The 70,689-nt window shown below is 48.1% G+C and overlaps 2 protein-coding genes across 2 annotated transcripts; both read right to left on the reverse strand.

The window, feature by feature from the left end:
• Window positions 1–1,285: 1,285 nt before the first annotated feature.
• On the reverse strand, window positions 1,286–13,277 carry LOC129341757 (uncharacterized). The gene is made up of 9 exons (XM_054997120.1): window positions 13,211–13,277; window positions 10,938–11,150; window positions 8,803–8,919; window positions 7,049–7,150; window positions 6,658–6,780; window positions 5,119–5,211; window positions 4,586–4,678; window positions 2,381–2,445; window positions 1,286–1,500 (listed from the first exon to the last, which is right to left on the reverse strand). Exons 2-9 carry the CDS (start codon window positions 11,062–11,064, stop codon window positions 1,492–1,494), a joined length of 729 nt encoding a protein of 242 aa, XP_054853095.1. The 5' UTR covers window positions 11,065–11,150; window positions 13,211–13,277; the 3' UTR covers window positions 1,286–1,491.
• Window positions 13,278–22,104: 8,827 nt separating this feature from the next.
• On the reverse strand, window positions 22,105–30,446 carry LOC129341442 (glycine receptor subunit alpha-4). The gene is made up of 8 exons (XM_054996639.1): window positions 30,314–30,446; window positions 29,973–30,040; window positions 29,137–29,360; window positions 28,927–29,009; window positions 28,260–28,400; window positions 27,745–27,959; window positions 25,894–26,043; window positions 22,105–22,398 (listed from the first exon to the last, which is right to left on the reverse strand). Exons 1-8 carry the CDS (start codon window positions 30,390–30,392, stop codon window positions 22,105–22,107), a joined length of 1,254 nt encoding a protein of 417 aa, XP_054852614.1. The 5' UTR covers window positions 30,393–30,446.
• Window positions 30,447–70,689: the final 40,243 nt, after the last annotated feature.

The following is a 70,689-nucleotide window of genomic DNA, read 5'->3' on the forward strand; positions in this document are numbered from 1 at the left end:
TTGTCTCTCTGCTACATGGTCCACTGTTGCTGCTGTTGTTTAAATCGGGAGGCTATTGAATTGGCTTCAGATAGCACCTTCCTGTACAGCTTAATTAGGATGGCTGTATGGATGCTTACCATAATGAAGTTGGGTGCCTTTTGTTTACCTGGTGCTCTCCATTCTCACCACATATCCAAGAGTCACAGCAAAGTTCTGCCTGTCTGTGTCTTAAAAAGCCAGTTCTAAACCACCTGTGTTGGCCAAATTCCAGAAGATCAACTGTGTTGATGTGTTGCAGTGAGAGCCAAGTGGCCCCCTAAGACTCAGGAAGACCACAGGACAAGATATTACTTCATCAGAGGCATAAAGAAGTAGACAAAGAGCTTAGGTGGTGCTTGAATCACAGCTTATTAAGAATACAGGACTCTCTTTGCTGCACCAGACTGAAAGGCCAGCATTCAGACTTCAATAGAGACAATTTAAATATCTCTCACAATACAAAGTATGATGAAGACAATAACCTCCCTTGCTTCTGGGAGGTTGCTTGCTCAGTGCAATCCTAAAAAGAATTATTCTAGTCTAAGCCCATTAAAATCAAAGGTGTTAGACTGGAGTACCTCTCTTTAGGATTGCACTGGTTGAAACCCCAGACTGACTGTGCAATTCTATGCTGGGCCACTCCAGGCTAAGAATATTGATTTCTGTGAAGTCAGACTGGAGTAACCACATTGGGTTGGCACTGTCAATCTGGTCCCTTTGCTGCTTCAGTCTAACTCCATCCCATCCCAAATAAGATATTCCAGCTGTTTCAAGTTAGATGGGAAGCAAAATAATCTGAGGCTCTACAGATGATCTAGAAGAGGGTCCAAATCTATTGAGATGAAAGAATCTCTCCTTGTCTTGGTCTCTTCTACTTTTCTTCCTTTGATTCTTTGTATGCTCTTCCTCATATATTTTTTTTATTCTGCCACCCTAATTTGTGAAACTTCTTCCAGCTACTTCCCCTCTTTGTCTTTCCCTCTCCATTTTCTCCTTCAAAAAATTCTGAAAACCTGTATTTGCTTTTTTTGGATTCATATAAGTGTCTGCTTTCAGTTTCAAACTGCTGATGTTTTGGATTTTTTTTACCATTTCCTTTTGTGGCATGCATGGAATGTAGTAAGCTTGTTTCAACATAAATGGGACGCAAGGCCACCCCCTCCCCACACAGGTCTGCCAGACACAAACCGTTGTGCCAAGATGGGAATACAAGACAACCGATTGAGAAAAGGGGAAAGAGAGGCTGACCTTTCAATGCCTTTTATTGGTTCTTGTGTGGGATTCTGAACACCCAGCTGGTTTTGACCAGCTACAGTGCCCAAGCATTTTAGAAAGCATTGGAGTGGGAGTCTACATGGAAAGCCTGGAACGTCCAACAAGACAAGCGTGGCATGAGCACACATGCTCCCCTCTGGTCTTCAAGGGAGTACAGAAGAAGGTTCTGGAGAAGAGGCCCAGTTTCATTGTGTCTCAGATATTCTGCAATTCAAAGACAACAGAGTGACTAGAAAGGCTTGTGAGCAGTTTCCCCCAACACCACTTGCAGCTGGGACGCTCTCCTCCTATTCCCCTGTGCAGCTCCTATTCATTTCATTGGGACCTGGGCAGGAGACGATCCCCACTGAATCTGTCCTCAACCACATCTCAGTGCTGAGTGTGCAGCAAGACCTTTCATTTGTCTTATCTGGCAGGGCTTTCAGTGTGCTAAACTGCTCCTCGCAAAGAAAAGGGCACATTGGCTGTCCTTACCTGCTGAGGCTTTCTCATCTCAGCTACACTGAATGGAAGATTTAATTAATTTGCTCAGGGAGCATGACGGTTAATGGGCTCTGGAAATAATACAAAAGACAGCAGGGATTGCAAGGGGTGGCTCAGCAATGTGACCAATTCCTACTCAATGGCTTGCCTTTCTTCCCTTAAGGAAAGACACACAGAGTTTCCAGTCAGCTCATTGCAACCCCTCCCTGCATCTTGCTTCTCTGTAGCCTAGCATGCACCCATCAACACCGTTCATCATTTAGACTTTTTCAGAATCACTAATCTGCCTAAGTTTGATTCCGGGCAAAAGGGAATCTCTGTTTAGTAGTGCATAAAGTATTCGGGTCCTGATCTGAGTAGAAGAAAAGCAGGCATATAAATATTTCAAATATATAATCTCAGCATCTGCAGGGGCTTCACCTGTGCATTAACTGAGCAACACTGTAGTGCAATGAAGAGCAACAGATAGCATTATTATCTGTTGCTGGAGCTTCCTTAACTCTGACATGAAGTTAAAATAATGACAATCAGGATGTGACCACCAGCTCATTACTGGACCGTCTGTAACCTGGAGACAGACCATTTGTGATACGGCTTGTACCTCCTTCCCTTTTTCCCTTCGCGAAATTTGCTCTTCCACTTCTTGCTTTCTTAGATCCATGCAATCTGAAAAACAGCAGCATAGGATTGGGTGGGTTTTGCATGCTTCCACTCAAAACCACAAAGTGGCACACAGTGATGAATGCAGCTAGTCATGAGCCAGACACAACTGAGGTGACAGCTGCCCCTATTGAAGACCCCCAGTCTCTTGAGCAGCTCTAGATGAAGAGACCCCCTGGACAAGGTGACGCCAACATTTCAGGACAAAGTCTGCAGCACATTGATCCGTTAGGGACAGCCTGTGAGGGTAGCACAACTAAAAGTTGCAATGCTGCCATCAGGGATGGTGGTGAGGAGAAGAGAGGAGGCAGACGACAGAGTTTTTCAGCTTGATTTTGAATTTTGTAGTCCATTCCACTCCTTGGCCAAGCTAGAGTATGATCATGAGATGCTAGGGACTAGCATCCTATTACGGATTATTTGGACCACTTACCTCATCAGTCTCATACATTGCACAGAAGGGGAAAAACCCCTCCATCACACACAGCATCCCCAAGTGTCAAGAGAGCAGCCCCTGGAAGATGGCTCTGCATCAAGAGAGAGGGTTTCCCGTGGCTCAAGGGATCATGGCTAGGGGTGTGCGCTTCGGGTATCCGATTCGGGTAAAAAACCTGAATTGGGCCCAATTCGGAAAGCTTTGGTATTTCCTAATTGGGGCCATGCTGGCCCCAATTCAAAAATCCCGAATCAAAGCTTCCAGAAGCATTTGTAATGGTTCAGGAAGCTTTGGGGCCCTGGGGGTTAAGTTTAAGGGGCCCTTTTGCAAGCAGCAAGGCCCTTTAAACTTTCCCATTCCCTACCCTTACCCCCACCCCCCACTAACCTGGCACTGTGCTGGAGGAGGCGGCCCTCCTGCCTCCCTGCTGGCCTCCGGCAGCGACGGCAGCAGTAGCAGCGGTGGTGGCCCTCTCTGCTGGGCACAACTGTGCAGTGGTGGTGGCAGCGGCAGGGAAGGCCCTCTCTGTCAGCCAGCTGGCCAGGCTGGCTGTGGCTGCACAGCGGTGTTGGCAGAGAAGGCCTTCTGCCTACATGGCCACGCCAGCAGGCCACGGCGACAGTGGCAGGGAAGGCTTTCTCCAGTGGCCAGCTGGCCAGTGTGGCGGCGGCTCCAGCCTTCTGCCTGGCCAGGAAGTGGGGTGGGGGTCAGAGTTTAAGGGTGGGGGTGAGCCTCCCCTCTCCCCCTCCCCTGTCATTTCAGTATGCTTCAAATCTTTATGGAGCACACTGAAGCGACTTAGAAACCCGAATCCGAAGTGGCATGCCGTTTCAGATTTCAGGTTTTTCTGAAACTTTTTCCTGCTTTGGATAAACCCGAAGCAGGAAACCCGAATATTTTTTGGGTGCACGCCCCTAGTCGTGGCTCCTTGGATTCCCCTTGCACTTCCAGGGGCTTTGCTGGGACGCTGGCAGAGGGGATGCTGGCAGATGCCGCCCCTCAAATGGCATCAAGGGGCACTTGAGTTCTTGGTTTGCAGAGGACTGGATTTCCCCACTTTGCCCTACAGCCTTTAAAGGTGCCAGTGAAATCCTGCACAGGCATATTGTACTTCGAGCCTGTGGACAGAGGGTGGCCGTGTGTGCTCCTTCCAGTCCGCTCCTCCCCTCTCCCTTGTATATCAACATGTGCTGAATTACAGGCCTCTGGCAGTGAATAGCTATTTGCCAGGTGGTGCATCTACTTCATGTTGATGTTACTCGTTCATTTGTTATACAGCAGCATGCGGGCAGCCTTCAACTGCAAGAGCATCTCAGGAAGGGCACATGGCAAAATAGTCTCTACCAAGGTAAAAGAATGCTGAGTTCAGCTGGAGAGAAACTACTGCCCACTAAATGCCCTGCATGTTTTCCCAGTGGGGTAAACAACAGTTTTGAGGTGTGTCTGTGTGTAATTTAGATCAGGAAAGTGGTAAAGGGTGGAAGAGTTCACCACCCTCACCCCACTCCAATGCCACTTCTCAGATCCCATTTGTCCCACCATTTTTCCTGTGACTGAAAACCAGAACATAGGAATCCAATAATGGATCTGTCATGTACCATTGTCACTCATTGCCAGGGGTTACTTCTTTTGCCCTTGAAACAGAAAAAACATTTTGACAGCCAATCCTTCTCGGGAGCCACAGAGAGACCAGGTAACAGAAGTACTTACAGAACACTTTGATAACTACTAGTGGAAGGAGAGAGATCCCAGATGTTCCAGCTATGACAGCTGTTAGGTCAACTGGCTCAGCAGTCCCCTTCTCTGTATGTTAGAAAAAACCCACAAATCTCAGAGCATATTTAATGGTTTTGCAAACATATTGACATACAGCTACATATAGACTAGAAGTTTTGTTGAATGCCCCATGGGGAACCTGGCCTGGGGTTTGAAGTTTATTTTTTTTTAAAATTATGCTGCAAATTGTCAGATGTGGGTTATGTTCATGCCCCCCTGCAGATAAAGACATTGGCATTTGCAGAACCACATTGGCCCCATTCTGAAATGGGTGATGGTTTCTAAAACCAGATGGCCCCATAATAGAACTTGGCCTTTGCTCAGAACTCATCTGGCAGTGAAACTCCCTTCCGTTTCCGTAGCAAGGGTTCCAATGCTAACATCCCTTTGCTGACATCTCTTGATCTAACCACAAGTCTCCATAAATCACAGGTGTATCATCAAGCCAGGAAAGAAGCAAATCTCACCTTGGAGCAAATAAATCTGCTTTATGAGCAGACTGGATGTCACAACAATCAAGATCATCCCTCCAGGGGTGGTGAAGTTCAACAGGCGTTGTCCTGGAAAAGGAAGTGGGGAGAGAAAGAGAAGATAATGGCTTTAGGAGCCAAAAGGAAACTCAAAGTAATAAGCCAGAGATACTCCAGTGCAATCCTTTAGTGGTGCATCGAGCAACTCCAGAGATGACCTGGAGCTGGATTTTGCCTTTCCTGGTTTGCTAGGATGCTTCACTGCAGTCTCACAAACCTTTCTGTACATGGTGGTCGAGGATGAATTGGCTAATTCATGGAGAGGGGGCATGTCATGGAACTTCATTAAACTAAGTAGCTTTCTGGTTCCAGTTCTATGATTCTGTGAAAGGAGAGCTCAATGTGCAGCCCCTGGAGCTTGGGGCTGCAGGGGAGAAATATCCCCAGGAGATATCAGTAGGTCTGAGAGTGATTGCAAGCACATAAGGACATCAGGGGACTGCACAGGACCAGACTAAGTTGACTTCCATACAGTGATGATTTCCTAGGATTTTCTCATTTCTGCTGCAGCTGCTGATTAAGCACAGCTGCAATGAGGCTTCCATGTGGTGGGTTTCCCTGAATTTTCCCTGCTCCAGTTCCCTGTAGTGGCCACCCTGCTCATGAGACTGGGGGGCTTCCAGGTTTTTTTAAAATAGTAATTGAGAAATTGCATTATTACAATTTTTAAAAATGTAAAAAGCCCTTCAGGATCACGTGGGGAGAGGGGCTGCCACAGGAGATGGGAACAGGGAAACAGGTGCTGATGTGGGTGGGACTGGTAGAGACCTGGACTTTCCCACCCACATGGCAGCCATGCTGGCTTTGCTCTGATCATTAACAAAATTATCGGTATGGCAAGTTTAGGAAAGATTGCAAGGAAGCCAGGAAAAAGCTGTGTGCAAGTGGGAACCCCCTCCCACTTCCCAACCATGCCAAAGCCAGGCCAAACACCCACTGTGGAAGCAACCTAACAGTTCATTTCCTTTAGCATCCTGTTTCCAACAATGGCCAACCAGATGCCCCCCAGAAGCCCCATGAGCAGAGGCTGCTTGGCCAAATCACCCTCCTACTATTGCCCCTCTCTTACAACTGTTATTCTGAAGTAGACTGCTCCTGGACATGGAGGTTCCATCTAAGCATGGCCATAGTCACTGATGGAACTTTCTGGTACAATTTTGGTTCATCCCTTTTTAAAGCCACATATGCCAGCAGCCATCATTGCATCACAGGGCTGTGAATTTCACAGGTTAATTAATGGCTTGTTTGAAGAACTACTTTCTTTTGTGTCTTGAATCTACTGCTCGTCAGCTCCTTTGCGTGCCCCCCATATTCTAGTAGAGGAGGAGGAGAAAAAAAGAGGGTGCAATGCAAGGGGCTGCAAAGCCTTGCTCTAGAGTAGACAGGGTGGCTTCCATGCAGAAAGACGCCTCCCCCTGCCCTTCCAGAGGACGCCACGTGACATTCCTAAAAGGTCTCCCAGTTTGAATGACTGACCTGCCTTGTCTGTGACCTGATGAAGGATGTCCAGCTGGAATATGAGAGTGACCACTAACAGCAAGGTGACCATCAACACATAGACGAGGAGGATGATGGGCAGAATGAGGGCAGCAGAGAGTCCTGGGAGGAAGATGCCAACATTTAAGATGTCCCAACAGTCCCTTCATAATTCAACGTTTCTGATGTGACTGGCTGCCCAATGGGAATAAGGTACAGGAAGAGAGATCTGTCCTGCTGCACCGAGGACTAGAAGCTTGCTTTTCACTACAGACCATGCAAGGCTGGTGGTGCAAACACTGGCATGTAAAATGTGTATGGACCTGACCCAGGGTTCTGTTGACTCAGGCATTCCCTGTGCTGTGCAATCCACCCACCAGTAACTACTCACCTTGGTCGTAAATCCAGAGCAGGAGGGCCACAAGGACCAGCAGAGAAGCCAAGCACACTAGTCCATTTGCATAGATGCCGAGCCATCGCCAGGCCATCCCCCCTAGAAAACAAGAGAATGTTGTGTTGTCATTCTTGCTGAGAACTGGGTTGTGCTAACCCTAGAAAGAGCATCCATAGTTTACAGTCTGGGTGGCACCCTATTGGCAAATGCAAGGGCGGTTGCTCCATTACAATGAGCAAAAAAAGTCCAGATGGATACCTGGCCAGCTACAGTCTGTGAAGGTAGCAGCAGATGGACAAGGCTTCCTGTTCCAGCACCATCCTTGTGCATGGCTCTTCTACTGAGGAACCATCAAGGGCAAAGGAAGGATGGAAGTCCAGATACTCTGGTGCAAGAAGGAGGTGCCAATCTAGGCAACAGACCTTGGCAGCAATTGTGGGGAGGGGTCTAGAGAGCACAGCAAAGAAAGCAGTAGCCTTGAGGGTCAGCCATAATGGCCCACCACTCACAAGGATTAGGGCTGGCTGTGCTCTCCATCATGAGCTTGGCTGGCTGGCATGGCTGTGAGAATGAGTGGCTTGGGTCCCTCCCACGGGTCTTAATTGTTGTGCCTTCCTCCAGCACAAGGCTCCTGCCCTGATGCAACAGGTTCTTCCGCTAGGCAAAACTCTCTCTTAAAGCAGGAGAAGGAATCATCGTTAGCAAATAACAGCGGCCACTTCGTAAGCCCACAGAGCAGAGTTCAAGGAGCATGGAGAAACTGCCAGGGTAGGTTTGCCAACTTCCAGCTGGGGCCTGGAGTTCTCCCAGAATTACAACTGATCTCTAGGCTACACAGATCTGTTCTCCTGCAGAAAACAGCAGCTCTGGAGGGCGGATGCTATGGTGTCACATCCCTGCTGAGCTCCCTCCCCTTGCCAAACTCTATCCATCTCAGATCCCACCCCCCCCCAAATCTCCAGGAATTTCCCAACCAGGAGTTGGCAACCCTATGCCAGATCCCGGACCTCTGGGATACAATGTGGTAGACAGAGAAGCAATTTCAGAACTGGATTTTGGGTGACACAATGCTGAAAACTTTTATCCTTGCAAGAGGCTGGTGGAGAGCACCTGCACGAGCTGCTTCATACTACTCGCCTGAGCCCAGGCGAGGATACTGGGTGCAATTGTCCAGTACTGCTGAATCTCAGCACAAGGTGGAGGTGTGGAATAAATCAATACACTGGAGCTGATGAAGCCTTTATGAAGGTCTGCCAAAGGACAACTTCTTATGCACACTGGGGATCTGTAAGAACCCCTTTGATGTTTGGAAGGCAATTGCATCCATTTCCCTTTTTATGGGGAAACCAAATAGCCTCCCTTCCCTCTGTTTCTTGTTTAGATGGAAAATTTCTTTTATGGAACCTTTTGGAAATTTGATTCCCTGGTTTGCTTTGAAGCTGATCTAGCAGAGTCAAGTACCGTGTTCTCCCTTTCCCATTGGCTCATACTCACACAGTCACAGATGCACAAATCAACCTCCATGCTTATTAGGCACACACACTCAGACACATATCAACCACAGACGGGCTTTGCCTATCTCTCTATCAACCAATCAGCAGGCTGGTGGTAGTAAAATCCCAGGATTAAGGATTGGTTGCATACTTGTTTTCTGTAGGTCACCAGTGAACCTGGGTTTGTGCAATCTGAAAAGAGAAGGGGAGAAATCCACTACTCAAGCATTGGCCCAACTCATGGAACCCCTTACTCACGAATTCTAAGCTTTTGTGGCTGACAAAAAGGCATCAGTATTCCCAGTCCACAGAAGGCAGCAAACACGAGAGCAGAGACAGAAATCCGTAACGAATCCTCCAATGCCATTGAGAGACCTGGAGAATGAAGGCAAAAGAACAAGCTAAAAAAACCCACTCCAAAACAACAAAGAAGACAACGCCCTGCAGAATGGAGTTCCTAGAATTCCCCATTTCTTGAATAAGGACCCAATTTCATTAAAAGAGCCAGGAAGAATCAGGAATTTGGCATGACTGATTTTCTCAGGATTGTGACTGTTGTGTGCATGAGAACAACTGTGGCAAATCAGAAACAGTGGAAATAACCTGGTGCATGGCTGGCCTAGAAGCCCAGGATACCTACTTGGCAAGCTCAGCAAGGATGAGTTGTTCCAACTTCCTGCACTGCTGGAACTGCAGAAGTAGAAGCTGCAACCAGACACCTTGATGACTGGCAGGCTGAAAATTAGTACAGCATCACTGGGATGCACACACAAAAACAGATTTCCCCTCCTGATTGCATACAGTGGCATCCTCTAGCACCTGGCAGAATAACTGAATGGCTGGCGTCTCTCGAGAAGACTCTCTCTAGGGCAAACTGGGCAGCTGACACTGACAGGACGGTACACCCTGTTTCTGGAGTGCCAGCTTCATTCAAGTGTTTCATTTAGGACCAAGATTAACTTCAGAGAGACATCAGAGCATCCTTCATAACCAAGGCACATTCAGCCCTCACAAAAGCATACTTCAAAATCTGTCCACAATGGCCTTGATAGCAATTGCAATATTCCAAGTCAGGGCACAGATTTTTTTTTTTAAAAAAAGAGGTTATCATATTAACACCCAGGGCTTTTTTTCAGCTGGAACACGGTGGAACGGAGTTTCGGAACCTCTTGAAAATGGTCACATGGCTGGTGGCCCCGCCCCCTGATCTCCAGACAGAGGGGAGTTTAGACTACCGCGGAGGGTAGTCTAAACTCCCCTCTGTCTGGAGATCAGGGGGCGGGGCCACCAGCCATGTGACCATTTTTGCCGAGGGCAACCCACTGAGTTCCACCTCTTCTTTTCCCAGAAAAAAAGCCCTGTTAACACCAGAACATATTAGGTGCAATCCAGCTGTATTAAGAGAAGTGTGAGAGGCGGTTGCAGTTAACTTCCAGGAGAGGTGGATCTTGCTTTTGGTGGATGAAAAAGTAACAGAGTGCTGTTTGAGAAAGAGGATGGTAGGACATAGAATTAAGGGCCAGACCCCGCCCCCCCCGCCTCGTCCCTTTCCAAACAGAAAACCAGAAAATCAGAAAAGTGTGAAGGAGAGATGATCAGGGGGGCTGCAGTAGAGCCAAACATGGTGCTTCTTATATTTTGTCACAAAACTAACTTTCTGGAACAAAAATCTTTTTAGAATTAGGAGAGGCAGAAATTTGGACCAGCATACTCTTTTGAGCTGCTACAAAACTGCAGACACTGTCGAGCATTGGACTGAAGGAAGTGCTCAGTGTAGTGTGACTCATGTAAGTCAGATGCATGCAGGAAGTGTGTCCAACAGCATACTGCTGGTGAATGCCAAATGCATCCAACCCCCCAAGAGACGATTCGGCATCCGGTGGGTGAAAAGAAATAGGAGCGACGGGATTCCTGTTAATTTTTGCTGCACAGGATGAAAGTGAACTCTAAGCTGTTTTGCGCATGTCCAGTAGGGGGCGCTCTAAGATCAGGTTCCCACGCCTTCTACAAATGCAAAACTACCGCGCCGCCCTTGCGGAGTGTTAGAAGTCCAACAAAGACGGCCGAGTCCTGCAGTTCCTCAAAAGGCTGACTAATTGTGGCGCGCGGTTTTGCAGCCCGCCTGTTCCTTCGACTCGCACGGGGAGGGCTAAGAGAGAATCGCCTCCACCCCGGCGAAGAGCGAACAAACGATTAAAATTAACCCTCACTGTGACCCAGGGATTTAACTACCCTCAGCTTTGCAAGGGATTCAGAGTTTCCGCCCTAACGGCTCAGGTCAGAGTTCAGCACCATTTTTGACAGTCAGTCAATCCCCATCCCATCTCTGCGCTCCCCCCGCCCCAATTTTCTGCCCCATATGCAAACTCTCCCTGCCAGTCTCTGCCACTTACGAAGATCTTTCGGTGGGGAGACAAATGAACTCTGGGACCCGGCTGGAAGTTTCTGGGATGTATCCCCACTTGTGAAACCCCACGGTGCGGACGTCAAAGCCTGCATAGTCTCTGGAGCTTGCAGCATTACGGAAGAGCGCAAAGGGGCAGCGCCGCTTTCGTCCTAGGCTCCCTCTGCTCCTTCTCCAAGTTGGAAGGTCGTCCACAGCAGCACTAGAGGAAAAATGGAAAGAAAGAAATTCTCCGAAGGCCCCGAAGCTAATTTGCCTGAGATTGGATGGTCAGAATCGGAACGCCAAATTAGGGGCCGAGGAGGCATTCCCCCGGGGCCTTGCCTTGAGTCTCAGTGAGAAAGGTGGACTATCAAGGAAGTAAATAAATAATTTTCTAATTTCCCAGTGCAGTGTTACTGCGGTATTTATTGCATGTATTATATTGTTTCGATTGAACTTAACTTGAACAAGGCTTGTAATCCGCCTTGAATCTTAGTGAGAAAGATAGAGCAAAAATGAAATAAATAACTATTTTATTTTCTTCATTTACGGCTGCCTTTCTTATTAAGACTCGAGGCAGACCCCAGAATTAGAAAACAATGCAAAACAGAGGCCAGTATAGGATGTTAAAAAAGCAATACAAACAATAGTGAAATAAAAACAGTATCATGTGCACAATAAACAACGCTCAGTGAGTGTGTATATTAAAATACTGCCTAAAGTTTTCAGAAACACTGAGACTTCCGCTCTCTTCTTTCCGGGCTTTCTTCCACTCATCGTTCCACTCGCAGCTTCTGCCAGGATGCATTCCTCAGTTGTTGAGGTTTATAACAGGGGTCCAAGAAACAACCAATTTGCAGATATGAGAAAGGAGCGAGGAGCTGGAAGGAGTTTTTCCTGCGGTTCGCCTCTTTTTGCTCGCCTGGTCGCAACAGCCGCCCCCGCCGCAGCCCCCAAGGAAAGCGGAAAACGGTACTTGAAAATGTACACAAAGTTGCATTGGAAATGTACACAGTACAGAGTCCAGGCCTGGCCCGCTTTGCAGATAGTAATTCGACATAGATCTGTTACCCAGGAGGAACAAACAGCCTCGGTTTTCTCGAGGCAGGAGCAAATCTCCACCTGCGGAGACAACTAAGGCCGAACTCTGGGGGCTGCAACACAACCAAGCAATGCCCCCCAGTGCCTGGCAAAGGGCGCCTCAGCCCGAGGGCGCGCTTGCGCTCCCGGCAGAACCCGCAGACGTTGGCATCACTCGAGCAGGGGGTGAAGGCCCGCCAGGCGCCACCAGATGCCCCCAGGCGGCAATCTGTGGCTCGGAGCGGGGCCCGACTGAGGCTTGTGCAACATGGCGGACCGGACCAAAGAACCCCCGGTGGAGCATCCCAGACGGTGCGCTCACCAGTTCGGGGGGAAGGTGACCCGACCCGACCCGAGGGCAGTCCAGCCTGGCGCATCAGCAGGTCTCAGCCAGGACTTAGAGGCCCAAGAGACACCGCCAGCCGCCCTCTGCTCCCCATGGGCTTGAAGATGGTGGAAGCCTCTCAACCCCCTCCCCCCTCGGTTTCAAACCCGCTCCTCCTCTGGAAGCAGCACACAGCCGGACGAACACCGGCCTGCCAGGGCAGCAGGGCGCGTTTGTTTGTTGCACTTCTGATTTTTGAAAAAGATTTCCTCTGACTAAGGCCGACAAAGCGTTCTGTGCCGCTCAAACGTTTGCGTCTGGCCTCTCAGCCACAATCAATCTTCAATCCTCGCAAGAAAGGGCGCTCTGAGTCTGGGAAGCTCAGACCCTGAAAAGCTTGTTGTTCTCCAAGGTATCACCAGACTCCAATCCTGCTGTTCACTCTGGTTTCTCTGCCCACAGATCTCGGGGATTTGCCTTCCACCGGGCCTGCCACTGAAAGGCCTTGGATAAGACCCCCACCCCCAATCTACTCACAGCTGTTTCTTTTGCCCAGAAACAAGGCCGGATCCCGCACAGGGGCGACCCAACGGCCCTCTGACGGCGCGGTCGCCTTTAGGCCTTTATTCCTGGCAGTCCAGCAAGCAGGCGCCGTTTTCCAGGGGACCACCAACCTTCTCGGAACAAAGCCCGGCTCCTAGAGCACCTTAAAGGCCAACTATGTTTCCAGAGTGTCGGCTTTCGAGATTCAAAGCTCCCGTCGACAGATCTGACTTTGACTCTCCGAAGCTCATACCCTGGAAAGCGAGTTGGTCTCTGAGGGGCTGCTGGATCCGGATCTTGCTCCTCGTCTGCGGACCAGCCCGGCCACCCACCTGAAGCTGTCTTGTCAGATAGCTGATGAGCGCCCGTCCCAGAAGCAGGCGAGACTCTGGGGGTGCGGGAATGGAGCTGCCTGGAGCCAGGAGGGAGCCCGGCCGGAGAAGATGCAGCCCCGCTGCGTGTCCCGCTGGATTTCCGGGCCCAGTGGCCACGCACCGACGGGCAATCTCAGAAGTTTGCTTCTGCTGGGATGCCCCACCCTCGAGGATGCCGGAGCCAAGGAGGCGCGGAGGGCTCAGATTCCTTCCCGCGGCCTCTGGAGGCCCCTTCGCACGTCCACACCCAGAAGCCAAGACTCGGCGAGCGCGCTGATGGGAAAGGTGCTCGGCTTGCCAGAAACTGGACAGATTGCCGGCCCGTGTCCAGCCCCGGACGAGCAAGGTGCGAACCCGTCCCCGGCTGGTGCTCGCGCTCGGTCTCCGGTCCAGCACTTCCATGGGATGCTGCGTTCCCCGCATTTCCTGTAACTCTAGCAGCAAAGCGAAATGGACTGGAGGAGCCGTCTCGTTAAAAATGGCTCCTTTCGACATCCTATTATTGTTCTCAAGTGACACCAGCCAGACTCCAAAGGAGCCGTAATGCCACTTAGGAGGCCCCCATAGACGTTCGGCGACTTCCTGGGGCATCGAAGTGCCTCCCCCCCCCCACTAATTAAAGAGCTTTTGTGGTCCCCGTTTCCAGAGTCCTGAGCTTGTTTGCAGAAGCCAGGCTACCGCTGCCATTTGCTTCCCTCACATTTCTCATTTGCACAGAAAACTTACACTGGTCAGCAGCTCAATGCCCATTTCAAAGGGCTGCCTTTGGCTTTCCTGTCCACCTTAGAAGTGAAAGTGGGACTCCGCTCCTGGGTGGCAACAGCCTCCAGTGTCTCCGTGGGCACTTTTCTCCTGGAATGGGGGGGGGGGGGCTCTGTCTCTTTCAGGGCACTTCTGCCAGAGAGGAGCTCAATTATTTCCCCAAAGAGGGAGAAAACGGGAGGGGCAGCATGCTATACCCTGATCTGATCCGATCTCATAAAGCTAAGCAGGGTCTGTACTTGGATGGGAGACCCCCAAGGGAGACTCTGCAGGGGAAGACAATGGCAAACCACCTCGGCTTCTCAGGAGGCTTGAAAGCCCCTTGCTGGGGTTGCTGTAACTCGGTTGTGACTTGACTGTGTCTATGCAGAGAGAGCAAAAGGACAGCAATGCCAATTATTAGATAACATTGGCATTTTTCTCTTATTTAAAGTGCTCGAGGACCACAACAAGTCCCCTGTAATTATTTCTTTCAGCCCATGAATAAAATAACCAGAGGGGAGTGGAAGGGCCTTAATTTTTAACTAATGGAACGTGGCGGTCCTTGATGTGATCAGGAGATGCTCCTTAAAAGCCTGATATAAAATGACAGATGCGCTTTTGTGTGCAGCGTTGTGTATTAACTCCACTGAAAAGTGTGTTTTAGTAATAAGGGCATTATGCTTGTAGCAGAGAGGAAAACTGGCCCAGATTCATCTCACTGTAGGCTTGTGCCTTCGTTCGCCCCAAATAACATCAGGCCTATTAAACTCACCTGGGACAGGGTGATTCCAGCCATTGGTTCCCATTTCATCTTGAGAATGATGGAAGCCCTTTAAAAAAAATAAATGGGTCCATTTCCAGAAGTAGCCACAGCACGTGTAAACAATTGCCAGGAGTTAAAAGAAGCAATTCTGCAGGATGAATTGACCGTCGGACAGAAAGGGGGTCAGGTCTGCTTGTCTCGACTGGCTTTTCACAGAAGGCTGCAGCTTTTCAGTGGGTCGCTCGCCGTGGAGTGGTTTGCTTTACAGACCTTAAGAGATTATGACCATACTCAGAAAAGCTGCTCACTGAACTGCTGTTGCCCTGACCTGGGCCGTTTCCACACGGCTTACCTGCAGCTGGGCCATGCCGCAATGTCGCGGATCGTGCCGGGGGAAACATGATATTTTGCATTTTCCCCAGCACAATCCACAACATTGCGGCATGGCCCGGCTGCAGGTAAGCTGTGTGGAAATGGCCCTGGACAGCCCAGGTGAGCCTCATCTCATCAGATCTCAGAATCTAAGCATGGTCAGCCTTGGTTAGTAATTGGATGGGAGACTTCCAAAGAAGACACGGTTACTGAACCAGGCAATGGCAAAGCATCCCTGTTAGTCTCTTGCCTTGAAAACCCCAGCAGGGGTCACTGTTGGCATTTCCTACTGCCAAACTGCTGTTAGAGACACATGAGCTGGCAGATTTGGGATCAGTTGGCCATCTTTCTTTCATCAGCAGTGCAGTTCACTTGGACTCTGACTGTTGCAGAGCTGGGAAAAGTACAGAAGAGGGCAGCCAAGAAGATTAGGGGGTTGGATCACCTTTCCTACATGAAAAGGCAGAAGCGTTTGGGACTATTCAGTTTAGAAAAGAGATGACTGGGGTGGGGAGGACATGATAGAGGTTTACAAAATTATGCACAGAACAGAAAAAGTAGATAGAGAGAGCTTTTTCTCTTCTTCCAAAATACTAGACTCTGAAAGCATCCAATGAAACTGATGGGCAGTTCAGGATGGGCAAAATGAAATACTTCTTTACAAAACAAGTGATTAAAATGTGGCATTTGCTCCCAGAGGAAGTGGCTATGGCCACAGATACAGGCAGCTTTTAAAAGAGGATCAGAGAGATTAATGGAGGAGAGGCCTTTCAGTGGCTACTTGCCATGGGGACTGAAGGGAACCTCCACATTCAGGGGCAGTAATACCACTGCCAGGAGGTAACATGGCAGGGGGGCGTCAGCCTCCGTGCCATTTGTTGTCCCTCCAAGGGTGGCCCAACTGGAGACAGGATGCTGCACGAGACAGATCACTGGTCTCATCCAGCAGGGCCCTTCTTATTTTCTGATAAGAACATCTTTGGTTTACAAAAAATTATATTTTTTAAATGTGGTTTTCCAGTTATTGATTTTAGGGCTTTTAATTGTGGTTTTCTCTTTCTTAGACATCTGAGCATATGGAAGAGCAGATTACATGTTCTGGAAAATAATTTAAAAAAAAGAAGAAGTCCTGTGCACTTTTGCCCTAAAAAGCAGGATTTTACTAGGGGCCCTGCAGTGGGAGGTGCCTGGAGAGGTTTCCCCACCAGAGGCCGCTGTCTCTCTGTTTCTTGTAGGAGAACCTCAGAAAGAGGAACAAAGACTCCTCTGAGCAGCCCCCTCCCAAGGAGTGTCTTTGTAATTGCCTGTTGTTCATCTTCCTTCAGCGGCAGCTAAAGAGAACAGAGAGGGCTCGTCAAGTGGGGAACGCCAACTCTGGGGAAATGTGAATTGTCAGTGGGCAGTTCTTGACATGTTCTTTGTTCTGGGATCATTGCAGACCTTGCATCAATGACAGGGTTAAAAACTAAACATCCTCACTAGGAACCGTTGCCTGTGATAAATGAAAGAGATGTGTGTGTGTGCGTGCATGCCTGCACATGCACATGCGTGCTTACATGCACCATTTCCAGCTAGGAAGGAAAACGGGTGTACCAGTTAAGGGTGGACAGAGCCACTCAATTCCGCTTGGCAAATGGTTCAGAACATCCAGATGTTTCCCAAAGTAAGCCACAAACCCCAGAATGGCTTCCAGAACTCTGAAATGGAGCCTGAAGCAACCACTTCTAGTGCAGCCAGACCTGGCAAAGTGCTTCAGAGGCCTCGGTCTGTCTGGCAGGCTCAGCCTAGTAGAGGGAACCTAGAGAGCACCCCCAAGTTGTCTTTGCACCACAGGCCACTGATCTCAGCTGGTGCAATGGGAGTATTGCGATGGGATGTCCCTAAGCTATCAGGGTCCAGAGTCCCATTCACAGTCTGTGCACACAAATCCTTCCTAACTAGAACCCAGTGCCAACATAATATTCCAGCTGGAGAGGAATTCTGATGCATCAAAACTTGAGGTTGGGAGCCAGATCACTGGTCAGAGCACTGCTGAGACCACAAAGCGATGAATCAGCAATGTGGGAGCGGGCAATATAATTTTGGGCAGCCTCAACAAAAGTTCTGTATGCAAGACAGAAAAGTCAGTGCGACTGGAAGCTGGGCCATCCTGCCAGAGGGTTGCTTGTTTCCTCTCCCCATCATAAAGGCTTTGAGTCATTAACATCTGCAGCTGTTCAACTGGTGCAGTTTCCCTTATAGCTCCATCTTTATTATTTAAAAAAAAATTCTGAAACTGAATGACATCCTGAGGGTGCTTTAGCCAGAAGTTTGATTGCACTGGTTGGTATGTCCATAAAGTGAATATTAAACCCCTTCACTTTGTGATTAAAAGCAAGAGAACCACTTTTGGAAAGCAAAAATTGAACTGTTGCCGCAGCACAGGCCAGGACATTTGGCTTCCAGGTGGGCCCTGAACTTCTCGCTGTACCCCTCTTTTTCTACCCCATAAACCTTGAGTGTGTCTTTCTCTAGCCGGATAAGAACAATATGTCTTGTATGAAGATCTCTTTTCTCGTTGCTTATCCTGAATCTACTGCCTCCCCCACCCCCTTTAGCCGAGGGCTCTAGCATTTGCAGATAAATCTCCCCCCCACCCCCACCCCGCTACTATTTCCGCACTATTCATCATGCTATAAACCTTGGTCAAGTTCCCTCCCTGTCTTTCCCCTCTAAACTGAAAAGGCCCAAACACTTCAGTCTTTCTTTGAGAAGGTGCTCCACCCCGATCCTTTGGCCTGCCCTTCCCCTCACTGTTTCCAGCACTGCCGCCCCGTCGTTGGGGTGAGCGGCCCCGAACCCGACACAGGCAGCGTTCCAAAGGAGGCGCAGGACCGACGGCTTCCCGCCAGACATCCCGAGCCTGGCGCTCTTCTTTCCAGCCGCTCTCCCGATGTCCTTGCCCGACTCTGCAAAGCCTGGCTTGGCAGAATGAGCCCCGAGTCCCCATTGGCCTTTGCGAGCTAGTCCACCGTGGGGGCGGCTGCATCGGAGCGAGGGGGGGCTCTGCCGGGACGGGACCCCTCGCCCGCCCCCTCCGGGTTCCTGCGCTCCTCTCAAGTCTCAGCCGCCGCCCTTGCCCCAGAGCTGCTCCGCGACCCGCGACTGGCCAGGGCAGGGGCGGGGACGGGAGGCCTCCTCGGGGCCGGGCGTGGGTGGCCTGGGCTTACCCTCGGGGGTGGGAGGCGGCGGAGGCGGATCAAAGGTGCGAGCTGGAGCTTTGCCCCGCGGGCGGCGAGAGGACTGAGGCTCGCTTCAGAGCAGCTGCGGGGCCGCCTCAGCGCGGTGCCAGCCGGCAGCAGATGTGCCCGCCCGCCCGCCCCCTTGGTACTGCGCGGATGCCCGTCCCGGCCCCAAAGACAGGCGGCCATTCTCTGCAGCTGGCGGATGCCCAGGAGGGCCGGGCCGGGCCGAGCCGAGCCAGCCGAGGGACCTCCACCCTGCAGCCGGTCTCCCTTCCCTGCGAGGGGCTTCGGCCCTTTCTCGCTGCCCCCGGGCTCTGCCAGGCCCGCCGCCAAAGGGCTCCACTCCGCTCTGAGCTTTCTTCCGGCTGGCCGCGAGGGTCTCAGCGCTTTAGGGACGGAGAAGGCGCTGCGCCTCACAGGGCCGGCCTTTCCCTTCCTGATCCCAGGCAAGGTTGCCACCTGATAGGGGCTGGACCGCCAGGGCTTATGCCTGTGCTTTAACACGAGTTGGCTGGGAAGAAAGTGACACCTGCCAATGTGCGCTCTTAAAGGCTGGTTTGAAACTCCACTCCAGAGGGCAGCCATTCTGGAGCCTGTGTTGCTCGGCAGCCCACACTCCAGCTCCTTACCCACCATATTCGAGTCCAGTAGCACCCTAGAGACCAAGTAGATTTCCAGGGTATGAGCTTTCCGGAGTCAAAGATCTGAAAAAGGGAGCATTGACTCTCAGAAGCTTATACTCTTGACATCTAGCTGCTCTCTAAGGGGCAACTGTACCCGAATCTTGCTCTTCTGTTGCAGACCCACACAGTTACCTATCTGAAACTAGCTATAATATTAAAACTCTCCCTTTTTTTCAATTTCTTTTCTTTCCTTGAAAAACACAAGCAACAACAGTGAAAGCCCCCAAACTTTATTTGTATAGGAAGGTGTCAGTCCCTGGCAGACATGACTGATGGGGATTCTTTTTTTAAAATGCAGTTTTCTAAAACCCCACCACTCTCTCCAGATGTTGTATGGCTGTTTCACACACCTCAGACCCATTTCCAGATTCATCAGTGCCGTCAGAAAGAAACAGGTCACTGCTGACTTTCACAGAGGAAAATAACATAACAATGAACTGCAGCTCAGGGTCTCTGGTGGCTTCCAAAACTTCCAAGCCCAGGAAAGCCACACGAACAGGCAGAAATCAGCCCATTGGGAATCCACATAAGCAGGAAATCGGCAAGGCAGAGGCACCAAGAAGGTCATACTCCACCCTTCCTTGGCAGAGGTACTGTGCCCACCTGAGCCAGGGAGAAAAGTCACAACCTTGGGAGTGGGCCATGCAGAGGGCAGACTGGCCTTTAATATGAGGCCACAGGTCACGTCTAGCATTGCTGGCCAAGTCATGCACTTACAGTCATTCCTACACCAGCGCTTCCTTTTTTTCTTCCTGCTTCCAGATGTCCGAGTTAGCTCTGCAAGATCTGATCCAGCTCCTCATTTTCCTAGGCTTAATTGATAAATTGAGTGTGTGTGTGTGTGTGTGTGTGTGTGTGTGTGTGTGTGTGTGTGGGTACTGGCATGAGACTTGAAAGCTTGCATATTGTTACGTGTCATTGGACTGGTCATAATAAAAGGTATTGCATGGATTGGGATGCTAGATTTAACGCCTCAAGGCCCTGAACTGTTTTTGCCTGAAGTATGCATTTTCTTAGAAATCCATCATGTGATAAGTTCAATGCTTAGGTTAAAATGCCAGCAAGGAGGAAAGACTGCCCCCTTGTATCTAGGCTATAGGGGGTCATGTTAAGGTCTCCCCTTTCTCACCTAGGTTATCCCAGTTTCTCCTTTGCTGTCAGGTCTTTCAAAGCCAAATTGTGTGTCATAGTCACATAAATCACCAGGCCTGGTCCTTGGAGAGCCTCCAAGTGCTGCTTGCAATAATAGAACGGTTTTGTATATGTGTGTTCAAGCTTTTAAAATGCCTGGCTGGAAATCATTTTGGACATTAGAGTGGAGTTGATTAAGAAAAATTAGATGAGACTTTATTCTAGGATGACAAGGTCTGGGAGGAAATCTGGGAGACTCCATGCATACACACAAATGTCTGTTCTTTCCCTCCTGAGGACTTCCTCTTCTGTTTTGCCAGTGGAAAATGGAAAAAAATGGAAATTTGGGGGAACACTGTTGGGGGGGACCTCTCATGATATATTTTCTCTTTTGAATGAGTGAAATGCTCTCTGAATGAAGGTTTCTCTCACTTAAAATCTAAAGTATGGAGATTTTTTTAAAAATGTAAGAATCTACAGCATTAGAGAATAATTCCTACGTATAATATACACATACAATATTTTCAAAGATATATTTATCATTTAATTGGGACTAATTTTGTCCCTGAATATGCTATGTTATGTGTGATAACTCCATTGAAGAGTTCAATTATTTCAGTGTTATAATTTTAACTCTATATACAAATCTGGCTCTAGTCCTATTGTGACTAAATGAAACTGTTTTTATCCAATCAATACACGGGCTCTTGCTTACTACAAAATGTGTGTTTTCTCCTTTCAGCTTTTATTTTATCCTGCCTCTCAGATGGCAAAAACAAGGATATATGTGCTACAGTAGCACAAAGTGAAGCAGTTCGTAACTCTCTGTTGTATTGGGTATATTTGCAATTTTACTTATAGAAAATGAAGGCATCAATATTTTCATACTTTCCTTAATATGCCAAATGAGACAGTTTTATATTATAAGTTATAAGTAATGCATTTTATGATGTTAAACCAGTAAAATAAAAGCAGGTTTGATAAAGAAATAGCATATATTTCAGCCCCCCGCCCCAATTTTTATTATTTTCTGGGGGGGGGGGGGAACAGGAAAAATGTTTTTTCCTCATGGCTTCAAAATTTCCAGAAATCTAACATCACTGATTCCTGATTAATGTAGGCGATCACCCATTGTACATCAAACATTGCTAACATAAATGTATATACACATATACAATGGGGAGAAGAGTTACCATTTTTGTAGGCACCTCTTACCCCAGTGCTGTCTGGCTTGGTTACAGACCAGCAGGATCAGACTCAATCTACCCATTTACTATCGACTTTAATAAATGCTGGGGTGGGGGAAATGCACCAGCACAGCTGCCCCAAGGCTCTGGTGGTAGGAGGGATCACGGAAAGAGAGGCCTCTGGGGCATGTCCAGGCTGCCAATGCAGAACAGAAGCCTAGAGCCCCCAGCATCATTCTGGGGTCTTGGAAAATGCCCCTTCTTCCTCTGAATCAATATCATGTCCTCTAAATGACCATGCTGATTAAATATGGGTGGGTTTGAGGGCAGGAAGGTGGCTTCACTCTAAGTTACAGTCCTGGAGAACTGGATTTGGTTGTTAAGGGCTTGCCCTGTGCTAGCCTCTGAATTCCTTGTTGGACATTAGGAAAACAACACAGTCCTGGAATAGAAATGCTGGTGCCTCCAGAAGTCCAGTGTCATAGAGTGCTTGGGAAAGGAACTGCAGCACCTTGAGAAACACAGCCCGACTACCATGCTGGGGAAGATGAAGAACGGCCACATTTTGCAGCTCTAATGCCATGCACAGCTTGCCAAGGTTCTCAGCTGGCAAGAAAAGTTGTATGTCCAAGAAAACAAATGCTAGCCTTGGAGAAGCAACCAGCATCCCAGCATTTCACATAGTGACTGCCAGAAAGAATACAGTCAGCCACAGCAAGTTAGCTTAGTCACAAATTCTGCTAAAATGTCAGGGCATGGCTTGGTGGATATCCTCCGAGCGCATCACTTTGTAGACCACCCAGTAGAAAATGTTGAATACCAAGAAGGTGAAAGGGAAGACGGCCCGGGAGATGGTATCAATCCGCTTGGCCCTGTCCAAGTAGCGCCTCCGGATCATCTCTCCATCTTTCAGGAGTGAGGTCGGAGGTGGAGGGCTGTAGATCTTGGGACTCTCCATGGCTCCTCCATCCTTCATGTGCAAGCAATGGCCCAAGCCGTATCCCCGGAAGTAGAACCGGCTTTCACGGACAATCTCTTCCTCCTACAGAGATGGAAGGACAGAATCAGTAAGCAAAACATAGGTGTGGCATTTGGTAAGGTTGTCATTTAAATGCCCGGCTGCTTGATTTTGTCCAAATACAACCCTACATAACAGGCAAAAGGACCAGTGTTTATGTGCAGTATGGTTATGCAAGGGAGGTATTGCAGACCTGCTTACAGCTTAGCCAGCTGTGCTGGACACATCATCAGTCCCTCCCTGGCACTTTTTGTTTGAAGAAGTGCTCATGCTCTGATCTTGAATGCCGTCTTTCTTATTGCACTTCTGAGAAAACATGGGGCTGCCCTGGAGACACCGGCAACCACCACAACTGCACAAATGTGGAGGTGTGAGAAGATGAGAAGGGGAAGGAGCCTGTGGTTAACTTTTGACGGCCAAAGGATGTCCACTCCTTTTAGATGGCCACTCCGGCATGTTGTTCAGTGGGGCCAAGGAGGGGGCTGCTTTTAATGCATGTATCCAGTAGCGGCTGATCCAAGTCTGGGCATCAAATCCTGGTTGGAAAGGGGGCAGAGCAAGGATTAAAGATCACCACCATTATTGGTTGCTTTCCTATTGAGCCTGGTGTTGCATCCTGTGGTACTGAAATGCTTGCATCAACCATTGCTCGCCCAATAAAAGGCATTGTTTGGGCTGCTTATTTCTGCAACTGTGTCCTAATGTGCTCCATTCTAGCTTTCTCTTCCTCCCTCTGCTCTCATTTGACTGTCAAGGGCACTTTGATGAAGACCAGCCCTGCCCCCTTTCTACGGGCTGCACTAAATGACCTTTTTGTAGTCAAAGGAGAGGTGGGGAGGGCAAGGGGAAGGTTTGGGGTTGGGCAGATTCACATTAAGATTTGTGGGTGGGCGGGCTTATGGGGGGAGGAGGTAGGTTTGGTTTTTACCCTGGAGTCGGTGCTGCCGAATAGAGAGAGGGTGTCGTAGGTGGACTCGCTGCTGAGCAGGCCCTCAGGTTCCTGCAGGGACTCCAGGCTGGGCATCTGACCGGTCAGACCCTTTTAAATCCAGCAGTGAGTGCCGAGCAAACAGAAACAGGACAGTGGGTGACTTGATGACTTTGCTGGCACAGATTAGCTTGGGGCTGGTTCATGCATTCACACTACATCGCCTGCCGCAGCACAACTTAAGACCAGCCAGATGCTTAGCAGCTCCCCTGTTTCTGCTATCCCAAGTAGGAAGCAAAAATGGGGAGCTCAGCCAGCTCTTGATGGGCCTCTTGTCTGTGGCTGATGGGTGGCATTTGACTGGGAAGCTCAAAAGTGGCGTTGCCATGCTTAGTGACCTCCTACTTCCTGCCCCTGCAGAAGAGCCAGATGATGAGAACCTGCATGGTGTAGTTAGAATGGTTCAGATTCCAGGTTCAAATTCTCATGTTTGCTTGCTGGGTGGCCTTGGACCAATCTCCCTCTCTCCCTCTCCCCCTAACCAGTGTCACAGGGTTGTTGTTGGAAAATTAAAATAGAGACGGGGACAACAAAGTTGCCAGCCACTTTACAGTTGGGGAGAAGAGCAGGGTATAAATAGCTAAATGAAACAAAACCAGTGCAGTCTTAAGTAGAGTTACTCCAGTCTATGCCCATTGATTTCACTGGGTTTAGACTGGAGCAACTGCTTAGGTTTGCACAGTAAATGTGGACTGCTTACACTGGATGTTGATGTTTGTGTGAATCACCTCCAACAGAGTAGGGAAACTTACAGATGAGGGTTAATAATAAGGCTGAAGGTATTCTGGGATCCTGCAGTCAAGCGTTCTGGGATTGTTTGGGGGCTGGACATGGAGTCCAACATTCTGAAAGTCTCTGCCTGTTTTTTTTTTCTTTTGCTAGCCATTAAGGAAACACAGAAGTCTTTTGGAAGCCATTCTGAACATGCTCAGAGGCACTTGATGTTATTAACTGCTTTGCACATACCTAGGTTGCTATCTCTCTGATCAGGGAAACAGTCTATCCTGCCCAGCACCTGCTGCCTCGTTTTGTAGAAGAAGCCACTATAGTCTCTCTCTGGATCACATAGTGGGGGTGGGTGGGTGACCAGGCACCACAAGGCATTGGGGGAAATATGTTATGTGGAGCCCTGGGGCCTCTCTGTCACGGCTGCCTATCCTTTGAGGGTCTTCTGGGGGCTTGTTTTCTTCTTGCCCACTGACCTTCAGCTGGGCAATCCACACCTGGGCCCACTTGCCCCGTTTCAGATGAGTGTTGTTTGCTGTTTGGATATGAAGTTGGTGGCCTCCGAGGTGCCTTTGCCTAAGGATAATGAGCAAGATGCTTTTTCCTTTCTTCTAATGGCTTGGGATTAACAGTTGCTGTCTTGTTCACTAGAGGGCAGCCCAGCAATCCTGATGGGCCACTGGAGAGGAAAGAGCAGCCAAATGGAATTGCACGCATGGGCCAGAGGGTGGCTCTTCCTAGAGCACTCATTCCACTTGCCCCTTTCTACCCAGATACTTGGGAATGATTCTGTGAAAAGCGCTGCTGGAGTTGAGTTTTGACCATGCCCCATCTGTGATGGATTTCATAGTGGCTAGAACAGGGAAGGGAGGGTTAACTGCCTTATCTATGTGCACCATGTGTGAGATCAGGCTTTGGGCTAGTTGTTATTTCCATCAAATGAGAGATTCCAGCTAGCACCCCCTCCCCAAGCTGGGCACTTCAGTCAGGGCTAGATTAAGATATGCTAAGATCATAAGCTATGTCAAGTTTAAGAGACCATATAATATTACCCCAAATGATTATTTAGTAATGTTTTGTATTTAGAGGCCTTTCACAATCTGCGGCCCTATGCTGTAGTTTACTTAGCCTCTGCATAAATCCAGGCTGCCTGCAGCGGACCAGAGGCAAATCTGGAGAATGCCACCATCTGCAGATTGCCTCTGACCAGACACAAGCAGCCCAGCTGGATTTGATGCATCCCTCTGCTTTGGGGGCTAAGCGCAGAGGCCATATTCATGGCTACCTTTAGGAAGCCTTATTTGGAATTGCTTGTTTAGCTTGAAAACCAGTTTGCATGGCAGAGATGCAGGGGAAGTGAGAGAGCCATTATCAAAACAAAATACCGGCAGACACAATGGAAGGCATTTGAAATGGATTGAGGAACGTTGTGTAAAAATAGCTCTGGCCATTTCCATGAAAGGTTGACTTTTTTTGCAGGGAGTGTGTGCAGCTTGCTTTTGCCTTCAAAAACTGGCAAGCAAAGTGCCGAATTAGGAGGTGCAACCCGTGGCAATTTCCTTACCTTAGAAGAATGCTAATTGGGCTTGCCTCTCTGTGTTGTTGAAGGGGTGTCAGGTGCCACAGCAGAGAAATGGCAGCCACTGTAATTCCCCCCTCCTGTTACCCCCCTCCCCCACTGCCCATGGCCATTCTGTCTGATGGAGAAGACTGCTAAGGCAATGGCCAGCATGTCAATCCTATCCCACAAGAAGCCAGCCCAGAGGAAGGAGGTGGGTTGATCCCATAGCCCCAGTCTCACTCACCATTCGCTGCCGCCGCTGCCTTCTGCGCAGGCGCATGAACTCCTTGTGTTGGCGTGAGACAAAGTTGACTGCTGCATACTCTAGCAAGGCAGCAAAGACAAAGAGCAGGCAGACAGCCATCCAGATGTCAATTGCCTTGACGTAGGAGACCTGCAAAGGAGAGGCAATATGCAGAGGTCAGCAGGTGGGAGCAGTAGAGGGCTGCAGTACTAGGTGCCCCATGTGCCCCCCCACTTCACCCACACTCCCTGCACCCAGGCCACAACCCCAGGGTCCTTCTCAACAGCTCTGGACCAACCAGTTTTTCCTCCTTGTGGATTCCTCTAGGCCATCCCTAAGGCCTCCAGCACTATCCCACTTTGGATAGGGGAGAACTGATAAGCTCCCCTTGGCAGCATTGCTGGAGATGACATGTGTGGCTGTTTGTGCTGGTCTTGTGGGTAGACAAAGGTGATGCCTTTTCTGGTGCCTGTGGTGCAAACCTGCTCAGCTAAATGCAAAAGAGGAACTTTGGTTCCTGCCCACCTCTCCCCACCACAGAAAGAAGGTGGGGCAGTGTGCGCAGTGAAACAGTGAAACAGGTTGGAGTAACAAGGGGCCACTGTGAGTAGGATGGGAGTAAGATGGGACTGCAAAATAGCCAGAGGACTGCCCTTTGAAAAGGGTCTCAGCCAAGGATGTTGGCTCAGCCCTCTTCCTCTGACTACCTCCTGATCTGCATTCCTGGAACCAGGCATGGAAGTTTGGGTTCCTTGAGAGGAGGCAGGCAGCCTCAGGGGAAGGGGCCATCTGAACGTGACTAATGCTGCTCCCTTTTGCTCCCTTTGGTTTGGCTCAATGAAGCCATTTGCACAGTGTGCTGTATTCAAAGCAGTGGCATCTCTAAGCAGATGGGGTGCAGATGTCAGCAAGATGGAGCTCAGCAGGCAAGGGGGATCCTCCCCGATAGGGTGAAGGAGAAATGTTGAACTTCTGCTTGGCCTCCAGCTGCTGGTGGCTCCATTGCACTGGCCAAAAAGAACTCCTGAATGGGCTCCACAAGGATAACAAATCCTCAAATCTCCACCCTTTACACCCTGAGAACCTTTTCATTCTCTCCCTGACATGACGTGTGATTGTTATTACCTACCACCACCCTAAATTAAAGTATAACAGGATACCTAAAGATAAATGTTAAGCTTTACAAATATAATGCATAGATGTTCTAGAAAAGGCTAGAATGTTGTCATTTACTGGTAATTTTAATCTTTTTAGGCAGCCAATGGAGAATCTCATAAAATACTGGCATTTCCCAGTAAGTCTCAAGACAACCAAGTGTGTCTGGCTAATAATCAAACATCATTTCCATCATTCCTGCTAAAAGGCAACCTTTAACAAGGCATTCTGATAACTATCCAAAACTAATGTTCCATCAAACTCATTTACTACTTAATCTTGAGAATTTCCATTTCCAGTGAGCCTGTGTGATTCCTCCTCCCTGCACTGAGACAATATTGTACCATCATATAAAATAAAGTCACGAATCTCCCCCTTAGTTCTTTTGCTCATGTTGAGTGTGCAAAGAAGTGTTTCATCACATCTTGCATGATTTCTTTTAATTTCTTGGTACCATCTCAAGAGGACGAAGAGCTGATAGACAGGATGGTGCACAAGAGCAGGGAGGAACAACAGGATATGTGGAGAGTTGTACTAGAGGGACCTTATTGCAAAGTGCCCTCCCACTGTCCTTTTAACCCAAATGCTAGGGGCACGAGAAACTGGGGCTTATGTGCAAGAGCCATTTCTCCTGCATGCTGGGTTTCTCTGCATAAAATTCATGTTCTCCCCTTTTCCTTGCCCACTTACACTGACCTTTGGCAGAGATGCCCGAGAACCTGCACTCTGGGTAGTCATGGTGAGCACTGTGGTAATGCCGAGCCCCACGCGGGCTGGAGCAGCATCCATGTTAATCCAAAAGGAGACCCAGGAGAGAATGACAATCAGCAGGCTGGGAATGTACATCTGGATCAGGTAGTATCCCATCTGTCTTTCCAGATGGAACTTTACCTCAATGCAGGTGAACTTCCCTAGAAGCGGGGGGGAAAGCAGAAAATTCAGAAGCAGAGCAGATGGCGGGGAAACTGGTGCAGGGGTCCATGCTGGTCACAATCACAACATGGTTTTCTCCTCACTTACAAACATATCCAGATCCCCCATAAAGGCCACAAGAAGGGAACCAGGATTTTAAAAAAAAAATCCAGTAGGCCAATCACCAAACACCTTTCCACGTGCCTCAGGGCATGCTGGTACATATAGGGGAGGGTATGGGATAATTGTCTGTGAAGGGGTGGTGGAGGGGCCACAGCCCACTGACCATGGTTTGTTACCTGTATTGTAAGATTTTGTGCAGTAGCCCAGGTCTTTCTCCTCCCGTAGAATAAACTGAGGGAGCGTCAAGCCCTCGGCCACCTGGACAGCTTCTTGCTCCTTCACCCACTCAAAGATCAAGTCATTCATTGTGTAGCCAACTGCAAGGAAGAGGGAAATGCAAAGGAGGAAGGGAAGGGCCTCAAAAATGTAGTGCTCCATGCAGAAACTCTATCCTCTCTGACAAGCATCCCTTCCATTCCATGAACTGAATCATCACATGTGCGTCACTTCCCTCTTTGCTGAATCACAGCCACCTTCCCCCTTGTTAGCCCCCCTCCCCAGCATCAACTTTACCTTTGTCCTGATCTCCAACCCCTTCCCCCCTCCTCTCTTCCACTGCTCCAAATATTGCCTTCAAAAGAAGAACCATCCACCCCACATCTTCCACCTTCATCACTCTTCACTGAACCTTCCCTACTCCTGTAACGAACTTCTTGGACTAACCTTGATATCATTCTGATGCCACTTTACACCCTACAGTCACTCCCCATCACTGCTGACAATCTCATTGGTTTCACCACTTTTTCTCTTTTAAATGATGGTTGTCTCCCCTCTCAAGTAGGGGCCTCACATGTTCTCCACAGTACCTGGAACTCTATTTGTATGTTTAATGGTAGAACTTACAGCTCTCCAGTTGCATTGTACATGTCTGGATGTCCATGGGGAAGTTCTTGAGATCCATGGGACAGGAGAGGATTAATGTCAACCTGAGTGGGGGGAATAGAGGGGGAGGATTATGAGTATCCCGTATGAATACCTGCTTTGCTTTTGAGCAGCAATGTCAGCAAGGAACATGAAGAAAGGGCAATAGAAGTGAGATTTGGCTTGACCCACCTGATGCTGTAGAGCACATTCCCGTTCTTGAAGATGCGCAGAAGTTTGTTGTCTGTAGTGACCTCATGGAAGTTGGCTCCCTTCTCATTGGCAAAGAACAAATCTGGCTTCCAGATGGAGTCGAGCATAGAGGGGTCGAGGTCCAATGAATCATCAGGGTACTCATGGTATGTCAGGCGAGGGTCATTCCACTGCTGTCGTAAGAAGACGTTGACACGGTAGTCCTAGGAGCCCAGAGCCATGGTCACATAAGCAGGTAGGGACAACACTGCACTGCACACACATACACATACTTGAAAAGCTAGCCTAGTAGCTTTTGTAAGTTGCCTGAAGTGTGTTGCATATCCTCTCCATGAGAGAGAAGTGGGAGCTCAAGGAATCGGGGAGAATTCTGGCCATTGGCCTTAGTCTGACTGCGCAACAGGTGGGGATGGGAAGTTCCTTGACCTGGTTCTACACTACAATGGGATGCTTCCAGAACTGACAGGGAAATCCCAGCATCCTAGAAAGCATAAAAATGTAAAGTTGCAGGCAACTGACAAGCAGTTTATTAGTGCATTATGGGGAGTAAGAATTGACAGCTGATGTACAGGCTCAAAGGCTGTTGTCTTTTCACTGCTAGTGCCTTCACACAAGACTTCCTCTTTGGGAGTAGCTTCTTTACCTTTCACACCACACCCCTTTCCTCCCTATTAGGAAACCCACTTTGGTGGACAACTGCTATCAGAACAGAGTTTGAATCCAAGAAATCCATTTGTACTGCCTTGCCCAGAGTCCCCATCTGGAGGTGTTTGGAGAGGGGATAAAAGATGCTGAGGAAGTGAGAGAAACCTTACCATAGTGGTTTCTGTGACCGAACCAAAACTGTTGATGAAGATGTTGCATGTCACGTTGACGGGCGGGCCTGTAAGCCAGTGAAAATGCATGTGTGAATGGATATGTGACGCTGAGTGAACAAGATGGGTGGGGGAGATCTTCAGGCCCTGGGCACCACTCTGCTTCACTTAACCCCCCCCCCCCGAGCTGTCCCTGGCTGGTGTTGGTTGGGGAAGAAGGTGCTTGGTCATGAATACCCCTACTGGGCTTTGGCACTTGGATACAAGAAGTCAGGTAAGAATCCGCATTCTGGGATTGTGGATCAGGTAGCCATGCTGGAAGCAGATGCAGAAGAATTTACCTTTGAAATTAGGTCTGATGCGAGCATCATACCCTGACGTTCGGCCCATAAGTTTGTCCAGGAAATCAGAGGGAGACATTGGTTGGGGGATGCTCCGTGGGGCAGACTTGATTTCTCCTTTTCCTGATCCCAGTCTGAGGAGTGAAAAGAGATGTGACATCAACTGATGGACCCCGCTCCACCAATACATTTCCACTGACATGTCACTGCCAGATTAGGGGCTGACCTTTCACAAGATTTGAATATGACCCCACAGCATGCACAGAGTGGTATCACTTGAGCAGAGCAGCAAGGATTTTGTTGCCAGTTAGAAGGTCACTGTCAAACAGTGCTGGTTGTTTTTTTTGCACCCTGGTGGAATTATTAAAAGCTAGCAACAAAACCCGTTATGGGAAAAAAATATGACGGACTCTAGAAAGGGCAGGGCAGCCGGCCGGGCATTGCCCCCTCTACAGTGCCCAAATCTGGGCCGGGGGAGGGCAGGGTGGCCAGGCTGGGCATTGCTCCCTCTGCAGCACCCCGATCGTGGCGGGGGGAGGGTAGGGCAGCCGGGCTGGGCATTGCCACCTCCTCTGCAAGGGGCCTTGGAGCGCTCCTGAGATCCACAACAGCCTGATTTGGCCCCGATTCGGTTAGAATCAGGCTGCTGAGGAGCCTGGCAGTGCTGCTGGGGTGGCTCAAGGGGCCCTGGATCAAGACTGGCAGCCATATCGTACAACAGGGGAAAAAAACCCTTTCTGGAACTGAAGACTGGCAGTCGTACTGCAATGTTGGAGTGTGCACAGAAAATTAACCTTCGTAGCATTCCATGTGTTTAGCATCTTCTTCTAACCAGTTAGCATTTCCTGTATATGCCATTTTAGTTTGCCAGAGATCCATGGCCAGGTAGGCACTGCATTGTCATGCTGAGTTAAAACAAGATGTCAGCTGTGTGAGGTGTCACATGGGTATGTTTTTGGGTGTGCAACTGGCATCATTCAACTGGAGTGGGGGAACAGAACCTCATAATCATATTTCCAAAGTGAAGCACTCCCCACTTCAGCGCTCAAATGCCTTAAGCATAAGCCACCCCTAAAGATGTGATCCCTCCTCAAAGGAAGAAGGGCATCCCATGGACCAACATTTTGTTCCCACTGCCAAGTTGGACCTTTTTGGCAGAACCACAGCCACCTGAATCTACAGCAAAGAGTAAGCTAACCCGCTTTCCCACTGCTCTGTGGCAACTTCCAGGCAGTATATGATCTGGTGTGCTTAGCCAAAATGCATTGTGGGGCAGCCAGAAGTTTCCTAACAGACATTTCTGAGGAGGGACTGCATTCTCTTGGCTTGGGAGTTCTGGGGGTGGATTAACAGAAGGGCTGCCCTCGGGGACCTGGCTGCAGCCTTCCTGGAGCACCGAGTCAGGGGACAGCAGAAAAGGCTGCTGGACTTCAGGACAAATGTTTCTCAGCCAGCGACTGCAAGAGGTGCACATTTTATTTTTTACTTATTTGCTAGCTTGGGCCTGGTTTTTGTTTTTTGCCTTCAGGGGCCTGCTCTTGCAATTCAGAGCAAAGAGCTTTGAGGGCCCCAGGCAGAGGAGATGCTTCCTGGCAGTTCTGCTTGGAATTAGGGCTGTCAACATGTTCAGCCAGAATGCTTCCAGCAAGTAACCAATCAATAGACAGATTAAAGGAATCAGTAGTACAGAAAGCAGCCCTCCCTGCCCTTCCAGCTGCCTGCCTTCTTCCTCCTCCCCCAGGCTGGGACTTGTGGCCTTGGGAAAGCTGCCCTCACAGGAGCAGCCCTTTCCATACCTCAAGGGCATTCGCTCTTGGTACGGAACATCAAAACTCCAGGGGACTTTCTCCTCTCTGCCCCATCCTCTTCCTCCAGCAAGAAAACACTGCAGGAGTCTCTCGGCAGTCTTGATTTTTAAAATCTGTTTGTGCTGAGTCTTGTGTTAAGGTCCCACACGTGGCCTGCATGGAAAAGACACTTTCTGAACAGCATTTAAAAGGGGCAAAGAGATGCCCTCCCTTCTCCTGCTCATGTCTTATCAGCTGAAGCAGAGCTGACGGAGATTCTTTGGCTGGGCTGGGCCAGGTACCTCTGATCCAATTCTGCTAGCTCTGAAGAGCTGCATCTGCTTCTCCAAAGCTGGCCTGACTCCCCATCTCTTGTGCAGCAATCCCCATGTTGGAGGTAGACTGCTCCATCTCCAGAAAAACAAAAGGATGATGCCTTTACCACAAATCTCCCAAGGCTCTTGTCAATTCGAATAAAAAGAGCTTTGCACGAGCTGCACAGAGCCAAACTCTGTGGCCAAGACCTTCGCTCCAGCTCCTGCTTTTACAAAATAAAATAGTGCAATCCTAAGAGTCTTTCCAAGCAGAGCAAAGCACACTGCAAGGCCACAGCCCCTCTGAAAGTTCAGCCAAGACAAGCTAAAATTCATATCATGATCTAAAATGCTCCTGCAGTGATGGGGTGGGGAGGAAGAGCAGGGATGTCCCCTGGAGTTTGTGTTCCAGAGCAAAAGCTTCTCTCTCTGGGTGACGGAAGATCTGGTATAATTTACAAGTCTTTCTTCAGCATTGGAGCAACTGTGTGAAAACTGTCTGCTTGTGTTTGCATCAAAGATAGAGAGCCTGGTTCTAAATATTGTAAATAAAGAAGGAACACGTATCTGCAAGAAACAAAGCCTCTAAAATGGTTGCTCTGTGGCATTTATGAAAATAGTTTCATGCTGCATCTCTCTCCCAAAGCAGCCTCTTCCATTCCATCCTCAAAACAGCCCTATGTGGTAGGATTGTTGAGGATTGAGCGACTGGCCCCAAGGTCACCCAGCCAGCTTCAATGGCAGAGTGGGGAAGTGAGCACAGATCTCCCAGATCCTTGTCCGACACTCTATGCACTACACCACACATTACTCCTTGGATGGCACAAAAAGTGGTAGCAGAATACGGGCACTGAAGGTCATGGGGTGCACAAAGACCCCTACTGAGCAATTGCCACCTGGGGAACATTTTTGGCCTCGAGTCATACTGAAAGACCTTCGCAGGCCAGGGTGGACCTTTTGACTGTGGCTCAATTGATAGCAGCCCCTACAAGCATTTCTTATTGTGCACTCGCTTCCTGCTACCTGAACAGCTTCAGACAGAGTCTGACACAGTTCTGAGTCCCATGGGGCTGCAAGCAGCAAGGCAGCCTCCTCAAAAAGCAGCCTGACAAAAGAATGAATAGCGGCACATCTCAGCTCCCAAGGGCTCAGCCCTGGACTGGAGAGAGGATTCCAGGCTCTCCCCCTCCAGGGAAGCAAGCCAAGAGGAGACTCTGCCTATGTTCTCACAAGCAGCAACATCACTTGTGCAGCTGGGAGTTCACCTGACTGCTGCCCTGAACAGGAGGGCCTGGGAGGCATGGTACAGGCATGCTATGGGGAGGGCAGGCGGAGAAACCAGGACAATAGGTTGTGGCTGTACAATCTGGCTTGCATCACAGACCCTGGTGCCTCTCTCAGACTGTTGAGGCTCCCCTTTGGGAAAGAATTTATTTTTGGCCCCTCTTTTTTGTGCCTCTGCCCCACAACTAGAATGGGAGCAAAAGCCGCCAACTCAGCTGCAAATCTTTAGTTTATTCTGGGATGGGGGCACACAGAATATTGTTTGCACATGTGTATACATGCATTTATTTCAAGGGACATGGATCTGGGCAATAGATTATGGAGATCTGACTCCCTTTGACTCTGCAGTGCCGGATCCCTATGCTTGGAGGAGCTAGCCTGAGGAGAGCAGCCAGTGGGCTAAATGCTCCCTTGCTGTCAGGCAACCTGAATATCACCCTAGATTGCCCATAGCAGGGAGCACACCTGAAGCTGTCTCTCCATTCTTTTGTGCGTGCACCCCCACATTCCCTCTTGCTATGTGAAGGGGCTACTTTTACCTACTGCACCCATCCCAAGCATGGCATGTATGCATAGAAAAGAATTATCCGTTCCTTTCTACAAGTCCTCAGGGCAAAAGTTCCCCTTAATCCTGAAATAGCAGGATTTGAGTCCAGTGGCACCTTAGAGATCCGAGAGAGCTAAAAGGCTTACACTCTGAAAATCTTGTTGGTCTCTAAAGTACCACTGGACGCCAATTCTGCTGTTCTACTGCAGGCCAACACAGCTACTCACCTAACTATCCTTAACTCTGAAAGTGCTGCTGCTGCATCTCCTGCCTGCTGCCAGGCATATCTATGGAGGCCAACTGAGCCCAAAGCTTGGACTTCCATGTTTGTGCTCAAATGTGGATACATCTGAAGTTCTAATGTAAGACGGGAGTGCGTCTGGAGACCAAGAATCATTTCTTCATTAGCTGCAAGGAACCAAACAGCACGGAGTCCAGCTGCACATGAATATGCACACCTTAGCCAAAGGCAAAATCTTTTACACAATAACTTGCATTCACTCATACTTGAGACACTTTACAATTACTTTAGGTAATTTTTTTTGCTGAAATGCAATAATCAAGTAGTTTAGCAGGACCCGAGTGTTCTACCTCTACCACTCCCACCCTTACAGACTGATAACATTCATTATTCATCACAGCACACACAAGATAAGAACAAGCAAGATGTCTTATGCCAGAGCAACAAGCATGAAGCAAAGAATGGCTCGGTCAAGCCTGCAAGATAGAATAAGGAAGGGAGCCCGGCCACATTCAACCTCAGGACCTGTAAGCAGGCAAACCTCTGCTGGTCAGACTTCAAGTGGAAACAGAAGCCAAGCCCTGCTGGATCTGACCAGTGGTCCGTCTAGTCCGGCATCTTTTTACACACAATGGCCAAGCAGTTGAACTGGAGGGCCAACAAACAGGACATAGAATCTAAAGCATCCCCTGTGGTTGCCTCCTAGCACTGGTATTCAAAGATTAACTGCTTCTGGATTGGAGGCTCCATGGCTACTAGCCACACATGGACGTAACTTCCATGAATTGGTCTAATCCCCATTTAAATCTATCTACGTGCATGAATTCCAGTTTTCTTACTCCCTCACCCACCTGGAAACTCATCCCCGGTTGAGCCCACCTCCCCTAGGGACAAAACCTTCTCCTTTCTTTTGTGCCTTGCATGCCCACATTCCCTCTTGCTATGCATTGCAGCCACGTCAAATGTTCCTTCCCTTCCTTTAGAGTCCCCAGAGTACAGGCTGTGTTCCTTTGCAAGCAGCCCTGAGGGTGGGGGGAGGGCAGGGAGGGAGGAAGGAAAGCTTTCATAAGCCTCTCAGCATGGAGGGAATGAATGCTCCATCAGCTTCTTCCCATTTCACAGGGTGGTGGCAGCCACAGTTAGGCATTAGCAGTTGTTGGGAATGCGACTCCTGCCCTGTGGTGACTTGGGTGCAGTGCGCTTAGAAAACACAAGCAAGCAGGAGGCCCTTTGCAGAATCTCATTCTGGAAGTACTGCTTTTTATAGTTGGCCTGTATAGTGCTGCATTGTTGAAGCCCTGGCCAAATTCCCTGTAAACCAGTGTGGAAAGGACTAAAAGATCATCTAATCAGTCCCTGGCCAACATAGCTGGGACCAAAGTCTAATCCTGGCCACAGTGTGCTCTGCAAGGATCTTTCACCAAAGAGAAGTTTCTTACAAAGCACAGATCTAGAAGATGCATGCAAGCCAGCCAAGAGGTTAGATTACAGTGGAATACAACTTAGCCACATGCTCACACAGTGGGCACAAATCCATCTCAGAAGATCACCTTGCCATTTATTTAGCAGCATCTGATTCCCCAAATAAAGGGCAGGGCACACTACCAAGACAGCCTGCATGGAGAAACAACCACCACTGGACCAAAACAGAGGGGGCCTCTAGACATTCCACATCAGACATGACAAATCTCCTCCTTGGTTTCTTTTTCAGTGGTGGGTCTCGATGGAATTCACTTCAAATACATGCATTATTTGCATCTTCTAAGGTGGAAATGACACGTGCAGAGCCCCAGGACATCAGAGATCACTTGGGAAAGGATGATAGAGGCCAGAAGCAAGATTTGTGGAGCTAGAAACCCCTGCCAGCCTAGAGGAGCTCAGAAAAGGCACTATCGTTGCACAAGGGTGCAGCTGCCCAAGCAGATCCCCTTGCTGCATATTCTCTGATGCCATTTTCCCACTTACGAACCCCATCCCTGGATCTTGGACTTTCGGTTGCAAAAAATGGACTGAATGAACAATGATCACAGCGTCTACATTTAATTTCCCAGCTGCTCCGTGTGTGTATGACTCATTCATGTCCTAGAGACATCTGGGGAGTTCCTTGCACCTTTGTGGGCCAGTCAGGAAGCTTGAAGGCAACCTGGCCTTTGTGCAAACCCTCAGCCTCAGGATGGAGGACCCTCAAGCAGCTGGCTTTCCAAACTCTGAAGGGGCAAAAGAGAATCTGAACCAGAGAATATTTTGCAGCATCCAAAGCCCAAAAACATTCTGGTGCTCCTAAAGCACGATGCCTGGGAACCCAGAAGCATTCTGTTGATCTCCCATACAGAAGAACCTCAAAAACAGAACACAAAGGGATATTGCTAAACTAACAGTCATCAAGAAGCTTAACACACTTTCAGCCAAGTTGAAATGGAGACTTGTCATTTCCTGCTCACTATATTTTAAATTTCCCATCCCCTTACAGTTGTTCATGACTTTATCTATGCCTTCCTGTTGTATCTGCTTAACTGACTTCTGTCCTGTACTATCTAACAATAATTGGTAGTCACACCCCCATTCTGAGCCAGATGGTTTTGGATCGGGTCTTGCTTTGAACCATCCTCAGATTGTAATTACCCCCCCCCCCCATTTTAGTTGTGTATATAAATTGGTCTGATGGATTTATACTGCAGTGCATCTGGTGAAGGAAACTCTGACTCAAGAAGCCTTTGGCTGGAATAAACGTTGGTAATCTTTGAGGTGCCAGTGGATTCCTGTTTTATTCTGTTGCAGTGCCTGGAATCTTCAGGAATGCCTGAGTTCACAACTGGTGCCCGCTTGAGGCAGTGCCTGGCAGGTGAGTAAGCAAAGGACACAGGCAACCCGCTTTCACCTCACTGTGCTACGGGAAAATCTCTGCTTTTGTACACCCAACCAACTTCCCATCAGACACCATGTTCAAATCTGATGATGGGCAACCACCAGCCACTTCCCCAGAATCCAACCCCCGCATGGTGGTGGAGGAAGGTGCCGTCAAGTCATAGCTGACTCATGGCGACCCCCTACTGGGGTTTTCAGGGCAAGAAACTAACAGAGGAGTTTTGCCGTTGCCTGCCTCTGGTCTTTGCTGGGGATCTCCCATCCAATTATTAACTACGGCCCATCAGACACCATGTTCAGCCCTGATGACGGGCAACCCTCAGCCGCCTCTCCAGATCCCTCCCCCCATACCCTCACTCTAAACTCAGTTCAAGGCAACCAGCAAGGCTGTGTTGAGGAGTTTGTAAACGGGGCTTCTTTGCCCAAGGGGCAGAGGGCAGGTGCCGGTGCTGAAGAGCCTGTCGGGAGATCCTGCCCTCCCCCTTCCCGCTGTATAAGGTGGTGGGGCTGCTCGCCAGTGAAGGAGAGGCGCACTCGGACCTTCGGGAGAGGGAAATGGGCCTTGCCAGAGTGAGACGGTTCCTTCGCCTCAGAAGAAAACGCTCCTCTGAGCATGGACTCCTTCAGCCCTTGAGCGGGAGGCTGGTTTGGAGTTACGCACGAGAAATCAACTCCTCCAAGCCTGAGCCTCGAGGCAAGCCTCGCCTGCACCACGCTGCCCAGATAGTCAGATCTGCACCCTGCGGGGGTTCTTAGGCATTGCATAGCAGGCAGATATTTCTCCCGGGAGTGCAGCACCTTGAAGTGAGAAGCTGCAGCAGCTTAAATTCCCCGTCTTCTCCCTAAGGTACAGGAGGCCCCTTCGCTCTAGGCTCAGCCTGCATCGCACGCCCACCTTCATCCACCCACACAGGACCACAAGAGGAATGAGGCAGGGACATGCCCGCCAGACTCCTGGAACACCTCGGTGAAATTTGGAAAATCGCCAAATTTGGAGAATTTGGGACGGGGCACTGGAAGGGACCGGAGATCTGGATGTGGAGAAAGAAGCTTCGTTGGCGTGGTAGGGTCCCCCTGCTTTCTCCAGCGGTCTTGGTCTCAGGGGGTGAAACGGGGGGGGGGTGCGGGGAGCAGCCACAGCGGAGAAGCAGGACCGGTTTGCGGAAAAGAAGGCCGGGGCCAAACAGGAGAGCCTCTGGAGCCACAGGGACTGGGAGCTGAGTTCCGTCCCCGGAGCCGTTCCTAGCACCAAGCTCCCTCGCGGCCTTAGGACTCACCAACGGGTGGCGAGCCTTCCTGTGCCTCTGAGCACGTGCAAAGTGCCCCTTCCCTCAGCAGCCCCTACCAAAGCGACCGGAGGCGGCTGCCCTGCGCCCGCCCTGTCCTTCACTCACCTGAGCAGGGCGCCGAGGAGGAGCAGGAGCTGCGCTCGCATCCCTCGGCCGCGCGGCGTCCCCCGCCGGCAAGGGAGGCGGGCGGACTGCGAGAGCGGTGGCGGCGCCCCAGCCCGAGGAGGCGCGCAGGCATGTCCCGCTGCTCCGCGGCGCCGCCCGGCAGCAGCAGCGCCGCATGGAGGCGCCCCGACGGCCGAGCGACGGCCAGAGGGTCGCTCCTGCCGCCCGCTTCTCTTAGCCTGCTACCCTCGCCAAAGACGCTCCCGCGGCTCTCCCGCTCGCTCCCGCCCGCCCGCCCTCGAGCGGGGAGGGCGCTGCCCACGTCAAGGACAGCCCCGACGGCGCGGCGCTCCACTGCCAGCTCCCGGGCTCCGAAGCCTGAATCGTCCCGCTGCTTCTCCCTGCGGCGCTCTGCTCGGGACTCAGCCCTAGGACGCGACTTCTAGCAGGAGATGCGAACGCACGCAGAGCGCACCCCTTTTTGGTCCTCCCAGCAGACGCAGCCGGTCTCTCCTCCACCCCACCGGGTTGGAAAGGGGATGCCTGCACCGTCTGTTTCAGGACCTGAGCCCCGAACCCAACTCTCTCCTTGTGGTCCATCACAACCATTTGGCCTCAGGCGTCGCTCTTAATTGCGTAGAGGACGGTGGGCACACCGAGTCTCCTTTCCAGCTCTGAAGCAGGTCAGACCCCTCACCCCCAGACAAGCCTTGAGTTCTGCTGCCCTTTTGCCTTCCTTTCCTACAATGAGTTAAGGTGCCAGTATCTTGCTGACAGGTTGCCCCACCTCCAAAACTAAATCACCCCAGAAAGGCCCGCAGAAAGCCATATGCCAGTCTTCTGGATTCCAAAAGGGCAACCAGCCGATCAGACAGCCAACAGGGCAGCAGTAGACAAACAGCTTGCTTATCGCATGGCGGAAGGTGAGCCCGAAGAGGTTGCCTAGGGGACTCTAGGGCACCAGGAGGAAAGAATGCCCTCTTATTTGCTCACCTTGCAGGGCATTCCTCAAGCATGCTTTAGAAGCTCCAAAAAGCTTGGGCAGCCCCATACTTTGGGCTGTTCTGGCCCCATTATGTTGCTCTTCTGATTTTTGAAAAAATTTCATTGAAGGTACATTCAACCGAGAATAGTGTCCCTTAATTTTGGTGGCAGGACAGTCATCCCACAATGCCTTAGGCAGGCCACTGTCCCACCAAACCTGGTGTGCCAGCAGGCAATGGGCTTGCAGTAGCCACCTGGTGATGCGGGGCCAGTGTGTGTTTTATTAGCTCTTTGCAAAACAAACAGAACCTCCCTTTCTTATAACCAAGAGAGGAATGTCAGCATCATTGTGAGTTTGCCCCTCCCAGCACTTGAGCAGTGGGCAAGTGAGGCCCTGGAACCCTCTCCATCAATGTTAGACCATCAATGTATTTGCTGTTTGAGGAAATCTGGATTGAAACCCTGGTGCCTGGTGGTCTCTGGTCTGGAGCATGGCCTGATCCCCCTCCCCAGCCCCAAGCTAGCCTAGACTGGCACATATTTGAAGCAAGCCTCTTTCTTGGCCTCTTGCTTATTACTAAAGAAGGGAAGTGGTTAGCTTGTCCATTTTTGCATGCCCTGCTATGAGGGAGCCTTTCAAGACAGTGTGGATGCAACATAGGATTTAATGCATTCCTTAATTTTCCAGGAATGAATATTTTGAAGGCAATTTTAATAAAGTATGGAGAGCAATTATTTAATTCAGCTGATTGCTGTGCATGGAAGGATACCAGACCACAAGCTTTGGAGCTCTTGGTCTTCAGCACTCCAGCAAAGGTGAAAGGAAACTGGCTGGGTCAATAAAGTGTGCCATTTTACCTATTTTGTCATTCCTTGTGTGTGTGTGTGTGTGTGTGTGTGTGTGTGTGTGTGCCCTCCCCCCGCCATGAAAGGCAGGATGATTTGCCCATTAGCCCCCCCTCCAGATCAACCAATACAGTCCAGAACACAGTTTATGTCTTTGTGACAAAGCCGCAACTGTGATGCAGTCAGCAAGCTTCTGAGGAACACAGAATTTCTCATCAAACAGGAGGGAAAGATTTGTCATTCTCAATTGCAGAGAGCATAAAGATCACCCAATACCAACCAAAAGAACAAAGAACAGTGCACAAGGTTTTGTGTTATCTAGAATTTTTCATCAGGATAGATATTAAACAAGAAACATATACTGGATGAGGGGGGCAGGTGTTTCAGGCTCCTGGTTTGCATTCTGCATAGAATGCCAGACATATTTGAAAATAAAGTGCAGCTGGGTGGATCTAGCATCAGTTTGCACTTTTGGTCTTCTGGGAAGAAGGTAGAAATGGCAGCCTTCAAGGGAAGAAGGGAGAAATGGAAGCCTCCAAGGGAAAGTATAAAAGCCCTCAGAGAAAACAAAATACATCGCATACACATTAAATACTTCCCTTTTCTCCACTACACATGTTCTCCAAATATATTTAATTCCTCAGTTAAAGAATTAGTTCCCACACACATTCATGTCAGAAGGATAAAAAAGAGGAAAATTATCTGGAAAGAGCAATGAAAAAGAGGCACTAGAATAAGAAATACCAGCGAGAATGTGGCTGTTTTTCACCTTAACTCCTAGGGAAAAATGCAATTGCAATTGCTGTTTGTTCCCACTGCAAGGCTAAAATTAGCGTGTGGCAACCGAAAAATCATCTGTCACTTGGGCAGTGGTCACGGATGCCTCTCTGCTGGCAGCAGTGGCTCAAGGTGAGAATGCTGATGAGCAAAACGAGTCAGTGTGCCCCACCTTTGTGGCAGTTTTAGGCAGCCAAGGGGCCAAGTGGCTGCCCTGCCTTTGCAGTGCTGGCAAGGGAAAAGATGCAGTCAGTAGACACTGGCACAGACTCCCCTGGGCCTCTTCCGTAAGGATGATGAACTGCTGAGCATAGCACCCTTTCTGTGCACAGCAAGGACTAGGCGCAGTCGGTCTCCTGCTCTGCGCTGTCCAACTGCTGAACAGGAGATCTCGGGGAGATAGCATCTCCTGCTCAGCAGCCAAATATTCATATGACTGCTCTAGTGTCAAAAAAGTCCCGTCTCCATTGGTTTCCTGCTGTGGTGAGTTGCATGTGTGCATCCACCAAGTGCAGAATCCAGCTTCTGGTGTGCCAGCACAAAATGCCACTTTTAAAGCATTTTCCTACTTTCAAGTTCCTCTCAGATCTTTCTTCAGAAAACTCAGCTTTTGGGGAGTTTAATTGTCCATTCTCTTTAAAATGGGTTTTATGCAAAATTTATCAAGCTGGTTTAAATATAGACATGTAGAGCATCCACTGCCAAACTCGTAGCCATTCAAAACCACTGTGTTTCCATGTCATTTCAACTTTAGGTAAGTAGCACTTTGGAACATGATTGATGCAATCAGAAATTGTGAAAGAACAGTGCTCATTCCCTCCACCCCTGACTACCACAGACTTCACTCAGCCTTTGAATTACTTAAGTGTCCATGGAAATCATCATGGGCAGAAGTAATTAGGGAAGGAGCCCTGTTAAACCAGGCTGGGGCTCTTGAGACTCTCCCCCCTTTTGAGGATTTTGCTCAAAGCGGCTAACGAAAGCCATAAACAAATTAAAATAGGCCCCAAATCCAGATATTATGTTTCAATCAGGAGTTCCTGGATTATAGCTCCACAAGACCATATGAAAGCCCCTACTGGATCAGACCAATGGTCCAGCATCCTGTTTCACACAGTGGCTAACCAGCTGCCCTGGACTGGTAACATCAGCCTTCTCCTGCCGTTACCTCCTGGCACTAGGATTCAGGGGTTTATCATTTTTATCTTTGGTGTGCTGACCAGTGTGCTTTGCTTAGTATCTGTTTTACAAATGTTGCATGCAACTCATATTTCCCCCTTTTTAATTACCAAGTTTTAGCTCCCCCGACCATTCGGAGCACAACAATGTTGCTCTGTAAAGAGTTTGGGAGCTCCCACTCCATGTATGCCTGTCTTAACCATTGCCTTGCATGGGATTGAGAGCATAGCTTAACTTTAAGGTGCTTTTGAACACAAGCTCTGCTTGGCTGCTGACAGCTCCCTCCTTGCAGTCATTACTGCTGGAGAAAGATTGTGAATATTTAATATAGAGGGAAAAGGGGGAAGTGATGAATGTCAAGGATCTTTCAACTAAAGAGCAAGCTGCCATGGATACTGGGATCTGCTTACAGTTTTAGGGCAGGATTCTGCTCACCTCCAGGCTGAAAGCAGCCTGCTTTACACCAGGGAAATGATGGTTATTAACTGTTTGCATTCCTAGTTAGGGGTACAGCATGAATGCTAAACATTACTGGTGATTCTTTGTACTGACCAGCTGGTGGTAGTTCTTCCAGAATGATTAACTTGGATTAACTGTAACTATATGGCCACAAACTGGAGATTCTAACCTGCAGTCCCATTCACATCAGTAGGGAGGAGTATGTTCCACAGCTCCGAGGTTGGTGAGTGTTCAGTTTGTGACCTTGTCTTTCAGGACATCTACATATAGTTGCCCAGCTGAAAGACAAAGCTACGGGAATCAGCTCTTCTCTTCTGCCATTGTCACATTTAAATAAGATCTAAGTTTTGCTTCAGGGTATTTGGGACTACTCCTGATGCAGATATTAAAAGGGATATTGAGTGAAGTGACTCGAGTCTCCAGCCATAAGTGGCACTTACTTGTTTGTCTCATTATCAGTCCCTCCACCCATGTTATGGTGTGGAAGATTTTACAGCATCACACCTAACATGGGGGAAAACCTAGAATGGAATAATTCTGTTGTCTGATCATATTGTAATCCTGCCCTTCCTCCAACAAGCTCATGACAGTTTACTTGGTTCTCTTCTCCTTCATTTTATCCTGAGATAGGTTAAGTTGAGAATTTGGCTCAAGGTTGTCCAAGGAGTTTCATGGTGGAGTGTGGATTTGAATCTGGATCTACCCTGGCCCAGTCTGACATGTTAACCATGACAGCACATTGGGTGTACATTAGAAGGATTTGTATGTTCCTTGCTAGTTAGCAATTTTACACAAGATGAAAATAATTAAAATACAAAATAAAAATGCAGTGTTTTTGAAACTGAAAATTACAAGCATTCCTCAATTACTGAGCAACCCTAAGCAGAGTTTTTAAGTCTACTTACTTACTTATTACTTCATTGTTACCCTGTCTTTCTCTCTAAAGGAGAACCAAAGGGGCTTGCCTCATTCTCCTCTCCTAATAGAAACCAATGGGCTTAGAAAGATCTAACTCTGTTTAGGATTGCACTGTCAGCATTACAAACATTTAAGTAAATATGGAAAACTGATAGGTGGTGGTTAAAAGGATGGGCCTGGGTCTGGGAGACCTGGGTTCAAATCTTGACTTTGCCATGAAGTTTGCTTCTCATGAAGTCACTCTCTCCTAGCTTAACCAACCTCACAGGGCTGTTTTGAGAGTTGAAGGGAAGACCAATTTTTGTAGCCCCTGAGGTCCTCAGAGGAAAGGCAGGATACAAATGGGCTAAATAAATAATGAACATCAACCCACAGTATCTACTACCCAAATCTCAGCCCTCTCATCTTCTCTGCCAACTCTCCAGCATACCAGCCTTAGCAAGAAATCTTTAGTCAAGTGAAACAAAAATGCTACGGTCTTGGTTTGCTCCTAATGCTTGGTTTTGAGGCCATTAGGAGAGTACCTTTTACCCCCACTCAGCATCTCTGTAGTCATTTAAGCCCCTCAGGCAGCTGTGGAGAAAAGGGGGGGGTCACGAATTTAGCAATGAGCTCATCTTTCTTGGCTTCCCTCTTTTCACCACCTGCAAGGGAATCCCTGAGCGGGGTGAGAGACAGGCTTTCTGGTACAAAAACTTATTTTCAGATAGTCCATTGAGTATGAAATTAATGTTGTAGAAAAAGCAAAACTCAGAGCTGTTTTCCTTGCTCCCTCCTGCCTCCCCTCCTTCCTCTTCCTCTTCCTCTTGCCCTGTGCTGAGCTGCTGACTTTGTAGATTCCATGGTACTGCCTCCCTCAGCTTGCTGGGAATTAGCTGGACTCTGGTTCCCATGTTTCACGAGACACTATGCACAATGCTGCACTAATGATAATGTGTGATGATAATAAACAATACAAGTCCAAGAGGATAATAAATAAATCAACACTTGGTGGGACCATATCCCTACTTTGAATTTCTCCAGCATTGAAGCATCAATGCCCAAACGCACTTCTCAGGCATTAAAACTTGATGCCAATCCAAACTGCAGACAAGAGGAGGCAGGTGGTGTGGCTAGTGTGAATCTCTCTCCCACTGACTGCAGATGTGTGCATACACACTTCTGTGACCATCAACCCTTGGACTCTTCTCACTGGGAGAGGAGCGCCAGAGAGAAGTGCAGAAGGCAGAGGGAGTCCTGTTGAACTCCTCGCCCCTGCTCCTAAATAGTTCCTGTGGCTATTGGCAGACTAAGGCCTGCTCTGTCTTCCATCCTCACCAGGTTGCTTTGAAACAGCACTTTTCTGAGAAGCTACAAGTTGGCTCCATGAGGAGAGTGCAAGGTGAGAGAAGGCGGTCATCCCAAACTGCATTCAATCTCTCTCTCCAACTCAGTGGCTCTTCTCCAGGGCTAAAAATACTCAGGTAGTTTATGTGGAAGCAAAGCAAGAGCTGCCTGCAGGCTCCAGTGAGCAGAAGCAGAGGAGACCAGAGGTAAGTCAGGTTGGCCTAGAGCCATTGTGCACTCAGGACTTGAGAAGCCCCCGCTGGCTCCATTGTGCCCCACCCTGGCTCTCTTGAGGTAGACCAGGCTGCTGGAGGGAACCGTGCCATGAAGCAGCTACTGATTGAAGAGCTTGTTCAATTGACTGTGGGTGGAGGCTTCTTCCTATGCAGCTGGAATGCCATTCCTGCAGCTCTCTAAGCAATGAAAACAATTTTCTGGCTCACATATTCAGTCCCTTTGGGGCCTGGACCTTTCCAGGGAAGAGGGTTAGAGATAACATCGAAGTGGGTAGACAGAAGACTCCATGGTGTGGAAAGCAGGGCCAGTCATGTGTGGCCCGACTTCAGCTCTATTACCTTTGGATGCTTTCTTGATACCTGAAATTTGAACTAGCCTTTCACCCTAAGCATATGCCAAGCTGACAAGTTAACTTGTTAATTTATCCTCACGAAGAACTACTTGTTCCAGTCCTTTCTTTCTGAGCCTATCTTACCTCACAGAATTGTTGTTGTGTGGATAAATTGGAATTTGGGGGGGGGGCAATATTGTAAACCACTTTGGCTCCCAATTGGTGAGCAAACTGGTACATAAATATCTCACTAATAAATACTACACTCCAGGGCTTTTTTTCTGGGAAAAGAGGTGGTGGAACTCAGTGGGTTGCCCTCTGAGAAAAAGGTTACATGGGTGGTGGCCCCGCCCCCTGAACTCCAAACAGGGGAGTTTAGATTGCCCTCTGTGCATGCTCCAGCGGCATGGAGGGCAATCTAAACTCCCCTCTGTCTGGAGATCAGGGGGCGGGGCCACCACCCATGTGACTATTTTCAAGAGGTTCCGAAACTCCGTTCCAACGCGTTCCTGCTGAAAAAAAGCCCTGCTACACTCTCTGGTTTTGTAACATGGATTAGTATTTGTAATCCATGCATAAGCATATATTGAAAGTATGGAAAATACTTATTATGCAGGTTTTGAAACTCCCTGATTGTAAGTGCTAAAAGAGTTACTAGTCCATATGAAAGGTCCATTATATTAATTAAAAGACATACAGGCTTTATAGCCTCATCAAGCAAATGCCTTTTTAAAGGCTGAGCTCTCTCCTATCCTGAACTTGAGGTATTGCTGGCTTCTGGGCTCATATATATCTTGAAGGCAGCCACTTCACAAGTTGATGCTTCTGGGGTCAAATGTTGCTGCCCCCTAATCTCTGTTTTTGCACCTTGCATCCTGCCTTCCTTTTTTTTTGGTTTAGGATTTTCCCACTCTGGGTTTTAATGAGAGCAGTTTGTTATGCTGGGCTGTGAGGATGAATAATTCAGCATAATGGGAAGCCCGAGAACGAGAGAAGTCCACAGACTGTAGGAATAAGCAAGAACAGCTGTATCTCATTAGGGGGATTTGCGAAAAAAGAGGAGGGGGAGGGGTGGAAGCAGGTAGTGCAAGTTGGAATGGGGGGGCAGTATTCCAAGGGCTCCCTTTGGGTAGCCCTTTCCTTTTTTGTTGTCCAGGAATCTGCATGCCCTCTCACGAGTACAAATCCTTGGTAATCTTTAAGCAATTGCTTTGTTCAGAGAAGATCTTTTATAATTGATGCCTTTTATTCCAGATAACCTTGTTTTAATTCTTTGATTGCTGCAGTATGGTTTTTTTTGTTCATTCTGTAGGCTTTTAAAAGATTAAGAGCCCTGGGAGTAGAGGAGAGAATGGAGCAGGTGGGGAAGTGGAGATGGAGGTTTGTTTTTGGCACTTTACTTTCAGTGAACTAAAAATACAGGATTCTGGCTGAAGCAAGCTTCATGTGGGAGATAGGACCTGGCAGCTGACCAGCTGTTTTTGAGACACCTCATTGTGACTACAGAGCAAAAACACTGTTCAGGTAGACTCTGCCACATTCCCAATAGTGTCACCTTCCACAACATAGTAGCCAAAGGCAAAAGGTACAGCTGTGCCTTGCTGTGCTGTGGCATGCCATATTCACCCTGAATCCACTGCAGAGCAGCACTGGGGCCTTTTTTGCAAACTGCTTACCTTTGTTCCCAGAACTAATATTTGTACCTGCAAAAGTCACTAGCATAAAAGAATGATGAATGTCTGGGGTAGTCAATCCCCTATTTGAGCCAATGAACGAATGCACTGATTGGCAAGACATACAAGTGAACTGTTGGGAATGGGACATTTCCTCCCAAATTTATGCTCTTTATATATCCTAGGAAGATAATCCATCAAAATGCAAGTCTCTCTCCCCTCCCTCCCTCCATTCATTTTAATCTTCCCAGCTCTGTAAACAGTCAAGGCAAGAGCAGTTGCTGCTAAGATAACTGCTTGACTATGAGAGCCTGAAAGCCTGCTGGTTGCCATGGAGATTAGTAGGCCCTGAGGATGAAGGAGCAGAAAGGAGGAGGAGGTTTTAGTTTGCTGGTTTTGATAATGACTGAGTGCCATTTTTTTGTTTGACCTCCTGCTCCCAGATCATCAGTACCAAAGGAGACCAGCAGCACAATGGGAAATGGATATTTGAGGAAAGAAAGACTTCTTCTGTGAGGGACAAGGAGCAAAAGGGAGACATACATGGAAACAAAAGATGGGCTTTGAGAAAAACTAGGCCCATGACTCCTCCTCCTCCGTCTACCTCCACCCATATCTCACCTCCTCTAGCTTCCCATTATTATTGTGATGGCTGTGATCGATTAGTTTAATTAAAGGGCAAGTGTATGTATCCCTCCTGCACAGAGTTGCATATAAGAAAAGCACAGGAAACTGGCGCTACCCAAGAGCAAGCAATGAAGTTGCACCAGTTAGGGTGCCGCACTGTTATTTGTGGGCTTTAACAGCCCTACACTGTGGTCCATTCTGTTTTATAGCACAAGGCAGGAAGGTACAGCTGGCTGTCTGAGAGTTTCCCTAGATCAGGAGAACTATCATGGGTACATAACACTTCTAAATGGAGGTTCCAGTGCTTGAGCAATGGGTTGGCCAAGCAAGGCTGCAGGCTGGATATTCCAGAATGAGTTTCCAAGAGTCAGTCCCTTTTGGAACAAGTGACTTAGGGATTGTGACTCATGATGCTTTGGGTTGCCGTTCTTCCTCCCTGCCAAAATATCCCTGAATGGCTCCCTTGGCTACTTTTTCTTGAAAATACATACATTCTTTCTGCATAGGGCAGACATTAAAATGGCACCTAGCATGCATACACGTAAATGATACAGTCGAAGACATCCTACCTCTGTGAGAATGGACTGTCCAGCCCAGTCTCACCCCCGCCCCCCATTATCATTCATGTTTCCTAACATAACTCCCTGTCACCTCCTGTTCTTATGCCCATGGACCCAAGTTCTGTGAAGAGAGTTGGGTAAAGGGAGATTTTGGAGGAGGGTGATGTTATCGATTGTATATGGCTTCCAGTGTTGTCCTTTTCTGCTTCTGTTGAATTTCAACAAAACAAAACACAGGAATCAATTTTTCTTCTTCTCCATCCTTTTCCAGATTGAAACCTGCTGCATGTGTAGACTAAGGCCTGGTCTACCAATGCAGTCAAATTAAAGTGGTACAATTTAGAGGTGGTAAAATGGGATGTACCACTTCACATTGTGGTGGAAAGAGGGGCAAGTTCTCAATCCCTCTGCCCCATGTAAAAACTAATTTCAAATAAAAATTAGCACATCAGAGAGAAATCTTTTATACACAGAGTTAAGTTTCACATTAAAAGGGCATTATTAAAGCAGGGGGATTTCAAACAATGTGATTCCTCCCCTCTAGTCTGAAGTGGTACAACCCATTCATCCATCCTAGCATTCTGATACTTCATTATTTATTTTTTTACTAGTTTATTTATACCCTGCTCTTCAACCAGTGGGACCCAAAGTGGAGACCCAATGGGGACCCAAAATTCTTCTCTTTCTCCATTTTATTTTCACAACAACCCTTTGAGCGTGTGTGAGTGGGCCAAAGTCACTCAGCAAGCATCCATAGAAGAGCAGGGAATTGGATCTCCCAGATCCTAACCCAACACTCTAAGCACTACACCATGGTCATTCTTCTGCATATGCTGTCCAGGCCTACAGATGTTTGGCTTCTTATATAACTTCTTGCACTTAGAGAATGGGCCTGTCTGTTTTAAAAAAGAGCAGTAGCAGTTAGTACCCAACTCCAAGGTGACAATGTTTCAAGTTTTACCCACTTGGCACACCAAGCTCTCCCCATACAAGATCCCCCTTGGCTCAACTGGATTCTTCAAGATCACAGTCATGCTGACCCTGTGTAAGTGATTCTGAAAAATCTCCTCCCCCCTACCTATTCTCATAGTCGCAATAACTAAAGGAAGTTACTTAACAAAGTTGTCATTTATTTAAGAAAGGCCTTCATTACAAGCAGATTGAAGCTTTTGAAGTTAGAACAACTATTTTTTAATCCAATGCACACTTCTGATGTTAACAATTTAAGGACACCAAAAGACATATCAAGATATTTGGGTTTGGCATTAGAGAAGGTTATGAAGAAACCATGTATTTCTTTGAAACCTCTCCTGGAATATGGCAGGCACACTGGAAGACCATCTCCAGCCCTTCTCCAGTTTGGCAAACACCTTGACACAGCAGTCAGAATGGGCATGGGAGGGGTGGGATTGGTAGGTATTAGGAGATTTTTCTGACTGGGCCTGCAATATAAGGTAGATATAAAGAGGCTAAAATGCTGGAGGATGGCTTTTTTCCTACTAGGTAGCTCCTGCCTTTTAGGCCTGCAAATTGCTTGCTAGCTTTGATACAGGTGGCGGGACTGGTTCTGCCTCTATCTCCCACACCTTTAGGAATCTCTCCAGATCAGTGTGCTGCTGGCAAGAACCTTATTACCAGTGATAGGGAAGGAACAAGACAGAATGCAGGTGGTGTCTGGAATCCCAGATGCAAACTGTAGAACTGAAAGTTTGGAGGACAACAAAAAATATTCCTCTGTGATTTAAACTGAGTCAATTTGATCTGGAATTGCTGAGAGATTATAAAACTGGAGCTCCCCCATATTCTTCTCACTGAGTCACAAATGATAGGTCTGGAAAGGCATTTCTGGGTCCTACATATCCATCCTCCACTGCTTTTGTGTGTCCTCCTGCCCATCCATTCTTCTTTTCTAACAATGCAATCCTATGCAGAGTTACTCCAGTCTAAGCCCACTGAAGTCAATGGGCTTAGACTGGAGTAACTGTGCATAGGATTGCACTGTAAATGTTGCCCATCTCTATGTGCTAGACTTTGCACCACCCCAAGAAGAAGAGGAAATGACTGGAGCAATCAGAGAAGAGGCATCCAGGTCAGATGCTTGAGCTCTGTTAAGTTGTTCCTGTGTCCTGCTGGGGTCCTTGGAAGTGACTGGGATGTGTTGACAAGAGAGCCCCACTGTGCCACATTGTTCATTAGGCAGGGGGTTCTACAGAGCCAGATGAGGAACACGCTGTGGCTTAATGGTTCGTTACTTCCAAAAATAATACTTAGGCTTCTTGAAAATCAGAACATAGTACTGCTTTCATGATTATGAACATACCCAGCTGGAGAAAAAGTGGACAACATTTTTAACCTGAACAACAGAGCTGCTTTGTGACCCCCCCCCCCCCCAAAATCTGGACTTCTCTTTCTCTCCCACGAGCCGAAAACACACATAGAACAAGGCTTCTCCTAGGTCTCTGTAACTCACACATCATTCTCACAGTAATAAATTTTCAGGATCAGAATTGCACCAGTATGCCAGAGACAGTTATCTCAGCCTGATTACATTGCTCAGATATACCTGAAGATGATGGCTTGTGGCAAATGCTGTTATCTGGCCTGCTTCTGTGACATTGTGCCCTGATTCTCATGTTATGGGTGCCATATAAATCCACCATTATTTTCTGACATGCAATCGTAACACAATAGTAAGAGACACCCACACACAAGAGAAGGCAGATATTAACAGTTGACAAGCAGACTAGTTTTGAGGTGAGTCCATTGTGTCGAATGGGCCGAACTTCAAAGGAGCTGATTCTATGGTGCGGGTCACAACAAGTGTGACATGCAGATGCTGTGAACATCTTCTGCAGGGTCAGACAGAACAAAGAAAGAAAATAGCCTCTTATTGCGTTTACAGGCATGGTGCTTTGTGTCCATGGAAACAGGTACAACTAAGCATCTCTGGCAGCCAGAATGGAAGGAAAGGGGCTTTCTTGGGTTTAGGGAATAATGGCGCTGTGCCATTAAAACTAGCACTGTGATTTAAAACTAGAGACTTTGATTCTAATTTGAAATTGGAGCAATAGTTCATACAGAGGACATAGGAACAGCAAGGGCATCCAATGAGGGCAATCTGTCCTGTGTCAAGGAGAGATTTTCAGGGATTATTCCAAGGAGAATCCATCCTGCAGGAACAGAAGCTAGAGAGCACAGAAAGGTCACCATGACTGCTGCCCAGGCAAAGACCAAGATTCTATAAACTTGCCAGGTCAGAGGGAACTAAAGTGGGTTCCAGGGAGGGTCTGTAACCTGTTGCAATTAAAGAGCCAAACCTAGTCAAAATTTAGCGCAAAAGATTGACAAAGAGTCAATATAAGAAATCTATTGGCATTAAATGAAATGCTACAATTTAACATTACTGATAATTAACATTTTTCTATCGCCCAAACACTGGTTGTTGCTAGACCTTCATTAGGAATGTCACCCACAGGGGCTAACAATAAAAAATATACACAGGAGTAACATGCGTGATTGTTTTAGTGCACTGTTATAAATCTATGCATGGTTCACTCCTGAATTACTAACAACTGTTCACCACTATCACTTCCTGTTCCGTAAGGCATTTATAAGATGCTCATTTTTAAAAAATCTTGGCCTGCTATTCCCTACACACACCGGCTATTGTAGCATTCCACCTATCCCTCCAATATACCTTAATGTGAAGATTTGATTTTCTTTTTTCAAGAATCATATTTGGTTCCGTACAGAGCCACATATGGCTCTGGAGACTTGGATCACACCGTGGGTCTGGGAATGCTTTGGTCTGCAACCTCATGTGGCTCAGCTAATGGGAACAGCATACCAGAGATTGACAGTTCCCTTGATGGATGGTCGCAGCTGACTTATGGTAAAGGAAAGAGGCAAACAGAGGTGGTTTGCCATTGGATGTCTCTGCCTGGACTTCTTTGGTGGTCTCCCATCCAAATACTCACCAGGTCTGGCTCTGCTTAGCTTCCGAGATCAAACAAAATCAGGCTAGCCTGGACCATCCAGGTTAGGGTAGCTCCTGACAGTTGGATACAACCTTGCAACCGGGAAGTCTTCTGCTTCTGTTGTTGCAAACTGGCTGTTACCATGTCAAGCATAAACCTTATTTCCCTCTTTAGCATGTCCTAAGAGGGCCGTGCCTGTACTGAGCACAAGCACTTCAGCTTGCCAAGCAGGCGAACAGTCCATGTACTGGAGTTTTCTGTCTCATGAAATCAATAAACCGCCTGACAGGAGCATGTGTGACAGGCTGCCTGGCCCAATTACCAGGGAGCTGGTTCTGCAGCTGGAGATGGAGAGCGTGTTACTTGGCTTGCCCTCTGAGGACTCTGGCTGCAACTAATTGGTGTGCAGGATGAAGCCCACCCACCCCGTCCTTATTCTTCTTCTCTCTGGATGACGTGATCTTTATTAATGGAAGAGAGGGAGGGAGAAACGTCCCGAGGAGGGAGAGCTGGTCCATGGAAGGAGCTGATGAGCAGTGGGATCCCTGGCAACCAGCTGTCCAGGCCAAGCAGACTGTGCATGGCTCTTTCTGCCCTTAGTGCATCTTGCTGGCTTTCTTGCCTCCCTGTTGGGGCTGCCCTTCCCTTTGTTTCTGAAAAGCTGAGGGTGGGCTCGGGCTGGAACAGGTTCTGCCCTATGAAGGCAGCTGTTTCCTAAATGGAATGGCTGCTGGGCCAGGGAGGGGGAGGGGGGACAGCTGAGGCCAGGAAGATGCTGGCCTGTGGATTCCTTGGATGCCATGGAAGGGAGACCATTCCTTCCTTCCCTCCTAGCTTGAGCTCTCAGCAGACTACTAGCTGGGCCCAAGAGGGGCACCCAGGGAGGTTATGAGAAACTTCATCATAATTATAATAAAGCAATGTAATTTAATAACTTTGAGTGTCCACAGTGCTTCATATACATTATCCATCCTCCCGCACAGCATCCATCCCTTCCTCCCCCCCCCCCCACAAAGGGAAAAGCTGATATTCCCTTGGAATATTCCCTTATCTCTCTTCTTCCCCTACTTAGCCTTCTTTCTATTGCCCTGCCTACTATGCTGTCCCCAGGCCTTCTCTCTCTGTGCATTCTCTTCCTTATCTCCCTCCTGTTTCTTTGTTTGCAGCCTTATCTTCCTTGCTCTCCCCTGTCTACAACCTTGTTCCTTCTCCTTCTTTACAGCATCTCTCCTCTTTCTGTCACCCTCCCTCTGCCTCACAAGTGGCTGAATCAGCAGGCGAAGCAATTTTCACTCTCTTATCATGCCTCCTGCACTAACCGCTGCCAGAGGGTCACTTCGGGCTCCATGACGGGGCCATGATCATTAAAGTGACTGAAAGGAAGGGAGGGGAATTCCAGAAAGGGGAGGCCAGGGAACACGCTTCTTTTCCCAGTGAGCGTGGCATTTGTCACGCAGCAGCTTGCGGACATGAAATGACTTCTGCACATGGCCCTCAGTCTGAAAAGAGGAGAATTTGAGTTTTCGGTGAGACTTTGGGAAGCAACAAATACCAAATCTCAGCACACAAGTGTTTTCTTCTCAGAAGAAATACTGCCCATATTTCATTCACCAGAAAAAGTCAAGAACTTCTTCTGTGTCCAAATTTAATGTTATTCATTGTTCATTTTGTCAGCATTATTCCAGAATCTTTAGCCATACAAATGTGGATGAATATGTAGATTCCTGGACTAAAGAAAAACACACAGCATAAGAATGGAGAACCAAACAAACAATTCCCATAAAGATGGCAACTGAAGGACTGAAATTTTTCAGCAAAGTTTCCTGATGCAAAACAAACTGAACTAAATCGGAACTCTTGGGAATTATGAATAACTATCTCAGCATCCAGAGAAAAGCAAGATCCTAAATAATAATATTTGAATTTAGAGTACAAATGCCAGTAGGATAATCATCCATTTTTATTACAAACAACATCAACAATCCCTGCGCCTTCTGAGCAACCACATATAACTGCTTTAAATGATGAAGATGCAGGTCTTGTTTTTCGCCAACAAGGCATTTGTCATGGATGGGAAATGCAATGCTGATCCAAAGGGAAAGGGAGAAGGAACACCCCAGAAGGGTAGGCTGGCTGCAGGAAGAGAATGAAGAGAGAGAGGAAAGGGAGATGATGGGCTAATAATATAAGGGGGAAGGGAGAAAGGGGGAATGTAGGCTGAGCAGCTAACTCTGGACAGCAACCATTCTGGTCCTTTGGTGAGGCAAGAAGGCAGAAGGTCAGGGGCAAGACTCAGGGGTGCATCCAGGGACACCAGAAGCCTGTACCTTTTAAAAATAGCAGAAAGGGGAAGGACTGATGATGATGATGATGATAGCTGTGCTTATATACCACTCTTCTAGACAGATAAATGCCTCACCCAGAGCAGTGAACAAGTTAGTGTTATTATTATCACCACAACACAGCTGGGGAGCTGAGGCTTTGAGGTTTACCCAAGGCCACCTACTGAGCTCATGGCAATCGTGGGATTCGAACCAGTAGAGTGCTAATTCATAGCTGAACCACTTAACCACTGTGCTACAGCAGCTCCTTGGCCTTGTGTTTTTCCAGTAACTGACCCCAAAGCAACCCCCAAAACCAGCCAGAACATTTCCTCCTTATTGGCTGGCAACCCTGGATTTAAGACAAGATTATAAAGAAACTCGAGGTCCTTCCTCTTGTGCAGCTTCCTGCCTGTACTTCATATACACAGTTCTAAATGATAATTGACAACATTCTTCATGGTAGGAATAAGATGTGCTAGATTCAGCTATGCTTGTTCATCTCACTACAGTGTGTCTGTGCATGTGCATGCAGGGTCATGCAACTGTTGTGGGTTCTCTACCTTGGGAATGCTGCAAATTAAGAGGATGTAAGCTCACATGTACTGCTTCCTCATAGGGTTGCCAGCTCCAAATTGGGAAATTTTTGGAGATCTGGGGGGTGAAACCTGTAGAAACCTGGAGAAAATGGGGTTTGGGGAGGGAAAGGACCTTGGCATGACATAATTCCATAGAGTCCACCCCCAAAGTAGCCATTTTCTCCAGGGGATCTGATTTCTGTGGCCTGGAGACCAGTTGTAATTCCGGGAGATCTTCAGCCACTACCTGGAGGCTGGCAACCCTACTTGCTCATGTTGTCCAAAGCTGCACCTAGAAAAGAGAGTATGAATCATGTGGAGAAGGGTATGAGGGGACAGGGAGGGTGGGAGAATGGGGGTCAACAGCACGATGTGAGGGGATGTGTCCCAGAATTCCTTTTAATGTCACAAAGAATGCCTGAAATGTTACCCATTGCCTGTTGTATGGAGTAACTCCCTTTTCTAGCCTTCTTTTGGGGCCTTTTCTTTGTTGCTGGAAAAGAGGTTAGCTTTCGGCAGGGAGGAGTTGGGGATGGATGCTCCATTTCAGCCTGGAGCCAAGAACCCACTGGATCTAGGTCAGAGAGATCCTTGCTAATTGCTTCTTTCTAGCTACTGCCAACAGCCATCCAGGGCAGCTTATTAAGAAGATGGATGACTTCAACAAGCTAGCAAGTCCTTCCCTAGGAAATCCCAGGCCCTTTCCTCACAAGCCCTGGCAAAGTGAATGTCTGGCACCTATAAGAAGCAGGCTGTTTGCAAGTGTCTATTGGACAGAATCTAGGCCTCTGGTGGGAGGCAGAGGGGTGCAGGACACAGGCAGGGGGGAAACTTGCCCCTGCCCTTTGGCCTCATCAACAGCGTGCCTCTGCCTGTCGCTCCCAGCATCAGAAAATCTCATTCTGTAAGGGGGAAAAATAATACTGAGGTTTGAAATTGCAGAAGGGGGTGAGTCCAGTGAAGTAAGGTGAGGAAAATCCTGGATAAGCAGGATTTGAAAACAGAGAATAATAAGGAGTTGGTTGAACTTGAAGAGGACAGAGTAGGAGAAATCGAGGTAGAGAGAACTCAAGAAGGGAGTGGCAGGCAAAAGAAAAGGACAAGCTGAGTAAAGTGGTTGAAAGGTGAAATGAATTGCAGGTGGAGTTTCTGGAAATGCCAAGGACAAGATGAAAAATAGCCAATCCCGCGGATTCCTAATTGGAGACAGTTGCTAGATCACCCAGCAAGACACTAAATGGTTATTACAGCTTGTTTCTTCTGATCTGTCACCTCTAAATTGGTCACCAAACTGCAAGATATGATATTCTTCAGCTTGGACATCAGGAGAGCTTTGCAACACTGTCTAGTTTGTTGTTATTATACTGCTGTTCAAATCAGTATAATTTTTAAATTGCAAAGTAAATTATTTATATTGTGACTGGTTTTATCCATTTTTGACTTTCCACTCAACATTATCCCTTTTTAACCATTCCCTTGGCCCCTAAATATTGCTAGCCTGCCAACACTGGCAGGTCATAATGCATCCATCATGCTTCAACTGATGATTTCTACAGATCACATTGGTATAAAAATCAACAGAGCAGGTCAAACCATTTCTTTCTGGTCAGTTGGCAACCCAAGTAGAATTCAGCATCATTCTTCTGTTCAGTTTCTTTCCATAGTAGCGCAATAAAAAGGGAGCATACAGCTCTTGTGACCTGAAAAATCTAGCGGCTGGGCAGAAATTCAACTGATGGAGACTTCCTACCCTGTGTTTCCATCTGTTAACTTTCTGCCTATCGGGAGGCCTAGTTTGAATGCTGATGGAAGAAAAGCCATCTGTAGCTAAGCTTCTTATTCAAAACACTGCAACAAAGCCAGACTTTAGCTTTACCCATTTTGAGTTTTAACACTGATTCTCATTTTATTTCTACTGCCTCTGCAAATCATGTTAAATTCTTAGAGATGGGGTTGAGAACCAGAAATCTCCAAGTATGAGATTGTTTCTCAGAGTGCATCTGGGCACTGGAGTCTTCTCTAAGCTTCTCTCGTGTCCAGCCAACCACTACAGGTGAATTTCTGATTGAAGTGAAATGTTGCATCTGCTTGGCAATGAGCTGGTTCTTGCAAAGTGGCATTGTGTGTTGTCATCGACATACATTGCAAGCTCTGTGAGGCAGTAAGCTTGAGACCTATTGAACTTGCTGGGACTTACTGTACTTCTAAACAATTCCATTTCAGTTAAAATATATTGTTTAGCCTACAAAGTCATTATCACATTACTATATGTTTAATTACAATGCCATTAAAATCCCACAGGGGAACTTATTCATGAATACAAATGTATTGGAACATATTGCAAGAAATATAAATGTAACTGTTTATTAAGCAGGAGTCCAGTAGCCCTTAAAGACTCACAAAATTTATTCCAGTATAAGCTTTTGTGAGTCAGAGTTCACTTCATCAGATGTGTGAGATGTATGTTCATCAGATAAATTTATATACATAGCAAAAGGGGGAATGTCACAAAGAGAAGCCAAAAGATCCAGTTCCAAGAGTAATCCGTTCACTCAGACTGGGTGTGAGACAACCCCAACACTTGGTAGATAGGCAATGAGTAATACTTAGGGCAGGATGAAAAGAGATATGCAGATAAATAGGAAGTTTTAATGCTATAAATGAAGAAATTAACATCTGCAAGGGTTGGTGTACGTGAAACTTAGAGTGAATGAGGAATCACAGTTCCCTGTAAAGTCCTGGGGGGCGGGTAGTACACTGTCTTGAATAGCAGACACTGTCTCCCAATGGCTCCAAGTGTTCTGGGTTAGAACTTCTGCACCCTGAACCTCTTTCAGAGCCTCCAGTAGCTTCCTCCTAAACTGTGGAGCATCGTATTTTGCCAGTGCCTTTATTTTTTTGCTTTTAAAAAAGCCATCTCAAAAATCTAAAAAATCCAAATGCTACAGAAATCCAACTGGTAATAATTTTAGAATAAAAGTATGCTAATTCAGAGCATCCAAACTGAGTTTTGCTAGTGTAGAATTTAAGCTTCCTGAAACAAACAAAGGCAAGAGCTTGCAGAGCAGACATGCAAATTCATTAAAAGACAATCTAATTACATCAACTGGGCACCAAGGAGTACCTATGTCTCTGTGTTTCCGGCTGCTTATGTTGTAGTTTTGGAGCTGCTTTAGCATATAATCTTGTCCAGTATATAATTCTGTCTAGATTGGCACAACCTCAACTCCCTCCAGGCCCATTTTTATGTAACCCCATAAGAGTGCTGGACACAGGCTGCCATCTATAACCAACTAAATGCCTTTAACAAGGCTAGTGAAAAGTAAAACAATCACGGAATGCAACCCAATCCCATTCAGAAGTAAGTGCCGGTCTATATATTGCATAGAAAGAGCTGACTGACTGTTCAGGAAACCTCCCCATCCACTTGCACAGTAGGAATAATAGTACTCAGTTCCATACAATACCTTTTACTAAAATCAACCAAAAAGACACAAAACAGTGTGCAGCCTTTTGAGTTCTCCAGAACTCTTCATTGAGCTGGTAACTGCTATTTAACAGTGACTGCTGGCAATTTGTACTTTCCACTCCACCCATGGGCATTATGTGAAAATTGCTGCTTCATCAGGCCTCTATGCATTTCCCTGTCCACATCACAGATCACTCATATGCATAGCGCATAATGCAGTTGGTTTGGCCTGGAGACAAATACCCTGTCCCTTTAATAGAGGTTTAATGTTTAGAAATGGGCATCTGAAGCTTTTCATGGCATAGAGCTAAATAACAGCACCTGGTAAATAACATCCCATTAAGCCTCGACTAAAGGAACAGGACATTTTCTCCAGGCCAGCTGGCAACCCTAAGTGCAAGTCTTCGTGCCTTGCAGACACTAGTGCATAAACTTGTAAAGCAGTATTTCTGCTTCGGGTTAAAAACTAAATCAGGGTATAATAACATGCCATTATTAGTGTTCATTTTTCTGCAAAATGATAATTGCCCTTTGCAAGTGAAATGAAGATTCACATTGCTCTGCCACATTATATTCTTGTATCGCTGCTATCTGAAAGCAATTCAGTGAATAAGATCTCGAAGCATGCAATGTTAGTGTCCAGGATCCAGGAAGCCGACAGACTGAACAGGCTGTTTGCTGCCCCTGGCTTTTGATAGTGACATGGCTTGTTGTTATGTTTTTATTCAAGAGCCATCGAAGCCCTTCAGCAGAGCCTTTCAAACCACAGAAAGGTTGGGATTGTTTTTCTGTGACAGCGCCCCATGCAGAGAAAGTGGCTAATTATCACCTTCAAAGAATCTGATAGGTCTATCTTGCATGCTTGCTGTCATAAAGATCACAAATACATTGTCTTGTGATCTGCAGGATTACTGTGAGCTCTTGACCAGTTGTAAGGTTGTCAGTTAGAAAGGTATTAGAAAGATATTTAATGAGTAAAAATGGGCATTGGAAACTTTTTATGGCAAAAAGTTAACATAATCTGGTGATCATTTGCTGGTCAAACTGAAGTTAAAGGTACAGCTAGAGGAACCCGTTTAAAGGTTGGTAACCCTAACTACGTGACCCAGTGCTTGCACAGAAAGAAGAATGCTGTCTGTCTGTCCATCTGTCTGTATTGTACATTTTTGTCCCACCCTTCCTCTAAAAGCTCAGAACAGCAGATATGGCTTCTTTTCCCTTCATTCTGTTGCTCTCTCATATTCCAGATTTGCCTCACTTGATTTCTAGATCAGGAAATGGTGGCAGTCAAAAGGACTGATCTGTCAGCCAGCATAAACTGACAGATTGCATAAAATGTCACTTTCTTCTAGAGAGACTGCAGGCCTCATCACTCAGGCTTTGTATTCTAGACATCCAATCCAATCAAAACATGACCACCCCCACCCCCCAATCTCAGACAGGAAATGACATTTAATGTGATCTGCTAGGCTGACTGATACCCTCACAGATCCTCGCAACTCAGTCACAAAGGGGTTTTCAAATATCCTCCACTAGTCCTCTCTAAGGTGACTGTACTACTACTTCAGACTCTAGGTAAAGAATTTAATGACTGAACCTTCATCCACAGGGGAAACAAATCCAATGCATGCAGAGAAGGATCCCTATTCCTTGACATGCTGCTTCCCTTCATAGAGTTTTCTATGTTCAATCAGGAGAGTCTCTGCTTACAATCTTAACAGCGGCACAGCTGGTGACCTCAGCAATAGCTAATTTTCACATTAGTGCTACATAATTCACCAGTGTGCAAGGGACAAGAATTTATCCAGTGCACCATCTAGAAGTTGAGTTGCTAATTTGGTCACCTCTGTTAAAGTGCTGAAAGAAAAAGAAAAGCCATAAAATATCTTTTATTAACACACACCAAAATAATACAAAACAGCATTCAAGCTTTCTAGTTATCCAGAACTCTTCACCCAGCTACATGTTTTCTTTTTAAAGGAGGGTGGCACATCTTTCAAGCCATGATGTTAAGAGGTCTCTTTGTTTAGATGGGTAGCTGTGTTGGTCTGCAGTAGAACAGCAGGATTTTTGTCCAGTGGCACCTTAGAGTTCAACAAGATTTTCAGAGTGTAAGCTTTTGAGAATCAGATCTCCCTTCTTCAGACACTAGTATTTGTGTATCCTGTAGGATGCTCTAACTCAGGACGTGGCTACCTAGTATCAGATTGTGCCACAGGCATGCTGGGAAGAAGAAGAAGAATATGAAAGCATCCCATTGAAAATACAAAAGTCAGCAATTGATCACATATCTCTCTAACATCAGAAAGGAAATAGAGATTCCCCACAACCTCTTCCTACTGAAAGAAAACAGTCATGCTTGATAGCTGATTTTGTTAGACGATTCGCTCCCCCCCCTCCCCATCATTATTTTAGAGATGACTGTTTTGCAACTAAACAAAATTTCAAAGAAACCCTCTCTACAAAAGATACTAATGGAACAGGGATCAGTTCTAGGGCTGTCTGGTTATTAGGATTACAGAAAGCAAAGGCACTTTCTGCTCACCTTTGGGCATGGCTGCACTGGAAGCAGAAAAAGCCTATTGGACTGTGTGGCCCAATTCACAGCCATCGGTTGTGGCTTAATTATATGGACTACAAATTATGCCATGAATTCTTTCCTATTCCATTAGAATATGCTGTTAGAGTAACTTAAAAACACTGCTGCTCATCTTAACAAACTCTATTGATGAAGTGGGTCTGACTTCCAAGTAAACATGCATAGCATCAAGCTGCTTGGGACTCATCTTGGGTTGCACAGGAAGGGCCAAACTGAGGCTAGTTCTAAGCTGAGGTCCATTCCTGACCTACACACCCTCTGGGCAAACCGTATGTCTGGAGTATGGGCTCAGCCAGCTCTTGCCTTCCTCTGTCCGACTTTAGCACTTGGAGGTTGCCATCTACTGGCCTCATGCCTTGTTTGCAGTTGCCTGGCATGGGAGGGAAACCCCTACCATCCGGAAGCAACACGAGGCAGTCCCTCCAGGCAAGGGATTCTAGAGAGGATGCTATTCTTCCACCTCTAACATCCAGCAACGTTCAGCAACAAAAGATTAGAGTTCAAGTGGCGTGAACATAAGAGAAGCCATGTTGGATCAGGCCAATGGCCCATCCAGTCCAACACTCTGTGTCACACAGTGGCCAAAAACCAGGTATGGGTGGGCATAATTTTGTCTTTTTATTTCAGATGACCAATTTAAGGCTTCTAATTCTCCCCAGTGCCTGGTCAAAGGGAAGCAATATAAGAACACAGGGCTTTTTCTGGGAAAAGAAGTGGTGGAACTCAGCGGTGGAACTCAAGACTGCACAATGACATCACTTTGGGTCAGCTGGAACAAGGGGGGAGTTTTTAAAAGTTTAAATTGCCCTCGGCGAAAATGGTCACATGGCCGGTGGCCTCGCCCCCTGATCTCCAGACAGAGGGGAGTTTAGATTGCCCTCCGTGCCGCCAAGCCGCCAAGCAGCACGGAGCCCCTCTGTCTGGAGATCAGGGGGCGAGGCCACCGGCCATGTGACCATTTTTAAGTGGTGCCGGAACTCCCTTCCACTGCGTTCCCGCTGAAAAAAAGCCCTGCAAGAACACAAGCTTGGGTGAAATCAGCCCTGGGTCTCCAGTCACTCTGAAATCAGTCGCCACCCCCTGGTGATGTTGCCAGCTGCCTGAAGAAACAGCGTCCTGTCCCTTTAACAGAGACATAACGGAGTGTGATTAACCAGGTGACGTTGTTTACTTCCATGCCACTGAAAGCTTCAGTTGGACATTTCCACACATTAAGCCTTGGCTAAAGGACAGGATATTTTTTTCCAGGCCTGTAGCCCCTGCTGCCATTTTACTTGTGTGAACTGAGCGCAGACTCCAAGTCTTACTCTCCCCCAACAATACACTTTACCCACGGGACTTACATCTCCAAAGTTCTGTCTACTTCAGCAACAGCTACAGATTGTCAGCCTGTGGCTAGATAAGGCTCTTCCTACAGGTTCCCTTTCTAAATCAAACAAGAGTCCATTGATTGAATAAGGAAACTTTACTGCAGAAAAGGTCCATTATAGTCCACTGTCCTGAATAGGAGACTCAGGATGGTACACAGTCATTGTTACCAATGAAGGGCAAAGCACAAGGTGCAGAGTAACAGTTCCCATCTGAACCAGCCTCCCCCCACAGTTCTCAAAACAATATCTTTCAGTCTTGGGAAGCTGCTCTCCTTCAAGGCCAATGCTTGGTGGAACGGTGTTAGACAAAACAGTCTCCTCCGGTGGGAATGCTGCCTGGGAACTGGTGCACCTGCAAGGAAAGCACTTAAACACTAGAAGCATTAGAAAATGGAGTCAGTACAGTTTATGTATACACTGGACCTGACATTCTGCCCCCCTTAAAACAGATCCCCCCCTGGTTTATATGGGTAACGAGTATGAAAAGCTTTGGTTAATCTAGGAGCATGAACATGTACAGAGTTCACCCACTCATCGTAACCAGAATCAAAGTCCTTCCACCTAATGAGGTAAAAAAGCTGATTCCGTTTGAATTTAGAGTCCAGAATTTGTTGCACTTCATAGTGTATTTGGTCGTCTATCAAAGTTGGGATGGGTGGAGCTTTGATGTGCCACTTGTCGTCGGTGGGAGCCCTTTTTAGGAGACTGACATGGAATGTATCATGAACATGGCGCAAATTCTTGGGCAAATTTACAGCAACAGTTACTTTATTGATTACTTTGCGCACAGGAAAAGGTCCAAGGAACTTTAACGCTAGTTTGCGGCTGGTCTGGGCTAGTTTCAGATTTTTGGTGGAAATATAAACATGATCCCCAGGTTGTAAATCCCATTCGGCCGCACGATGGCGATCTGCGTACTTTTTGTAATCCAGTTTGGCTTTTTCGAGGTGTTTCTTAATAAGAGTCCATTGCTGCGCGGCCTCCCCCCACCATGAAGATACATCAGGCGAACTAGAGGAATGGAGAGGGGGAGTGTCCAACGGGAAGGGATTGAAGTGAGCTCCATATACAATTTTGAAAGGAGCCTCCCCCGTGGAAGCATGCACACTGTTGTTGTATGAGAATTCAGCCAGAGGGAGAAGGTCCACCCAATTATCTTGTTGGAAATTAATGTAGCAACGAAGGAACTGCTCTAAAATCTGATTAGTTTTTTCAGATTGTCCGTCGGTTTGTGGGTGGTGGCTTGAGCTGATTCCTTGTTCAATATTCAACATTCGCAAAAGCTCCCGCCAGAAGTTGGCAACGAACTGTCCGCCGCGATCCGAAATCACCTTGGACGGAAAAGAATGTAATTTTACGATGTGTTTTAAGAACAAATCCGCCAGTTTTCGAGCGGTGGGTATAGCGGTACATGGAATAAAATGAGCTTGTTTGGAAAACAGATCTACCACGACTAAAATGCAATTATGTCCTTTCGAAAGGGGTAAATCAGTGATAAAGTCCATGGATATTATTTCCCAAGGTCTGTTAGGTGTTTCCAACGGTTGTAGGAGACCTGGAGGTTTCCCTTTCCGGGTTTTGGCGCTGAGGCAAATGGGGCAGGAGCTAACGTATTGGGAAATGTCTTGGCGCATGCCTGGCCACCAGAATTGTCGTTGTATTAGATGCAACGTTTTCAGATACCCATAATGACCGGCAGTGGGGGCATCGTGACATCGCTGTAATATCTCCCGTCGGAGGCTGTCCGGGACATAAAATTTGCTTCCAGCGAGCCAATCCCCCTGTGGGGATTGGGTCAGTTTGTGTTTAGGTGCTTTATCCCCCTCCTTCTCCACCTCAGCTTTAAGTTTCGATTTCCACTCTTGGTTGTGCGGGAGGGGCTGGCTTGCTCGGCTGCGGGTAGTCACCACGCCTCCCAATTGCGTAGGTGAGAAGACCGTGTCTACAGTCTCCTCCCGTTTGCTTTTGTGTTGGGGCATGCGCGATAGGGCGTCTGCAAGAAAGTTAGTCTTGCCCGGGAGGTAATTTAAAGTGAAATTGAATTTGGAAAAGAATTCTGCCCATCGTAATTGTTTGGCATTCAGTCTGCGAGGGCTTCGAAGGGCCTCTAGATTTTTATGATCTGTCCAAACCTCGAAGGGGTATCGCGCCCCCTCCAACCAATGCCTCCAGTTAGTGAGGGCTGCCTTTACTGCAAAAGCTTCCTTCTCCCACACATTCCAATTTCTTTCTGCATCAGAAAACTTTCTTGACAGGAATGCACAAGGCCGCAGTTTCCCATCCTCCCCCTTCTGCAACAATACCCCTCCTATCGCCGTATCGCTGGCGTCGACTTGCACTATGAAAGGGTAATTCTCGTTGGGGTGGCAGAGGATAGGTTCTGTTACAAATTGCCCTTTCAGGCATTCGAAAGCAGTTTGGCAATCGGATGTCCATTGTATTTTGGAGGAGGGTTTTTTAGCCTGGACCCCTTTATTCTTGGTCTTTAACAGTTCCTTTAAGGGGAGCGTGATCTGGGCGAAGTTTGCAATAAAGTCTCTATAGAAGTTGGCAAAACCCAAGAAGGACTGCAGTTCTTTACGGGTGGTGGGAGTTTGCCATTCTTGGATCGCTTGTATTTTGGCTGGATCCATTCTTAACCCCTCTTGGGAGATACAGTACCCAAGGTAAGTGAGTTCAGTTTTATGGAATTCACATTTGGACAACTTGATGGGTAGTTTATTATTCATCAAAGTGGCCAGGACTTTTTGCACCATTTGAATGTGTTCCTCCTCTGTGTTCGAATAAATTAATACATCATCAAGGTACACCACTACACCGTTATAAAGGAATTCGTGTAGCACTTCATTTATCATGGACATGAATACAGACGGGGCTCCCGCCAATCCAAAAGGCATAACTAAGTATTCATACTGTCCGAGGGGTGTATTAAATGCGGTTTTCCACTCATCTCCCGCCTTGATACGAACGTGGAAGTAAGCATCTTTTAAATCTAATTTTGTAAAGATCTTACCTTGGGCCACGACGTTGAGAAGGTCCCGGATGAGCGGGATGGGATAGGCGTTGTTGGTTGACACAGCATTAAGTCCTCTAAAGTCCGTGCACAGCCGAAGTCCCCCATCTTTTTTCTTCACGAAGAGGACCGGAGCCGCATGGGGGCTATTGGCTGGGCGGATGAATCCTCTTTGAAGATTGGTGTCGATGAATTTCCGGAGCTCTTCTCGTTCATGGAGACTCATGGGATAGAGTCGTCCTTTGGGCAGTAAGGCTCCAGGTAAAATTTCCACCGCACAGTCAGTTCGTCGGTGCGGGGGTAAAGTATCAGCTTCTTCTTCGGAGAAAGCATTCAGAAAGGGCCAATAAGGTTCGGGTATTTGGTTTATTTCTTCTTGGGTGAGAAGAGCCTTCTCCGTGTGAGTTGGATCACTACCCCAGTTTTGGTTCCAACGATGGTTTTTACAGTTGGCGTGATTGAAAGTGATGCATCCTTCTGCCCAATTTATGTAGGGATTGTGGTCACATAACCACTTGCTGCCTAGAATTAACGGGTATTTGGCAGTGGAGCTGATAACAAAAGACCTTTTCTCCCAGTGTTGGCCCATGCCCGTGATCACTGGAATGGTTTCGGTGGTAACAGGGTTCATATTGGTGCCATCCATTTGTTCAAATATTACTGGATTTTGCAATTCGCGAGTTGGTAGGACTAGTCCGTTGACTAGGGCTGGGGCGATGATGTCTCTTGAACAGCCCGAGTCGATAAGGGCTTGCACATGGATGTGCATCTTCTTCTCCGGGTTAAGTAAAGTCACTGGCATGAATAAGATGGACCCAGGCGGCCGGTTCCGTGCAGGGACGGGCTTGGGGTGGATCTGTCGTTTGGGCCCTTTTACGACAGATCCATCTCGTTTCCCGACTGGGGGCTTTCTGGATTTACCTCTGCATTTGGGGAAGCGGGGTCGTATTCCATGATCTCATCCGCCTCCAACCCCCTTTCTGAGGCGGGCCGTTGGGAAGCGCCGCGACCTCGGTTCGCTCGTGGAGCGGGAGTCGGGCGTTGGAGAGTAGGAAATGGAGCAAGGGTTGGACGCCGTAGTTGAAGCGGAGGTCTTTGCACAGGCCGGTAGGGGCATTGTGCTGCAAAATGACCGGCTTGTCCGCATTGCAAACACAGCCCTTGTTGCCATCTAGCATCTCTCGCTCCACGAGTAGCGTATCCAGCTCCCCATCCTCCCCTCTGTAAAGTCAAGGGTCTTCTTTGTCCCGTTTGTTGTTGTTGTTCGACCAAACGGACTTCCAAAATGCGATTTTCAACTTCACATGCAAGTTGGATCCAACCTAATAACGTAGGAGGATTGTCCTGCATAAGGGCTCTGTCCAGAAGTCTCGGGTTTAGCCCTTGCTTGAACAGGATAATTTTGGTGGACTCCTCACACCTAGGGCATTTGGCAGCTAGTTGTCGGAATTTCGTAATATAGTCCCTTGCCGACATGCTGCCTTGTTTAATGGCTTGCAATTCTGTCCGGGCCCTGGTTTCCTCTAAGGGGTCTTCGTATTGTGCTCGAATAGCGTCCACCAACCCCTGGAGAGTATTGAGTTCGGGGGCCCCGATATTGTATAGACCAACATACCAGTCCGCTGCTTTACCTTGTAAGCGAGAGCCAAGATGCTCAATTTGACTGGCCTCGCTGCCGAAGAGGTGTCCCCACCGGTTGAAGAATTGCACTACTTGCACTAGGAAAAATCCTAGTTTGGAGGGATCCCCATCAAAAGTAGCTTCCAGTTTCACCCAGCCCATCGGGAGGTCTTGTCTCGGAGCCGGTGCTGGGTAGAAGTCCGTCGGAAGCATCAATGGCACTTGAGGCACGGGGGGGGGTAGTTGGGGACCCGGTTGTGGCAGCGGTGCTGGTTGCACTGGCGGCGGCAACACCGGCTGAGCTGGTGGTGGCAACCTCGGCTGGGCTGGCGGTGGTGGCCTCGGTTGGGCCGGTGGCTGTAGCCGTGGCCGGGCAGGCTGCTGCAACCTTGGTCGGGCTGGCGGTGGCAACACCGGAGGCGTCGGCAGTAGCGGTTGAGGTGGAGGTGGCCGGTGCGGTTGGGTGATGATCGGCCGCTGAGGGGCGGGTTGGTGGGGTCGTAGTGGTGTAGGCCCCGCCGGTTGATTCGGAGGTGGTAATACGTGTTGGTCCGGTGGCAAACGTATCGGTTGCTGCAAAGGGATTAGTTGCGGTCGAAGCGGAAGGGGCTGCAGCGGCGAAGGCCTGATGGGTGGTGGGCCGCGCGGGCTTGCCCCTCCCGGCGTCGTTACTCTGGGAAGCAGAGGCTGGTCTTGTGGCACCGGTAGACCTTCCCTTGGGATTTGCTGAACGGGGACAACTTCTAGCGGTTGTTGTGGCAATTCCTCCCTAGGAGGAGCCGGAGGCTCTTCCGACTGATCCGGCCGGACCGTTATTGGAGAAGCGGGAGGGGGTATCACCGACGTCTCTGTTGGACGGGTTGGCCCTTCTTCCCCGTCTCTAGGCACCTCAGCTGGAGTCTCCTCGGGAGGTGGATCCCCGTCCGGTCTAGGGGGTTCCGTTGGAGCTTCTCCAGGTACCTCAGCTGGAGTATCCCCGGTAGGCGGAATTTCGTCTAATCTAGGAAGTTCCGCAGGCGGTTCTCCCGGTTCTCCAGGGCAGGGTTCCTCCTCTTCTGAAGGCGACGGCTGTTGCGGAGCGATCTCCACCGGGTAGGAAATAACGCTTTGGAGGGTAGCTATTTGTACAGCCATTTCTTCAGGTGATAGTCTCTCTCCTGCCCCCATCGCGGAGATTACGTGAATGGCATGAGCCAAACTTTCCTCCATGTCGATCAGCCTAGCTTCCAACTGTTGCATTCGGCTTGGACCCGGTTGCCCCATCGCGGAACCTCCCTCAGTTACACTCACCGGGGAAAACGACCCCCAAGGCGGAGGGTCTCCTTGATCGACTCGCGATCTCGCTGCTAGAATTCCTTTGGCTAGACCCGTCACTGCCGAGATGCCGGAATCTACAGCATGGGTGCGACTTTGCATCTGCACCCAACTTTGTTCAGGAACTTCCGTTGGCTCTTTCCACGGGGCAAGTTCTGAATAATCCCAACTCAGGGCGCCGCGGCGGGATGTGTTCCCGTCCGTCTGTTCGGTCGTCCTGTTCCAAAACAGCCACGGTTGGCTGCTATCCAATTCGGGGACAGTCTCTAGGCTTCGGCGCCCGTCCATCGAAACTCGTGGATGTAGTCCCCCGGCCCGGCGCTCTCTCGTTTCTCGGGGTCTGGCTCCCCACTCCGACGGCGTGGGTAACGAGATCAAGGGGAGAGCGGCAGCCGTCGGCCTTGTCCCCTCACTGCCAAGATCGATGAGAGGCGGAGTAGAAGTCGAAGCTCCGGCTCCGGCTGGCACCGGTTCCTGAGGTTCTTGGGGTTGCGCTGTTTGACTGTCGGGAGACGCATACGGATCAAACAAAGGATCCCTGTCCGGGACTACCTTGGATTCCGCTGGGCCCGACTCAGGCATGATTGGTAACAAAATGTCAGCCTGTGGCTAGATAAGGCTCTTCCTACAGGTTCCCTTTCTAAATCAAACAAGAGTCCATTGATTGAATAAGGAAACTTTACTGCAGAAAAGGTCCATTATAGTCCACTGTCCTGAATAAATACCACCTTATACCGGAAACCAACAGACCGATACTCATATCTACATGCCTCCAGCTTCCACCCTAAACATACCACTCGGTCTATTGTCTACAGCCAAGCCTTACGTTACAACCGTATCTGCTCCAATGCTCTCGACCGAGACTCACACTTAAGAGATTTACAACAAGCATTTTTGGGACTACAGTACCCACCAAATGAAGTGAAGAAACAAATTAACAGGGCCAGACTAGTACCCAGAAACAGTCTGCTCCAGGACAAACCTAAAGGAACTAACAACAGAACACCACTGGTTGTCACCTATAGCTCCCAGCTCAAACCGATCCAACGTATCATCAGTGAGCTACAACCCATCCTGGAAAATGATACCTCTCTCTCAGAAGCCCTGGGTGGAAGACCTTTCCTTGCCTACAGACAGCCCCCCAATCTTAAACGACTTCTCACTTACAATCATGAATCGGCCAGCAGAGTCACCAGCACAGGTACCAAGCCCTGCAACAGACCCAGATGCCAGCTCTGCCCCTATATCTACCCAGGGAATACAATTACAGGACCCAATGGCATCAACTACACTGTCTCTGGCTCTTACAGCTGCTCATCCTCCAACCTGATATATGCCCTCATGTGCCAACAATGTCCCTCTGCTCTGTACATTGGACAAACCAGCCAACCTCTACGCAAAAGAATAAATGGACACAAATCTGACATTAGAAATGGAAACGTCCAGAAACCAGTGGGAGAACACTTCAATCTACCAGGACATTCCACCAAAGACTTAAAGGTCGCTGTGGTTCAACAGAAACCTTTCAAAAACAAAATCCAACGGGAGGCTGCTGAATTGGAATTCATATGCAAATTTGACTCTGTCAAGCGGGGACTGAATAGAGACTATGAATGGTTATCACATTACCACAGGTAACAGATTCTCTTTACAGAGGCGTGATCTGGGGGAGCCCAGTGACGCCTGGTGTGGGCTTTCGGGGACCACAGTTCTCTTTGTCAGATGCAGCTGGCAGGGAGAGCTGTGGTCATCGAAGGCTTATACTA

This window comes from Eublepharis macularius, chromosome 13 (assembly GCF_028583425.1).
Source record: "Eublepharis macularius isolate TG4126 chromosome 13, MPM_Emac_v1.0, whole genome shotgun sequence".
Taxonomy (NCBI): domain Eukaryota; kingdom Metazoa; phylum Chordata; class Lepidosauria; order Squamata; family Eublepharidae; genus Eublepharis; species Eublepharis macularius.

Bases quoted from the DNA above. Each gene is read 5' to 3' on its own strand.
- LOC129341757 (XM_054997120.1), bottom strand. From the start codon at position 11,064: ATGCTGCAAGCTCCAGAGACTATGCAGGCTTTGACGTCCGCACCGTGG. The intron at 7,151-8,802 runs GTGAGTAAGGGG...CTTGTTTTCTAG, and splicing joins GCCACAAAAGCTTAGAATTC to GGGGGATGGCCTGGCGATGG. The intron at 4,679-5,118 runs GTGAGATTTGCT...TCTAACATACAG, and splicing joins GCAGATTTATTTGCTCCAAG to AGAAGGGGACTGCTGAGCCA.
- LOC129341442 (XM_054996639.1), bottom strand. From the start codon at position 30,392: ATGTCTCCCTCTGATTTCCTGGACAAACTTATGGGCCGAACGTCAGGG. The intron at 30,041-30,313 runs GTAAATTCTTCT...ACTGGCTTACAG, and splicing joins CATCAGACCTAATTTCAAAG to GCCCGCCCGTCAACGTGACA. The intron at 22,399-25,893 runs GTGAGTGAGACT...CCATCTCTGTAG, and splicing joins GGCAGCGGCGGCAGCGAATG to GAGGAAGAGATTGTCCGTGA.